The 72089-nt window shown below is 29.6% G+C and overlaps 1 protein-coding gene across 1 annotated transcript; it reads left to right on the top strand.

Moving 5' to 3' along the window:
- The first annotated feature begins 33868 nt into the window (after positions 1 to 33868).
- Positions 33869 to 57635, top strand: LOC148302035 (uncharacterized). Its single transcript, XM_088272262.1, has 5 exons — positions 33869 to 34057; positions 45000 to 45135; positions 53226 to 53359; positions 55559 to 56087; positions 57363 to 57635. The coding sequence occupies exons 1-5, from the start codon at positions 33869 to 33871 to the stop codon at positions 57470 to 57472; spliced, it is 1098 nt and encodes a 365-aa protein (XP_088128388.1). The 3' UTR covers positions 57473 to 57635.
- Positions 57636 to 72089: the final 14454 nt, after the last annotated feature.

The following is a 72089-nucleotide window of genomic DNA, read 5'->3' as shown; positions in this document are numbered from 1 at the left end:
ATATATATATATATATATATATATATATATATATATACATATATATATATATATATATATATATATATATATATATATATATATATATATATATATATATATATATATACATAATCGTCTTAAGGGTGAAATCCTATAAAAGCACAAAGTATTTTATTTATTGTTTCGGCATTAACTTTGTGGTAAGACATGTTACAATGATTAAAGAAAACACTTCGTTTTTTACCACTTGAGTTTTATTATAGACTACATGTTTCAGAAGTTAAACTTCCATCATTCAGGTCTGTATAGTAACTAAAATATAAAATATATTTTAGTAACTATACAGACCTGAATGATGGAAGTTTAACTTCTGAAACATGTAGTCTATAATAAAACTCAAGTGGTAAAAAACGAAGTGTTTTCTTTAATCAAAGTACAAAGTGTAGTATTAAAAAATTGTCCTTAAATATTGATTGAAAATATCTGATCTCTACTGTATATAAATTTAAATTCTAACCCATTATGATTTTTGGCATGTAAATAATTTAATAAGTGAAAGTTTTTGAAACGGCACGGGGATTTATCATCTGGAAGCTAACCACACTCTGGGGAGACATAGAATTATTTTTACCGCTCACTTTACGTACTCGACTTAAAGCTCTGAACAGAACTTAATATCATCCTGAAAACTTTAAAGCATCTGTCTTCAAAATATTCTAACGTATTTTAATGGCTGAACTTCCCGAGGAAAGTAATGCGATTATGATTTACATTTTTGAGGCAATTATTTCATTCTCCCAAGTGTTTATTTGATAAAATATGTGCCAGGAGACAGTGCCAGATGTAGGTTTTCTATTTCCAACATTTTGAGTGTCCAAACACTTGTACACAAATCTGGATTATCTCCAATCAAATGAGTTATTTTTCATCTTATTTTTTGACATCTCAACGTGGTTGTCAATCATGGGTAGAATTTGTTAATGTTACACGTGTGTAAAGTGATCACTTAAACCAGCTTATGATGGTTGTTGGCCCCGTAAATTCCCAGACTTCCATATTCTTCTTCATTTATGTGATGTTAAAAAATAATACTCAAAGAGATAAATGGTAGGGGTAACACCTTCATAAAAACAAGGGATTGATAACTAACGTTAATCTCATTTGGATTCATTAAGTTTCTATTTGGTGTGGAGGAACAAACACATGAAAATAGAAAGTAAAATGAAAATATACAAAACATATGTTCGACAAATAGCCACTTATGGGATTCAGGCAAAAGCAGATACTTATACCAGAACAAAATCTCGACTTCGAACCTCCGAAATGAAGACTCTCCGATCCATAACCGGAAACACATTGCGAGACCGAGTAAGAAATACCGACATTCGAAGCATGTGTATGACGTAGGATATCGTGAGGTGAGGACGACAACGAAGACGATACTAGAAGGAACATATAAACAGAATTTCAGGAGACTGACTTCCACGTATCGCCCTCCAAGGCAACCCTGAAGGACGCAGACCCCCAGGCAGACCTCCGAAAAGATGGAAAGACAGCTTTGAGTCGACATCCCAAGAGCGGCATTCGGAGGCACAAACAGATCCCTAGGATCTACATAAAGAAGAAGAAGAAGAAGAGTTTCTATTCAGAAAATTCAAGTGTATACGGACAAAGATTTCAGATTTGTTAATTGTGTCCGCCTCCGTAGTGTAATGGTCAGCACGGCTACCATACTGGTGGTCCCGGGTTCGATTCCCAGAGGGGGGTGATAATGAATGTAAGTGATTTTTCACTTTAATATTTATTCAATATTACCCTGGACTGGTACCTGAAGCGGAGGGCTAACAATCAAGATAACACTGCGTTTATATGATGCAGTGCCCTATGCACCATGGGAGTGCGGATAAGGGTTTGAACAATAAATAATTGTGATTACACCTTCATAAAAAAAGGGATTGATTGCTAACTTTAATCTGATTTTGATTCATCGGGTTTCAGTATTCTGAAAATTCGAGTGTTTACGAACGAGGATATCCCCTACATTTCAGGCTCGATAATTGTGTAGTAATTTATGTAGGCAAGGGGTTGAAATGCATATCGATAAAGGGTTAGTGAAGGGCGGTGAGGGAAGGAAGGAGACGCATGAACTTAACGAGTTAGGAAATGTTTGAAACAAACATTAATCGTCCCTCGGAATCCGGAGTTTTGAAATATGCCCTTCACTAACGATTTTAAATTGAATTAAACTTCGCAGGTAGGGGTATAAATCAAGCATTCCGATTTCGGTGAAAAGGTCGGGAAAAAGTTTTTTTCTTGCGAATGCCCACTTACGGAAATTAATCACTCTCAGCTTGGTACTAACTAACTCTCTAAACATTATGCCGCTTCTCCGCAGGGTAGGCAAAGGGATGACAACGCAATACCACTCTGTTTTTAGAAAAAAATAACAACTATTTACTTTTTTCCACATAATTTTTATTTGACCAGCAACCGAGTTTTGTCCTAACCGATATTTTTAGATTAGCCTGATGATGTCAGTTATGACGAAACCCGGTTACTAAACAAATAAAATTCATGTGAAAAAAAAAATAGTTGTTATTTTCATATTATTTTTTGACATCTCATCAAAGATGAAGAAGAATATGGAAGTCTTGGCATTTACAGGGCTGACGACCGTCAAAGGCTGGTTTAAGTGATCACTTTACACACGTGTAACGTTCACCAATTCTACCCATTATTGACAACCACACTACTCAAATTCTTGGAAGTTCTATAAATATGAACCAATTTAGAAACCTTGTTCTTGAATCACTAGAACTTCAGTAGAGACATCTATTGGTGAGATGTAAAGAAGCTTTTTACTAAACAGAAACTCTTATATTAGTATGTGACTAATTCTACTTTGATCTTGCTTTTCCCTTCACTATGTTTCACTTCGACGTTTGAACTAGGACTTAATTGTGTACTACCAGTTCAGTTTTCACTGATAGAGAGTTATTTGCTGATTTCAGTGAACTGTTTACTCTGTTTTCAGCATCTATAAATCATCTTTCTAAAATTTTGTTAATCTTTCCATCACTAGAAAATATACTTCCCAAATATACAAAATCATCTACCTGTTCAATTATCTTTATTTGCAAATATTTGACGCCCTGATCCATGTTAATTTTTAAAAAAATAAATAAATTTGGATTTTCCAACATTCTTCAAAAAATCACATTCCTTGTACACGTAATACACATTTGTCACCAACGCCAGCAAATCTTCTCAGGCAAGAAGAACAGCATCGTCAGCATACAAAAGTCAACAGGTTTAGGAACAGGAATGTATTAAATTCCTAATAAATCCTGACACATATCGCTCACTCCTTTCAAGAACGTCATAAATCAAAAAACTTGATTTTTCGAGAGAACGTTTTTAAAGTTTAAAAAGAAATCACAATGTATTAAAAATAAACAGGAAGCCACTTATTGAACTTTTTACTGTGCAACAGATCTTTTAAGGTAAAACCTGAAGGTTTTTTCTCCATTTGAAAATTTTTAAGTATATTAAAAAAAATAATTAAACAATACCTTTTCATCAAAATGCAAAAACAACATTTTCTGCCCTGTAGTGGGAAAACATAAAGTTAAAAATATGCCGCTTTTGCTGGTATATAGTACATTTTCTGGGCATTCCGAAAACATGCACAACTCAAAATTCACGAATTTTGATTTATGACGTTCTTGAAAGGAGTGAGCGATATGTGAGACTATTTTCTAGGAGAGATTCAATTTCCTTACATGTTTTTAGACATGTGAATCCTTTTTAGCGGGGCTTTTTGCTTAAGGCTTATCCCTAAGTACGACAAATTCCATGTCCTTAATAGAGATGTATGTGCATATGTATGTATAGAAAATTGTAATCCGAATCGCTTACAAGCTGTGATTATCAAAGTACGTCACACTAAAGAGAAGTGAAAAACATTGATGCCTAGTTTTATGTCGGTAGGATTATAACACAACTTGATGTAAGCCCACTAATACTCGCTGAAACGTTGAAAAGTGGCTTTATTTCAAACCAAGCTACAATACTTTTAATTAATGTATTAAATTTTATTTATTGTTCTTATGTATAAAGGCAACTAGCCGTAACTAACGTGTAACATTCACCAATTCTACCCATTAATGGGTAGAATTGGTGAATATTACACGTGTGTAAAGTGATCACTTAAACCAGCCTATGACGGTCGTAAGCCCCGTAAATGCCCAGACTTCCATATTCTTCTTCATCTTTGATGAGATATCAAAAAATAATACCAATATCTTTTCATAAAGTATTCTTTCAGTTCATTCATTTTGGATCCCTGACTGGGTTCTATTTTATATATGTCAAGCAGCTTATTAATTTGTGTATAGGCAACATATTGAAAGGACCTTACCCCAAACTTACTTATGTTTATCGGCTCCACGTGTATTTTATGATGTCCTTGTGTATTATAATGATAATTTTTTCTGTTAAAAATTGGTTTGGCGTAGCTGTGAGTCGTTTTAACCATTATTTGAAGCATTGTATTTGTAATCTCATATGTTTGTTATTTTTCTCAGAGGTTTTACTTCAAAAACTTGTTTTTTGATATTTCAATTTAAGATAAACAACATTTTGAGTGTGTCCAAATACTTGTTCATAAAATCTAGATTATCTCCAATTACAGGAGTTAATTTCAGTTAAATTCACTCCTGTAATTGGAGATTATCCAGATTTTATGAACAAGTATTTGGACACCCTCTAAATGTTGAAAATAAATTATCTGGTCAAATTATAAGCTTAAATAATAAAAATTAAAATGGCATTTTCTGGCGTTTCTCACGTGTGTGATTATAATCCAGGATTCGGACCTCACATACTTATATAAGAGTTTCTGCTTTGTAAAAAGTTCGTTTCATCTCACCGATAGATGTCTCTTGTGAAGTTTTAGTGATTCAAGAACAATGTTTCGAAATAGGTTCATACATATAAAACTTCCAAGAATTGGAGTAGTGTGGTTGTCAATAATGGGTAGAATTGGTGAATGTTACACGTGTGTAAAGTGATTATTTAAACCAGCCTATGACGGTTGTCAGCCCCGTAAACGCCCAGACTTCCATATTCTTCTTCATCTTTGATGAGATGTCAATAAATAATATTAAGATAAACAAATTTCATGTTGTACTTTGGAATCTCATTTGTATATTTATTGGATGAATTTTTTTTTCGAGGAAAGTAAGGTATTATTCGTATTCAAATTTCATAACGACTTTTGTGTTTATCAACAGAAATAAAATGGAGCTTAGTGCGGCTCAGTTTAAGGGACGGAGATATGTATTTTTAGAAAAATATGAGAAGGTGATTAAAACGTATTTTTTTAAATGGAGGATTTATAAATATTCCTTTAAAAAGAGCGGGAATCGGCGCAATACCGTGTAGGTTTCCGCTGAAAAGCAGGGATAATAAATTATCTATGAGTAAAAGCAAACAAAATCCGCAGCGCGGAAATAAATTACGTTTACTTAGGAAAAATCAATCATTTTTGTTTAACGTATTCTAACGTGTGCTCTGCGCGAGTAATTTTTTCAGGTAGCCATTAATTTCCTGAAATGTTCGTTTCATCAGAAATGTATTGGCGTATTAATTAATTACTTACTGCTCCTAATATAATATCGTAGGTGTACTGGCAAAAAACGTTAACTCGAAAATTTACGATTTTGACTTAATGATGAAAATTATAAAGTTTTCAACGTTTTATAAACTGGCAAAACACACTTTGTAGTTTGAAATATCATATTGGTTCTATATTGTAAATCAAAGTTTAATAGCGGGTATTTTATTAAGAGTTAAAGCTTAAAAGAACAGGGATTTTAGAATGATTAAAGAAAACACTTGTTTTTTACCACTTGAGTTTTAATATAGACTACATGTTTCAGAAGTTAAACTTCCATCATTCAGGTCTGTATAATAACTCAAATATAAAATATAAAATTGTTCTATAAATAAGGAGAAAGGAAAGTAAAAGGAAAGGGTTAACCAAGAGGCGGAGTTCGAAAACAAAGGAAAAATGGAAAGTAACGGTGAAGAATTTTGAAACAATATATTATTTAATAAATTATTATAAGAATTTAGGTTTTTTTGGATTTCTAAATTTTCAAGATAATTCATAATTTGGCCTTTATATGGAACAAGGTGTAATAATTTTAATTTATGAGAGTGAAATGAGTGATTAGTATGTATTATGTGATTTGGAAATTCCGAAAAATAATTACTTACAAGACCGCTATGATGTTCTTTAATTCTTATCTTTAAATTTCTCATAGTTTGGCCAATATATTTGGGATTTTAGAGTTAACGTTTTTTGTCAATATACCTACGATATAATACTACATTTTGAGCATGTCCAAATTCAATACCGTTTTTCTGTTTCTGGTAGAGAAGAATATACAAGTCTAAAAATTTAATTAAATATGTCTACCGGAGGTCCAGGGATCGATTTTAAGAAGGGAATCAAATAAATACATGTAATTTCTCACTCTAAAATGTATCTAATACTGTCCTTGACTCGTACCTGCAGTGGAGGGCTGATCACCTTTCAAAATCAAGATAACGATGCATTGCAGTGCACAATATGATGCAGTACCCTATGCACCATTGGGCGCGGATACGAGTTAGAAGAATAATATAATAGTATGCTTCATTTTCAGTGTGTCCAAATACTTCATATGCCAAAATTTGGTTTATCTATTTGGGAGGTAAAGAAGAATATGGTGGTCTAAATATTTAATTACAACTTTTTATTTTATCCGCCTCCGTGGTGTATTGGTTAGAGTATTTAGCTACGGTGCCCTATGCACCATTGGGATGCGGATAAGGGTTTGAAAAACTTTTTGCATGTTTGCAAGATCTGAACACCAGATTCTTTTTTATTACTGGAGAATGCTCGAAAACATGATTTTTAATTTTGTGTCGTTTATAATTTGACCAGGTACTTACTTTTACAACATTTCGAATGTGTCCAAATACTTGTTCATAATCTATAATACTTTTGTTATTTTCCGCCTTCTATATTATTCACCTCCATGGTATATTGGTTGATGCGTTTAACTACCGAGCGTTTGAGACCCAGGTTCGATTCCAAAGGAATATAAGAGATTTACAATATTTTGAGAGAGTACAAGCTCTGGATTTATTCTAGGTAATCGTGAAGTGTGGTATTTGCTACACAAAGTGAACGATGAGTGATAAGGAGAGTGTTATATTACCACACTACAAAGTTAATTATGCTTTGAATATACAAATTTAGGTTTGCCCACTTAGGAGTTATTTATATTGACATCTCAACGTAGATTAAGAAGAATGTGGAAGTCTTGGTATTAATAGGGCTAGCGTCTGGTCATAGGCAGGTATATGACGTTAAATATTAATATTTCATTTCAAATTTTACCGAGAGATCTAAACTGCTAGATACAAAAACTATTTTTTTTCTTCATATTTTAGTAATATAAAATATTTCTTGGCCATGACTTTATTTTTTCAGCTAATGAACAACCTTGTATAGTCCTTCTTAGAAATTTTATTATTTTAAATTTCCATTTTATTTCAGCAAGCACTTTATTCGTAAAATATAAGTTTTAGTCTTTTTCAAGTACCTTAGTGAAAAAGGAGTAAATATTTTTTTAACTAAAAAATCACTGTTATAATACTTTCGAATATAAACGATTTCTCTGCGAAGGGATGAAAGAAAAATGCCATCGTCAAATAACTAAAAAAAGGTTAATACATTTTTGGTTTTGATTTTCTATATCAGATTTTAACTTTTGAGATATCATTTTATTTTATTTTATTTTATTACATTGACTAACTGCCTTCGGTTGTTTTTGTTTGAGGTAAGAAAAAAACAAATAGCATGTAAAAATTGTAAAATGACATGAAATATAAAGATAATGGAATATTCAATTGTTTATCTTGTTTTATAAGTAAAAATATGATGTTAATGAATAAGATAAAATATAAACAGTAGAACCTCACATAACGAGCATAAAGCATTCCATAAACTTAATCGTTAAGCAAAACAATCGTTAAATGAATAATTTTTTTGGTTTGACTGGCACGGAAGTCGTGAAAAAGGGACCCTTTCTCTGAAACTCGGTATGAGAAATGTCGCTCGTTGAAAGAGCAAGTTTTTCACATTTTTTTCCTCGCTATGAGAATTACTCGTCTTATTTTGGTGCTCTGAATTCAAATAAGCTGACTTTCGTCAAAGTAAACCCGTTGGAAAATCCAATACTATTTATTATTATTATTTATATATATATATATATATATATATATATATATATATATATATATATATATATATATATATATATATATATATATATATATATATATATATAATATATATATATATATATATATATATATATATATATATATATATATATATATATATATATATATATATATATATATATATATATATATATATATATATATATATATATATATATATATATATATATATATATAATATATATATATATATATATATATATATATATATATATATATATATATATATATATATATATATATATATATATATATATATAATATATATATATATATATTTGTATACATATATATATATATATATATATATAAATATATATATATATATATATATATATATATATATATATATATATATATATATATATATATATATATACAAATATATATATATATATATATATATATATATATATATATATATATATATATATATATATATATATATATATACAAATATATATATATATATATATATATATTTATATATATATATATATATATCCATATAATAAATTTATATATATGTACGTAGCTCTTAAGTATTCGGAAACATTCCAATAGTATTGAGAAGTAGGGTTGAGAGGGAGAAAATTAAAAATGATAAAATCCAATATAAATTTGATGAGTAGGCTCTCCACTTTAATTTCGATGGAGCTTTTTCTAAAAAGTCTTAAATTCCATTAAAGGGTGAAAGTAGGTACCGATTACTGTTCAATTAATATTGTAATTGATGCGGCGATTATGGAAAGGGTGCACGATGGGGTAGCGAAAATCAAGTAGAGCGATATATTTGTAAACCAGAAATGTTTCTATGAAAGCTTGCAAGAACTATCATCCCCTTATATGAAAGTCCAAAGTATCTATTTTTTTTAAATGTCGAGAAATATTGTTAGTTAAAAAAATACGTTTATGACGACATAATAGATTTTTAATAAAACTTTTTATAAGATAAATATTTGTTAACAACATTTTAAGTGTGTCTAAATACTTACTCAAATATCTGAATTATCTCCAGATTTGTGTTAATAAAAGAGTTTCTCCAATACAAGAGTTTCTGCTCAATAAAAAGAATCATCTTTTCATCTCACCAATAGATGTCTCTAGTTAAGTTCTAGTGATTCAATAACAATGTTTCAAAATTGGTTCATATATAGAGAGCTTCCAAGGGTTTGATTGGTGTGGTTGTCAATAATGGGTGGGATTAGTGAATGTTACACGTGTGTAAAGTGATCACTTAAACCAGCCTATGACGGTCGTCAGCCCCGTAAATGCCCAGACCATATTCCATATTCTTCTTCATCCTTCATCAAGAGGCGAAGAATGTTTGCAAGGACAGAGTGGTGTGGCGCTCTATTCTCTCTGCCTACTTGTGCGGGGAAGCGGCGTGATGGTTAGTTAGTTAGTTAGTTAGTTTTTAAATATTATGTATGGAGGTTCAAAACATTAGTAAACACCACTTAAAATCTATTGCGACACGTGTTTCGATGCATCTCGCATCATTTTCAATCATCGAGTGTGAAGCCAAGTCTAAATTTGAGTTGTGTTTGCTCTTGGGACATTGAAGGATGAAGTGCTGTAGGAGCTGTTTCTTATATTTTTTTATTTTTTATTTTTTATCAGTGGGAGCATAGATAATCGGGTGGAGGCTTTACTCATTGTCGTGTTATTAATGATAAGTTTATTATTATTATTATTTTTACTGATTCAAAATGATACAAGTATCAAAGAACGTGTCACGATTGATTTTAAGAAATAGTGGTATTAACCAAGAATAACTTTAATTAAAAATGAATTTCATACAGTTGAAAAAAAGTTTACCTGTAAACATGTGGGGGAAAATTGCTAATGTAAATAATCTATCATTTTTTTATGGACATTACCTGTCTTATGATGTTGGTCACTGGTTTAAATTAAGAGGTAAAAAATTATATAGTTGTTGTTTTATTAAATAAAATGCTGTTCTACTAAGAAATATCAGTGAAAAACACTAAATCTGAGTATATGAAATTTTAAGAAAATACTTAATGGAAAGACTTAATTTAAGGATATTTCATCAAAAAATATTCTTAAAATCTTTTGATGCTGTAATATTAAAAAAGCCATATAAAGGTAGTTCTTATATAATTAATACAAGAGAATATTTCACAGGAAATTATCCTGCACACATAAAATAAGACCTATCAGGTAAAAGAGTTAGTTTTAAGGTTTCACCAAAAAGGATATGTACCAACTTAAGGAATATCAAAGAATTAATCCTCTTAAAATTTATTTCTTGCACAAGAATAAGACTGCTTTCTATTCCCAAGATAATTTTTAAAAAAAGATATTTTTATTTAAAAATGTTTCTACAATGAGGGATGATTTTCTTACACATTATATTCATTTTTAAGGACCCAATATTGAGCAACCTTAATAAGATATTACTGATCAACGTTAAAAGTAAGAGAGTAAGCAAACAAGGCCTCTGCTGTAGCTGTATGCTTAAAAAATGTATGGAGAAATAAATACATGCTGAAAGAGAGTAAAGTGAGGATCTTTAAGACCTCCGTAAGACCAATCTATATATCAACATATATATATATATATATATATATATATATATATATATATATATATATATATATATATATATATATATATATATATATATATATATATATAATTAATTACAATTTCTTTGCAGTCTTGTTCATTGCGACCCAATAAAAAGCCAATGAAAGCTGAAACACAGCCTAGTTAGAAGAGCTAACGAATGAGACGAGCGTAATAGATGTCTTGATAATTTAACATAGCCTTTGTTTTAGTCCTGAAATAAATCTAAAGGTCCTTGATAAGCCGAGAAAATCCTTTTCATTACCATTGTTCTAAACTAAGACTCCGTATCGACCTTCCACAGTTTCGGGATAACGGGGGCTTCCCAATCCAGGATTCCAGAATAATTGAATATATTGCGTTGCACTTGCCTCTGTATAGTGAAAACACTTCCTAGATACTATGTGTAACCTCAACGTATTTTTAATTGATTTGGCATTAATTTTGTGTACAACGGAGTCCTGGTTCCAACTCTAATGTATGGAAGTGAAACATGGAGTTGGCAAAAGAAGGATGAAAGTAGACTGAAGGCAGTCGAAATGCGATCTCTCAGAAGAATGTGCGACAAATCGATGTATGATAGATGTGCGAATAGTGAAATAAGGAAGGAATGCAAAGCTGAGATTAGCATTATCGATAAAATTAAGAAAGTTGTGTTGAGATGGTTTGGACATGTAGAACGAATGAGTGAGGAAAGAACGGTAAAACAAATTTATGAGGCGAATGTTATTGGGAAAAGAAGCAGAGGATGACCGAGAAAAACATGGCACGATCAGGTAGCCAAATACTTGAAAGTGGTCAGGTTAGGAGCCGTAACAATCGGTGGGTATGTATGAGGAGATGCATGAACGTGGAAGAGGCGAAGAATGTTTGCAGAACAGAGTGGTGTGGCGTTCTATTCTCTCTGCCTACCTCTGCGAGGAAGCGGCGTGATGGTTAGTTAGTTAGGTAGTTAGTTTTTAAGTATTATGTATGGAGGTTAATCTTGGAGTTGAAGAAAGATGAAAGTCGACTAAATGCCCTTGTTATTCGATGTAAAATGGATTTTTTAAAATGAGAGATGCATTTTTAAAATGAGAGATGCATATTTACTTTGCTTATTATGTAAGTTTATAGATCGTTTACTGGATTTTTGTATAATATCAAAGATGTTCGAAGAGTGATCTAAGGAATGAATATAAAATATAATAATAGTGAAAATTCAAAAATAAATTATTTGTCTACATTCAATATGCAAATACGTTTCCAGTTACCCTCAATAAAGTTTGGGCACCCCTGACGCCAAGTTAACTCCAAGTTTCACCTAAATTCCATCTTCATTACAAACTAATATATCTTTCTGTGTTTGATAATGTAATTTCAGCAAACTAAATAACGGTTTTAAGCTCCGTCTCCTTTTTTACTATCCTCCAATCGTACAAATTCAATTCATTCATAATTAATTTAAGTTTTACTTGGTAAATATTACTTATTCTTAAAATCAATTCTGACACGTGTTTTGTTTTCATTATTTTCAAAATGGTATTCGCTTTAATATGTATGATGCTTTTATACGGTGCGGTGTTTGAAAATAATGCGAAATTTATCGACACACGTGTCACAATAGATTTATTGAAAATGTGGTATTTACCTAGTTTTTTGTTTTGCTTTTTACTATTAATATTTTTAAGAAATAACTGAATTAACAGTCTTAATTGCAGGTAGGATAGTAAGTACAGGGAAGGTAAATGTGAAAAATACATAAATAACGGCCAGAAAAATTGGAAATATGTATATTTTTCAAAAAATATTCAGGTGGGAATCGAACCCACGACGCTTGTATCACGGTCGAGTGCCTGTCAAAAGTAAAATTCATATTTGAAAAAATGTGTATTTATATTAGAAACGTGTATTTTTTTATTGTAGAATGAGATCTGAAAGGGATAATTTCATGTTTTCGGATTTGTATGTATGTATATGCTTACATTTATTTTTTGTTTGAAATTGCTTGCCAAATTGCTTTTAAATTATGTTTCGTTATTATGATTGTTTGATCAGGGTTGATTTCTGACATAAGGGTTATATTTTAACCACCTTGGCTGTCGGTCCTTACAATTGCCCGTCGCGGCGCTGGCACTCAATATCGGTACAATCTTGTACTGATTGAAACATAGTAATGGAATTTTTTTTGACATCTTATCAAAGATGAAGAAGAATATGGAAGTCTGGGCATTTACGGGGCATTGGACATCTATTGGTGAGATGTATCTAGTGAAATTCTAACTTAAACCAGCCTATGACGGTCGTAAGCCCCGTAAATGCCCAGACTTCCATATTCTTCTTCATCTTTGATGAGAATAACTGAAAATAACTCCTGTAATTGGAGATAATCCAGATTTTGTGAACAAGTATTTGAACACACTCAAAATGTTGTAAATTCTAGTGATTCAAGAATAAGGTTTCTGAATTGGTCATATATATAGAACTTCCAAGAATTTGAGTAGTGGGGTTGTCAATAATGGTTAGAATTGGTGAATGTTACATGTGTATTAAGTGATCACTTAAACCAGCCTATGACGGCCGTCAGCCCCGTAAATGCCCAGACTTCCATATTCTTCTTCATCTTTAATGACATGTCATAAAAATAATATAAAAATAACTCCTGTAATTGGAGATAATCCAGATTTTGTTAACAAGTATTTGGACACACTCCAAATTTGTAAATAGTAATGCAACGTACATTCCGACTGCACTGTTCCGTTTGTGTCTGCTGTACTGGTCGGGGTTGTGGAGGCGTCTATGTACCGGCTAACGTCGTGCCGGAAACAAATCTAGCTGACTAACCGAAATAACTATTTTTCGAATCCCTTTCACTGCCTAAACCGGAGCACTTGAAAATTTGGTGGTGGTTTTACAAACTTCTTGATATGCAGATTGGCACTGACAGTGATATTGAAAGCTTTCAAATGTCGATTCTCAATAAAATCGGTATCCAATTTCGTTTCACATTTTTTATAAATTTTGTAACAAAGTTTATAAAACCAAAATAAAAAAATGCTTTGCGTGAGAAGGCCTGTCAGGAAGCTTGGGTGCTTTTCTATCAGATCTGGGAATGCGAACAGCTTTCAATATTACATTCCGATTAACTTACATATACACAAACCTTACCCGCACCCGATGGTGCATAGGACACTGCAATATATAAACGCAGTATTATCTTGATGGTTGTGAGCACATGAAGGAAAGGCGATCAGCTCTCCGCTTCAGTTACCAGTCCAGGGTAATATTGAATAAATATTAGAGTGAAAAATCACTTATATTTATTTGACCTCCCCCCTGGGAATCGAACCTGGGAACTCCAGTTCGGTAACCGAGCATGCTTACTACGGAGGCGGACAGTTATCAAACGCTACATATTCGCCGATCAGCCCTGACGCTCATTGTGACAGAAAATCACCCCAAAGAAGTAGATTTCTCCAACCCATAGTCTTGATTATCCAAGCGTTAAAACATAGCACTAAAGTTTATTTAATTAAAAGTTTAATAAAGCTATCTGTGCTTCCCATTCGATGCTAATAACATTCTATAAATTTAGACCCCACTCACAGAGCTTTTAAATCCTCCCTTGCTTCATTCGACAGTCCCTTGAGCCTTCTTTAGGGTTGATTTAATTGTTTACGCAAATTCACGAGATATTACGTTTGTTCATCCCATCGATGATTCTGAAATATAATTTTTTCATGGCGAAAAATGAACTGTACTAGACTATAAACACAAACTGAGTTTACATTTTCACCTGTTGATTAGAATATCTGTAGTTCTCAAAACTAGTCATGTTAATATTATTATTATTTGTGGATTTGGCATTTACTTTGTAAAATGGAAAGTTGATTTTTTTTCTTCAAATAAACACTTGTATAATATCAATAATGAGTTTTATTTCATTACACATGACTAGTTTTGAACACTAACAGATGTTTTCATCTACAGGTAGAAAGCAAAAGTAAAAGTTTTACTTTTCACCTGTAGATAAAAATATCTATTAGTTTTCGAAACTAGTCATGTGTAATGAGATAAAACTCATTAAGTGGTGTAATACAAATTTTTAATTACAAAAAAAACATTATTATACTTAAAATAGTGGCTTTATACAACTGATTTTTTTTTAAATATATTTAAATTATCATATTATTCCACAAGATAAATGCGAATTTAAAAGATAATTTATATTTTGACATTTCATCACAGATGAAGAAAAAAATTTGATATCTGGGTATTTACAAAGCTTTCGACTTGTCATAAGCTGGTTAAGTGATCACTTAATGTCATGATTGTAAATTTTAGCAAACTGAAAATAGTGGTCTTATACAAGTATTTTAAAAAAAAAAAATTATTTTAATCTACATTTGACCTGTTGATAGAATGATTATTCCGAAACCGGCAATCACGAAGTTGTATTTTTTTTATAGTGGTATTACACAAAGTGAACATGAATGATAAAGATAGTGTTATATTACCATAAGACAAAGTTAACAATGTACAAAAAATATTTTTAGTATGATTTATTCATAATGTTATTCTACAAAAGTGATTCCAAATCAATAGATTATTTACATTGTGACATCTCAACATAGAAGAAGATGAATTTGGAAGTTTGGTGTCCTGACAGAGGTTATGACTTGTTATTGGCTGGTTAAGGGTTTAATATGTCATGACTGTCAAGTTTAATTAATACACGAAACTCTGACTTGGAATTCATCATGCTAATTACTATACAGCCCCATACAATCTAAATGAAGGGAGATATGTGTAATTTTGATGATATCATAGTTATGTTATAAAATAATGAATGCGTTTCAAAAGCGACCTTTACCCTTTAAAAACGATTTTTATTTTTTTATTTTAATAATTTATGTAATATTTATAGCACAAAATATTAATTGCTTATTCATTTTGACGGTAAAAACAAATATTTAAATAAGAATGCCAGGCTGAGATAAGTATTATCTATAAAATTGGGAAAGGTGTGTTGAGATGGTTTGGACATGTTGAACGTAAATGAGTGAGGATAGAACGGTTAAAAAAAATATGAGGCGAAAGTAGTTGGAAAAAGAAACCGAAGAAAACTAAGAACTAAACTTCTCTCTGCCTACTTCTGCGGGGAATCGGCGTGGTGGTTAGTTAGTTGATTATTGCAAAATAATAATTGGGACATATTGTCCCAATAGTATTGGTGAGTGGATTATATGTGTCCCAACAGTATTTTATGAAAGTAAAAAAGAAAAAAAAAGCAGACAGGAAACGGCAACACAGCAGACAGGTTTGAACGTGTCTACGAACCCATGACCGTACAGTACTAAAATCACAGACCACTATGCATTTGTAAGCATTTAAAATATTCTAGTAATTATTAGAAATTCTCTGGGGCAATATGTCCCTACAGTATTGAAAGGGTTACATAAGTTCAAAACGTAGTTAAATTTTTAACAACTTTCAACATAGAAACACACTCAAAATAGAAATATGTTTTTACAAACTTGTTAACAGTATTTCGCGAACATTTCAGTAACTCGGTCACTGGATAAATCCACTTTTTCAACACACCCAATTATAAGTTTACAGTACGAATTGGTGGCCAATAAAATGTGTCAGTTATAAATACAGAAATTATAAAAATATAACATTTTATTTTGAATAAAACCCTGATTTGTAAACAAAGACTTGACAAGACGGATTCGACATCTCAACACAGATGATGAAGAAAGTGCTTCTATTTTTTTACTCAAGTAATCTTACACAATTGTTTACAACATTTTGAGTACCTATGTATGTCCAAATACTTCTTCACAAATCCGGATTATTTTCAATTACAGGAGTTATTTTCATATTATTTTGAAGAATATGGAAGTCTGGGCATTTACAGGACTTACGACCACGATAGGCTGGTTTAAGTGATCAATTTATACACGTGTAACATTCACCTAGTCCACCCACGATTGACAACCACACTACTCAAATTCTTGGAAGTTTTTTATATATGATTAAATTTTGAAACATTGTACAAAAATCACTAGAATTTTCACTAGTGACATCTATTGGTGAGACGAAGAAGCAAACAATATATGTTAAATAACTCCTATCATCGGAGATAATCCAGATTTATGAACAAGTATTTAGACATACTGAAACTGTTGTAGATTTGAGTGATTATTTTATAGATTTTGACACACTTTAAATGTTGCTAAAAAAATTGGACTCAAAAAATATAATTATCTTAACGTATTTTGTTCAACTAATGGTTTTCACGTCTTACTAGCTTTACTTTCTGTAAGGCAGTATAAACAATGTAAAAATTGTCTGGAAATTTTTAATGATTAAAGAAAACACTTCTTTTATACCACTTGAGTTTTATTAAAGACTACATGTTTCAGAAGTTAAACTTCCATCATTCAGGTCTGTATAATAACATAATAGTTATTATACAGACCTGATTGATGGAAGTTAAACTTCTGAAACATGTAGTCTTTAATAAAACTCAAGTGGTATAAAAGAAGTGTTTTCTTTAATCATCGTAACATGTCTTACCACAAAGTTAATGCCGAAACAATAAATAAAATATTGAAATTTATAGTTAATTAAGGTACCTACTTTTTCGTTTACGAAAAATTTTCGTTTAAATTTTTTTAAAGAATAATGTTTGTAGAAAATTCCATACGAAAGGTCGTAAAAACAAGATTTTTCTCAACTCGACATTTGTGGAGTATGTCACTTTTGATTCGCGTTGATTCCCATTTCTTGCCTTACAAAAACGGGGAAAACTTCTAATGGCGGTGTGAGGAAATATCACACTTGAAAACCTTTGCGGATTATTAAGGCAATATTCACACAAGTTCATATAAGTTAAGGAACTTTAATACAACATGTCAAAACCTTACATATTGTTTCTGGATGAATTAAGAATATAATACAAGTTTGCTGTATTTTATAAGGAACGTATTACATAATTTCCGTAATATAAACACAACGTTGATAATATTCTGCGTTGTGTCAAAATTAGGAGAGTTAGCAACTATCATATGTTCATATTTTGATCCTTGATATTAACATACGCCTTTGATGATAATAATATTTATGAACAAACCTTAGCATTGTGATTCGTTTCCCCAACCCAGAGCTTCAAAATGATTTTGATTTTATTTGATATTTTAAGTCTTCCATTTGATGAACAAAACATTAAAATTCTTTATGGGAAATTAGGATTGTCTTATGTAGGTAAATTATCAAAAATTAAACACTTGTGTAAGACCGCTAATAGGGTGTTATCACTCGGGAGGAATATCAAATTTAACATACTCAACCTGTTAAGAATTGTGTAAGGCTCATTTTGTGTTTATAACAGTAATAATGGTAATTTTTTTTTTATTCATCAATTTCTGTTGCTAAAAAAACCTTGATTTCGTCAGTTGGTAATGAATGACGTAACAGAACCGAATCCATACTACTACAATTACAACTCTATAAAGCAGATACATAAAGGGATATGCCCCAGAACACTCTCGATGACGTAAAATTGGATGACGTACAGCGGAGTCCATTTTATTGAAATATCTAAATTTTATACCTTAATATCTCCCTTGCTTCTCTACAGATTTCGATAAGAATGTTGCCGGTAGTCTTGTGATTTTTCATATTAATGTATTAGCCAACACATCATAAAATTAATCCATTGAGTATTATTTCACATGACTATCTTAGAAAATTGCAAATGTTTTCATCGCCAGATGATCACAATAAACATGTCTAAGGTACTTTAATTTATACTTGTGTTTAAAAACCTTCAGCAATAACTCTAAAAAAATTGATTTTTCTGCAAAAATGTTCCCTTAAATCATTTGTATAGAAAATTTGATTTGATCGTCGAAATATCTTCAAACTTTAAAAACAATCACCTGAAAAATCAAGTTTTTTGAAATATGATGTTGAAAGGAGTGAGCGATATGTGAATCAGTTCTATTTGCCACATATTTAAATGTTAAACAATTTCATGTCGCCTAATAAACTAATTGTGTAAATCATATTGAAGGTAAATAGTAGTGATCAGTTGAGATTGAAATCATTTAATTTTCGCCCTCTTAGCATCCTTTTATTAGATGTTTTCTGTATGGCTCACGTGAAAAAAGTTACATATGTGATTCTGAAAGGTAGATTGTAACAGAATCGATAAATTTAATGCCAAAATCGTTTCATACGGTATTTTTGAGAGAAACTATTCTTATAGATTGGTCGATTTCTCGAATTTGTTGGGAACGTTAAGTTTTTATTGTTCATAAATAAAAGGGATTGGAGTATTATCGTACGAAAAAAATAGTTCCTTAATATAAATATGTATAGAGGTACTATTTCAGACAGGCTGAAGAAAGTGATAATTAAAAATAAAACATAACAGTTTAATTTTAATTTTACTTGTAAAATACCATTATTTCTTAAAATCTATGGGAAACGTGTTTCGATTTATTTAACTTCTTATGAATCATTGTATATACATATTTGTGAATTATGTTTTCTCAATCTTCGCCTCTTCCATAATCATGCATTTCCTCGTGCATACCTGCCCAACAAGTCCGACTTCTGACCTGAGTATTTTCAAGTATTTGAAATTCTTGATCATGCTTTTCCTCGATCATCTTCTACATCGTTACTGACACATTCACCTGATAATTTTGTTTTACTTTACATATTTCCTCATTCGATTGACTTGCCCAAACCATCTTAAAAATCTCGATATATTATATAAAGTTGTATCGTACATAGTATTGCGATTTGATTCACTTGACTATAACTTGATTCCTATATATCATAAGTTGGAACCAAATCGACGGAAAATGATTAACACGCCGAAATAAATATATATATATATATATATATATATATATATATATATATATATATATATATATATATATATATATATATATATATATATATATATATATATATATATATATATATATATATATATATATATATATATATATATATATATATATATATATATATATATATATATATATAAATATTTCCCATACCGAAATTGAGGAAGGCCAAAGATGTTAATAATTATCCAAGTGGGGAATAAGTTAGCTCATTAGAAAGGCAGAAGTTGGAGCCAAATCGACGGAAAATGATCAACACGCCGAAATAAAGTTTTATGTTGATCTCCCAGGGATGTAATTAGGATATGTACAATTTATATACGTGAGTTACAAATTGGCGGAATATGTTAAATGAGTTAGGAAACAGTTGATTATCATTACACCTGCTGAATTTGGTAAAGTTCTAATATATTTTATAATCATTTAAATTCAGGCTTTGGCGTGATGAATCTCGACGGTTCTGATACAAAATTTTAGTAAAATTTTTACTGGGTTAATACCGTTTTCGGCAAAATAATGATAGTTTCTGAGTAAAACATAAATTAGAAATGTAAAACTTTTATTATAACTTTTAACTTTTAACTTTTGTTATTATACAGACCTGAATGATGGAAGTTTAACTTCTGAAACATGTAGTCTATAATAAAACTCAAGTGGTTAAAAACGAAATGTTTTCTTTAATCATTAAAACTTTCAATTTCCATTTTCTTTAATTAATACTTTTTCTATAAAAGAAAGTTTAAAATATTTTTGAAATGTAAAAATACTAGAACCTTACTAAAAATTATCACTTTAATATATTCTAGCTATATAAATACGTACTAACTTTTAAACACTTATCTTATTTTGTGTCCTCTCATTTTTCTACTATTTTTTATGCTAAAAAAAAAATCGATTTTGCACTAAGATCACAGCATTTTGATTCTAGGTCTACTTAAGAGTGAAAAAATTTTTTTTAAAAAAATTCACTTTAGGTGAAAAAAAAACGGAAATCTGGGTTTTACAGAGCCTATGATCTATCATAGACTGGTTGAAGTGAACACTTTTATACGTGTGACATTCATCATTCTACCTATGATTGATAAAAATATTCAAAATTTTAAATAATATGTAAAAATAATATGATATAATTCACGGCAGTATCTTTTGTTGATTTAAGTAAGCTTTGAATTCTTTTTTATTATTATTAAATGCATGCAAGATTTTTCCCGAATTATTTTAAATACTGGAAGACTCCTGAAAACATGATTTTAAATTATCATGTACACACGAAATTATGTTGAAAACTTCAATAAATTTGAAAAAAACTTAAATAAATTGTATTATTAAATTATTGTACGTCCGCCAGCAGCCTTTATATATGTGGATTTAGTAATATTTTATGGTTTATTGAAAATACGACCTATTCGCTTTTCAAAAGGCTTAGTTACATAGTAAATCCATTCACTTTCTGCGTTCCCATAACACCTTCACAAAATGAGATTTAAAACCCATGTGATTTTTGACGATAGTAATCATGTCAAAAAACACACCAAAGTGTCCTCGGGGGTGGTCACAGATTGACTTCGGGGGGGAGGGGGTAGAAAAGGTTAAATATTTGAGTTAAACAAGGGATCTATCTGGTTAAGGGGCAAGGGTTCGGAGAGAGGGTTGATAGGCTATATCCCTGTGAATCACGAGCCTTAAGGGGGTCGAAAAGGGACCAAAGACTGAGAAAAAATCCTAAGTAGGTACTTAGAAAAAAAATTAAATTGGTTTTTCTAACACACCTATAGATTAAAATATGTAGACGTTATTATTTTTGGGTAAATTAGTATTGATTGTTTTTTTGGTGCTTTGACGATTCAATTCTATTGTTGGCTTTTAACTCAACACTTTCGACCATATATTATATATTATCTTATTAATTCCTCTCCTCTCCTTTTCCTTACTGCATACTCCATTTTATACCATACCCTCACCCTTTTACTCCCACCCTAACACACACACACACACACACACACACACACACACACACACACACACACACACACACACACACACACACACACACACACACACACACACACACACACACACACACACACACACACACACACACACACACACTCATTTTTCTCTAAATATAAAACTGTATACATAACATTTCGCTCACTCCTTTCAACAACGTCATATATCAAAAAACTTGAATTTTTTAAAGTTCAAGAATATAGTAAAATGTATTAAAAATAAAGATCAAGTCACTTATTCAATTTTTTACTTTGCAACAGGTCTTTTTAGGTTAAACCTGAATGTTTTAACTCGATTTCAAAAATATTTGGTATACTTAAAAAAATAATTAAACAATACCTTTTCTTCAAAGTGCAAAAACAACACTTTCTGCCAAGTGGTGGGTAAATATTAAATTAAAAATATAGCGCTTTTGCTGGGATGTAGTACATTTTCTGGGCATTCCAAAAACACGCACTACTGAAAATTGACGATTTTCTAAATATGACGTTGTTGAAAGGAGTGATGTATGTGGAGTTATTTAATTGGATTTTATCATTGTCAGTCTAACTATTTTTTTTATTTTTCAGCCTTATAATTTTCAAACATTCTTTTTTCAATATCCGTATTTTCAGAAGGATTCTGGAGGAAAGGAGGTTATGTATATTAAAATGTATATTCGTCTACATAAATATTGTGAAGATATTATTTTTCAAAGCATGTTATGCGCAATATGTATATCTAATTCATTTCAAACCCCTATTCGCACCCTATGGAGTATAGGGCACTGAATCATGTAAACCCTGTACATATTACCTTGATCATTAACACATGATGGAAAGGCATTACACTACGGAGGCAGACATATTATATAAGTATATGTAAAGGTGGTGTTTATTAGATTTATGACATCTCAACATACTTGAAGAAGAATCTAGAGTCTGGGTATTTACAGGGCTTATGACCTGTCATAGTATTTAGGCGCATTCGAAATCTTGTGAACAAAATATATGGTCAAATTATGAGCTAAATAAAAAATGAAAATAATGTTTCTAGGCGTTTCCCAGTATGTAAAATAATCCGGTAAGGATCTTGCATAAATTTAAATGAAAGTTTCTGCTTAGTTTTTTTTCCCGATCCAACCATAGATGGTTCGAGTGAACTCACACGTACATCGTCATGAGATAAATTATATTAATAAATACAATAGTTCCAAGAATTGGAGTAGTGCGATTTTCAATCATGGGTAGAATGGCAAATGTTGCATGTATGCAAAGTGATCACTAAAATAGCCCATGACAGCTCATAAATATCCAGACCTATAAATATCCAGACTTCCATATTCTTCTTCATTTATGATTTTAAATATAACTTTGTACATAAAAAAAAAACATTTTTTCTAAAATTATGATCAATTTCATATACTAACGAGCATCTTCAGATATAAAAAACGTCGTAATCATTATTATATCATTCCTCTTATTTATTTTCAATAAAAAAAACAATATAATTCTAGTTAAAACGTAATCATTTTCCGACGTTTAATTCGTCTCAGAATATTCCGAATTGGGATATTTTTACCTTCCGTTTTATACACACATTGATAATGGACTTATACGAAAATAAATATGGGTTTATTTTATTTATCAATTACTATTAATGCCCTAGAAACGTCAATGCGTGGTTTTAGTTGCGGCGAGTCGATTCAAAGGAAAATATCCTTAACCCTTACGAGATCGTATATTTGAATAGTACTTTATTTAAAGGAAATAACCCTAAAATGTCGGCCACAGGACATGGGTCACCAATGGCCGTCAATTCTGACAATCTCTCAACGAGAATATAAATATAATGGAATATGTGAGAATGGGTAAAACAGGACACATTTAAACATATTTGCCATAGTGAAAGTAAAGTTTTTTTTTAAAATTAATAATAATAAATAATAAAACCCTTATCCGCACCTAATGGTGCATAGGGCAATGTGTCATATAAACGCAGTGTTATTTTGATCGTTTACACATGAAGGAAGGGTGATCAGCCCTCCGCTTCAGGTACCAGTCCATGGTAATATTGAATAAATATTACTGTGAAAAAATCACTTATACTTATTTTACCCCCCTTGGGAATCGAATTTTTAAAATTACAAGTTCAAAACTTGTACTCCTATTGGATTTTTTTTTAAATTTGCAAATTAAAAGGATTTTTCGTACGTAATTTATTTATTTGTAAATAAAATATAAGTATAAAATCATCATATATACATTTATATATAAAAAAAACAAATATTTTTGTATTTTGACATCTCAACATAGATGAAAAAAAATATGTTACTTTATAAAATAAAACGACTTTGGTTTTAACCACTTTTTTATTGGTCTATCCAATCAAAAAGTGGTTAAAAACAATGTTGTTTTATTTTATAATGTTTATAAAATGTACCACAAAATGTCAAGCAAAAACATTCAAGAAAATTATGCAAGTCTAAATATACTACGTAAGTCTATGTACAGGGCTTATGACCTGCCATAGGTTAAGTGATCACATTACCCACGTGTAATATTGACTACTCTTCCAATGATTCACAACCACACTACTCAATTTTTGGACCTCTTACGTATATCATGAATCTCATGACGTTTTATGTGTGAGTTCTCTGCAGCTGTCTTTGGTTTGTTAGAGAAAGTTTTTATGTAGCAAAAACCCTTTTATATTTATTTCACATTCGTGGAAATAATCACATATTAGATATATTTATGAACACATTAATTTTTAATCAAACATAGATTTTTTGAGTCGACTAAGTTGTATATTATTAACAAAAACACATAAAAAAATAATATCGTGACAATTGTTTAGGCTAGTTTTGAAAATGCCATAACCAGGTGAATCAATTGTCACAATACTATTTTTTTACGTGTTTTTGTTAATAAAATACAACTTAGTAGAATAAAAAAACCAGTGTTTGATTTAAAATTAATACATAAATTAAAATGGAGTTCTACAAATTAAACGCCAAATCAATAAATACATATTAGATAGTTTAATATGTCCATATCCATCCTGTGTACCCTTGTGTTTTTTTTTTATATGCCTATTAACAATTTTCATTTATATTATTTATTGATTCGGCATTAACTTTGTGAATTGACATGATTATTTTATTAAAATTAAACACTTGAATATACCACTTTATCGAGTTAAATTTTTATTTACGACTAGTTTCAAAAACGACAGTTGTTTTCATCTTCTGGTACAAATAAATATTATTTATAATTAGTTTTAATTTGTACCAGAAGATGAAAACAATTGTCGTTTTCGAAACTAGTCGTAAATAAAAATAAAACTCGATAAAGTGGTATATTCAAGTGTTTAATTTTAATAAAATTTTCATTTATTGCTACTTTTTTTAATCTTTTTACATTCTTGTTTGTATTTGAGTCTTGTTTATTTTTTACTATTTATTCTGACTATGTTTATTTTTACTATATTCCACTCTTTACTTTATTTAATTTACATACCTTTATTACTTTCTTTTAAAAAAAAAAAAAATTGTTTATGGTACCTTGTTTACCTTAATGTCAAAATGAGTAGTGGAAAAATGTGATGGGGAACCTTTTATTTGTTACTCTCGCGAATGTAACATGTTTTTTTAAATAAATAAATACACCAAAAACGCTACTCCTTGCTTCTGTTATATCTATTTAAAAAAATTAAATACTAAGTTAAAATAAATGATTTGAATTCACCGTGAAAATAATTTTTAATACCTGGTTAAACAAATTTCACTACAAATGAATACATTTTATTTGTGTTTGCCTAACAAACAGCGAGCTTTCACAAAACCCTTTTACACTCCTATATTTAATTTCGGTCTCTGAATTTAGTATTTGCTTTAAAGGCTCACGAATAATTGTATGATGAACAAATAAATAATTCAATTCTCTAACGAGATTTCAATTTCCTGAAATATTTCATACTTCAGGTGAGAAGATCGTTATGAATCGAAGATTAAATTAAGCAAATTTATAGTCAATTTAATAAACGTTCATATTTTTAACTGTTTTGGTATTTACTTTGTGCTTCGACATGATTAAATTTAATTGTGGTTGTATATAAATCATTGCAAAAACAAAATAACGAGAAAAAATAAGACACATGAAGGATTATATACAACATTTTGAGTGTGTCCAAATACTTGTTCACAAAATCTGGATTATCTCCAATTACAGGAGTTATTTTCATATAATTTTTTGACATCTCATCAAAGATGAAGAAGAATATGGAAGTCTGGGCATTTACGGGGCTGACGACCGTCATAGGCTGGTTTAAGCGATCACTTTACACACGTGTAACATTCACCAATTCTACCCATTATTGACAACCACACCACTCAAATTCTTGGAAGTTCTATATATATGAACCAATTTAGAAACCTTGTTCTTAAATCACTAGAATTTCACTAGAGACATCTATGGGTGAGATGTAATTTACGAATGTATGTAATTTGTAATTTACATTATACGAAAAATATAATAATATCTTTACAAATGAAAAGTAAGATTTGAATATCAAAATTTATATTAATATATTTATTAAATTCAACCCCAGACTGACACTTGAAGCGCAAGACTGACCGCTTTGTCTTCATATAATGAATGATCAAATGAATAAATAATAGGTGCGCTATGCACTATTCGGTAAGAAGAGGGTCAGTAGTAGGATTTTCACCAGTTAATTTGTCTTTTTTAAAGAAATTAATCCACATACTGGACTATTCATCGAACAAATATCAATGACCTCATTTTGTGCAATGAATAATCGCATATCGATAAGATAATTGATTCATAATCAATCGTCTCAACTGTTTACAAAATTAAATTCAATTAAAAATTTTTGTGATTCAGAACCAATGCATAAAATTTTCGAAGTCATAGGCATTACAGTGAGAGCTAATAACAACAACAAAAAATACACGAGAATGTATGTATTCATTACAAATTATAGTAGACAATGATTCTACAGGGGAGAGGAAAACAATCGTAAGTCCAAAATATCAAATATTCAGGATTCAGATTCAGATACTGATATGTTTTTAGAAATTTTGCTGCCAGTTTTTAGGTTACAAACGTTTAATCATTGCATCTTCTGTTTTGAGTCGAAAGTTTACAAAAAAGTGACACACCCTAGTACAGTGGTCCTCAAACGTTTTTGGCGACCGAACCTTTTTAAAACGCTTAATATTTTACGCCGCCTTAAAATAGCAACGCTCGGTTTTATGTTTATTATTTTAATAAAATCATGTTATGAAAATCACAGAAAAATAGATACAATTTACGTATGCAGTTTTGAATTCTAAAACAGTATTTAAAACAAAACATTATAATACTATTAAAAACACAAATTAAAACTGCATTAATCCCTCTTTAAATGGATAAAATAGTTTACTCATAGTATTTTAAGTGTTTCCAAATACTTGTTCACAAATCCAGATTTTCTCCGCTTAGGTGTTATATTCACATTTTTTGTTTAAAAAGTGTTAAAGCAACTCCTTAACTATTTGTGAACAAGTATTTGGATACATTCAACATGTTGGTACTAAAAATAACTGGTCAAATTATAAGCAAGACCGAGGTAACAGGAAGACCGAGAAAAACTTAGCATGATCAAGTATTTCAAATACTTAAAATTGGTCAAGTTAGGAAACGGAATAATAGACAGGTATATATGAGGAGATGCAGGAATGCAGAAGAGGCTAATAATGCTTGTAAAAACAGATTGTTCGTTCTTTTCTCTCTGCCTAGCCCTGCGGAGGGGTGGCGTGATGGTTTGTGATTTAGATTTTATACTATCCCTAAGCTAAATAGAGAAAATAAGCTTTGAAATGGAATCAAAGGAAGACCGTGGGAATATTGAGCATGCTCAAGTATTTCAGACTCTTAAAAGTGCTCAAGTTAGGAGTCAAAATATGATGTATGAAGAAATACATGAACGTGTAAAAGGCAACGATTTTGCATTGTTAGTTCTTTTATATGCTGTATTAACCATTTTAACCATGATTTACAACCACACTACACAAATTTTGGTTATAAAAGTTGACGTTGCCCACTTTATCAAGCTGATATACCTTGGGATGTTAGAAGGGGGTAGGGAGAGGAAAGAAAGTCATCGCAAGGCGGCCCGTTCTTAAGCTTGCCACCCTCAGCTCTACAGTGGTATTTTTATAAGGTTAGAATACGTTTAATTTAAGTTAGATTAAAAAAAATTAAGTTAGATTAAGATAGCAACTAAGATTAGTTAAAGTTTAACTGGATAATTGTCTTTTTTATTAAATTAATTTCACTACCCCCCTTCTAACATCCCAAGGTATATCAGTTTGATAAAGTGGGCAACGTCAAAGTTATAGTAATGATTCAATTGACACCTTTTTCAACATGGTATTTCTTCGGCCCCATCGTTTTTATTTGACGTTCGTTCTGTTTTTCGGCCCGCAAAGGTTTTAAGATACCCCAGGTATCTGCGAAGCGCACTTTAAGAACCGCTGGCCTAGTATATTAGTAGGTATACACGTACCCAGTTTGTTTGTTAACAACAGTTGTAATCTTTCGGCTCTCCGCGTTCAAAGAACATGAACAACGGCAAAGAAATAAGTCAAGCTTTCCAGTGGGAAATTCCTCGCGTCACATAATCTCTTACGTCATAACAAGTCACTTCAAGTGTTTTATTTGTCGTTTGACAATGGAAGAGGGATGAAGGGGGGGGTGAAGTTGGGGGGAGTAAGGAAGAACGGGGTGGCTCCACAAATACTTCAAGACTTAGATGTTAGAGGTTTATTTATGTAATGCTACTAAAGATTTATCTAACCTCCTTTTACGGTGAGGCATTGTGAAGGGTGCTTGCGGCCAGACCTGCCGGTGCATTGTTACTCAACAAAAATATGTACTACCCATAAGGGTTGAAACATTATGTATATTTTCCCTCTTACGAGGTGATTGGCCTTTAAAAACCTTAAGATGGAACAGTGGACTGAAGAAAAACAACTTGGATTTTCTAAGATGTTTATTCTCATTAGCTATTATAATCAACAAATTTGATATACGTGAAGGTAGAAAAGATCTTCTTGGCATTTATTTTCAAAGTAATGTAATCATTATAAATACTTCAAATGAAGGTAGAAACATTTGTGTATTTCTCCTTAAAAGATAATTGACCTTTAAAAACATTGGGATAGAACATTGGACTGAAGAAAAACATCTTGGTTCTTTTATACGTTGATTCTCATAGCTTTATTGTTAAACACAAATACTACCAATGAATAAAGAAACATTGTGTTTGTTTTTCCTTTAAAAGGTAATTGGCCTTTAAAAACCTCAAGATAGAAAAGTTAACGTTTATTCTCAAAGTACCCATTCGTGAAGGTAGAAACATTATATATATTTTCCCCTTACAAGATTGTTGGCCTTTAAAATTTAAGATAGAACAGTTGGCCTTTTAAAAACTTTAGATAGAACAGTTGACTAAAGAAAAACATATTTCAGTCGTTTATTCTCAAGGCATTGTAATCAATAATCAATTTAAATAGTGAACAATTGTAATAACATAATGTATATTTTTTTCTTACAATGTGATTGGCTTTTAAAAACCTTAAGATAGGACAGTGGACCATATTTTGGATTTCGTTAGACGTTTATTTTCAAAGCATTGTTACTCAAAATTAGTACCCACGAAGGTAGAAACATCATGTTTATTTTCCCCTTACAAGGTGATTGGCTTTAAGAACCCAAAGGCAAAGTGGATAATAATTAATCTAACTAATTTATATTACATTAATGTTTTGCACTGACATTTCTTGGTGGAACTGCATTTTATACAGTAAAATAATAACCATTTAATTTTTTCCACATGAATTTTATTTGACCAGCAACCGGGTTTCGTCGTAACCAACATTCGACCAGTTTGATGATGTCGGTTACGACGAAAACCGATTGCTGGTCAAATAAAATTAATGTGGAAAAAATTCAATAGTTGTTAATTTATTATATAATATAACTAAGAAGATTATTCTCAAAAAATTGTTGCTAAAAAAATACTACCCAAGAAAGTAGAAACATTGTGTATATTTTCCTCTTTAGAAGGTGATTGGCGTTTAAAAACATAGAAGATGAAACAGTGGACTAAAAAAACATCTTGAACATTTCAGGTGTTTATTCTTAAAGCATTGTTGTTAAACACTTATACTACCCATGAAGGTAGAAAAATTATATTTATTTTCCCCTTACAAGGTAATTGACCTTTAAACATTAAGATAGAACAGCGGAGTGAAGGAAAACAACTTGAAGATATTTATTTTTAAAGTATTGAAATCGTTAAAAACAGCACCCATGAAAGTAGAAACATTACATTTATTTTCACAATTCAAAGTGATTGGTTTTTAAAAAAACATTGATATAAAACTGTAACTGATAGTGGACTGAAAAAACAAACATCAGGTATATTCTATATCATTATTCTCTACTGGTAATATTTTGATAATCTTGATAATGTCCGCCTCCGTAGTGTAATGGTCAGCACGCTCGGCTACCGTTCTGGAGGTCCCGGGTTCGATTCCCAAGGGAGGTAAAATAAATATAAGTGATTTTTTCACTGTAATATTTATTCAATATTACCATGGACTGGTACCTGAAGCGGAGGGCTGATCACCTTTCCTTCATGTGTAAACGATCAAGATAACACTGCGTTTATATGACACAGTGCCCTATGCACCATTGGGGTGCGGATAAGGGTTTTATTATTATTATTAATATTTTGATAATACCATAACGAAGTGAAATAATTGTCACGAATTATGTTTTTTTTTTTCATTTTTGAAAAAAAATAAAATATGCAGCTTAGTAGACCCTCAATTCAGTGTTTGATTTTAAAATTTCAATTAAGAATTATGGAGTTCTTCAAAATAAACGCCAAATCAATTTATTCCACTTGATGAATTTGTTCAACTTATTCCACAAAGACTATTTGTTAGATGTTAATTCCCTAAGTTCGTGTAAATTAAAAAATTTGCTTAGATTATTTATAGAAGAGACAGATTTAAGCTCCTTTTTCTTTTACCACGTGATCGCTAGCTTTTTACTTTTTTACTTTATCATCTTTTTTATGTTTTTAAGTTTGTAATTTTTATTTAAAAAAAAAATTGTTTACTGAGAGTCAAGTATTTTTTTGTATTTTTTATTAAGCTTTTTGTATTTTGTATTAACAAAATCAACTTAAAAACCTATACCCTTATACTCTGTACTATGACTATTTATTTTGTATACCCACACACAGGCCATGCCTTTGTGGGATCTTTTTTTTGTATTCATTTTTATATTTTATTAATATTTTTTGTATTTGAATTTATGCTATATAATGCAAAAGAATTTAAAATAAAGAAAAAAAATAAAATTGGTAAATACCACTTTTCCTCAAAATCCTTCAGCATCATTTTCATGAATGCATCAAACACGTGTCACAATATTTTTTTTAGAATAAATGGTATTTATTAAGTAAAATTTATACTCAAAATGAACCGATATTATTACAAACTGATTGTGAGACGTTGAATCAATTATTGGAATGATTTAAAGCACGATTAAATAAAATTCAAATAAACGAGTATATCATTAAAAGATGTAGATTTTTTTTTTAATTTTCGGCATAATTAATTATACTGAAAGTTTCACGAAAACTCGAAAATTTGAGTCATTTAAGATCATAAATTGAGTTGGAATGATAATTTCGCATTTATTTTGTTTTGTTTGCGAAATAATCCTATTAAAACTAGGAATATATTATTTTGCACAATTGTCTGCTGCGGTATTTCGACCAGGCGATTTATCAGAAATTGAACGCTAACTGATTAATTTTATTTCGTTATTTTGAAACTTTTCTCATCAATATTAAACACAAAGAGCCAAAGTATTCGGATCAGTATTTTGGAAAATAATTTATGTGAAATAATTGCCGAGCTTCGATGTAATAAATAAATTCATTTGTCTGCAAGAAAATCGAGTTAAGTAAATTATTTGTAATCTTCGCAAAATTGAAAATATATTAATGTATAAAAATCTACCTTTTCCACAATGTATTGGTAAGAGTGCCTTTCAGAAAGAGAAGTACTCCTTTTGTAAGTCTAGGTTTTATCCTGTGTATATTTTTTATCTCAGTATACAATACATATGGGAATACACATATCTCGCCTTCCTTCAAAATCCGCCAGATTCATGTAAGTCGATTTTATAATAAGTAATATTTATGTTAAAAAGATTTGTCTGTCTTAAAAAATGAAATAAAAATTTTGTAGAAAATTTTTCAGCATTAAAAAAAAATGTTTAAATGGAAAAAAATATGGATGTAACGGATTTCAAGAGATCTGGCGGGTTTCGTTTTTCTCAGTCAAGGATGTAGCGGATTTTGCAAGTAACTTAAAATTTGGGCATCATTTTCATTTCAGCTAAGTATTGTTTATATTATAGAAAATACATACATGCACATATGCTCGTATGTAAAAAACTATATGTGTAAAACTAACTAACTAACCGAAAATATTACATATATTCCACAGGTGAAAAAATTAAAAGTTTATATTTTCACCTATGGATGTAAAGGATATTGCTTTTGACTAGTTTTGAGAACAAAAGGTGTTCTTATCCACAGGTGAAAATATACAATTTTATATTCGAATTTTGATTTGAATTTATTTCTTCACCTATTATTGATGAGAATGTAGTTCTATATTTAGTTCTCAAAAGTAGTCGTGTTTACATAAACAAACTCAAAATGTGGTCTAAAACAATTGATCTATATTTACATTTAAAAACTCATGTTATTTCACAAAATTAATGCTAAATAATATGTTAAACATCACATTAAAATATTAAAACTGAGTACTTTCCAGTGAATTGAATATCACACATTTTATAATATTAATGCGAGTTTTTTTTAACTATACTCGGTTTTCCTTCTTTTCCGAGAGTTTAAATTAGGTCCATTAATATTTTTCCAAACGACAAAATTATGCGAGCATATCTAATATTCGCACATAAGATGCATAGCGTCTATAACTTCAGTAATAATGCCGTCTGTGTAATTTATCGACTTTTTAAAAAGTTGAGATATAAATCTGAATAACAATTTCACTTTCCTTCATAAAAGTATTAAGTGATATTTTACATGACTTTGAAAATACGACGAAATTATATATGGAAATAAATTATATGGAGACTTGTCTTTTAACGATTATGCCCATTCTGGAAATGAAAAAAATACTTGAATTATCTTTCATTTATCAAAATTCTGCATCCACAGAGTTATATTTCAATTTTTAGGATCAGTTCCGTTCTTTCATAACGGTATTTCATAACGTGTTATAATATAACCGTTATTTTTGTATTAGTTATAGCCTTTAGAAATGAGTCGTTTGTGAACGAACGGATCCTGACTACTTTTTATTGACATTTTATGAGTAATCAGATACTAATTTTGCGTGGAAAATTACTTGCTTTGACCTATTTAATTGTCTACTGAATCACGGATAAATCGATTTACTGATTCACGGATTTAATAATAAACTGTAGACAGATGAATATTTTTTTAAAACATAATTAGCTTTACCCAGCTATAGGATTACGTTGCAAAGTTCCTGGTTAAATGGAAAAGAAAGAAAAATAAGCACACATTTCAGGTACATTTAATTTCACAATGCTTGTGAAGCGAAGATAATTAAAACACAATCAACAAAACAATCGAAAACATCGCATTTTTTTGTGACAGCAGCTGCCAAGAAGCACCCAGTCCACTTTGAGACATGTTTAAAAATATCATATAAACTATGCTGTGTTTCTCTTATGTCCAACAGATGGCGCTGCCTTTTCAAAACTTTTTCAATAAATCATATTTTCGGCTATCTTGACGGCATAAGAAACAGAAGAAGACCGAGGAAAACTTGGCTTATTTTTTTATATTTGTTTTCAGGTGCGTCTTTTGCGCTACGCATGATCTCCATCACGGGCGGGGGCGCCGTGCGGTCGGGGGGTTCCGTGACACTGCGGTGCTCCTACGACCTAGAGGGGGCGCAGCTCTACTCGATCAAGTGGTACAGAAACGAGGACGAGTTCTACAGATATGTGCCCAAAGAGAGTCCCCCGGCTCTGGTTTTCTCACTCCCAGGAGTTCACGTAGACGTAAGTATCTCTATTACTCATTTAACTACATTTTGAGTGTGTCCAAATACTTGTTCACAAATCTGGATTATCTCCAATTTATTAACATTATAATTTATATTTGAAGCACAAGCTTTGTGATTTTCCATCTAATAATCAAAATGTAAAAAGTTGGAAAAAGAAGCAGAGGAAGACCAAGGATAACTTGGCACAAACAGGTATGTCAAATACTTAAAAGCGGCCGGGTCAGGAGTCGTAGACGTCAGGAGATGCATGAATGTAGAAGAGGCGAATAATGTTTGCAAAGACAGAATGGTGTGGCGTTCGATTCTCTCTGCCTACTCCTGCGGGGAAGCGGCGTAATGGTTGGTTAGTTAGTTCATTAAAATGTATTTTTTTTTTAATCACCATAAATATTTTATTATAACTTAATTTATAATGTCTACCGGTTTCGAAGCTAACCGCTTCTTTATCAAGACTGATAAATACTTAAACACTATCTACTATGTAAACAAAATTCGAAATATTTTGACGGTTATGCAATGGAGCTTGTGTAGATCTCAAGTGGCTTTATTTTTTGTAGATTGGCAGTCACAGTCAAAAGAGATCAGGGATGATGAGTGATTTAAAATATATTTAATAACGGACTTAAAGAAAAATCATTTACTTGTGTATTTATTAGTTGTAAATTATTATTAATTGCCTTTTTATTTTTAATATTTTTAAGTAATCTAATTCAAGTCCTCTATTGCATATGTGTAATATATTTAGACCTTTATTTTTATTTGATAAGTGATTATTTTCTAATAGGTTATTTACATTATTTTAATTTTACATAAATACACGTATTTTGTTTTTATATTGTATGAATTTATCTATTTGTATTTTTTTACATGGTCCAAGATGCGAGAAATTTTTATTTATATATTTTAGTTACTTATTTCATAGATTCATATTTGTTTCTCAATTGTATAAGTTATTTTCCTTTTTTTTGACATCTCAACATAGATGAAGAAGAATATGGAAGTATGGGGAATATTTACGGGGCTTCCGACGGGTTCAATAAACTTCTTCATCTCACCAATAGATGTCTCTAGTGTAAATTCTAGCGATTCAATTACAATGTTTCGAAATTGAACTTCCTGACATGTCAAAAATTGTTAAAATAACTCCTTAGTGGAGTGAACACACATTTGTAATACAAATATTTATGCAATACTTATGCAATACTAAGCAATTTTAACTAAACTTCAAATATTTGGGAATTAATATTTATTAATATTTCAATAAACTCCCTAATAAAGATATAAAAATTCTTAAGAAAAAAATTAATGCCCATTACATATAAAAATATATATAAAAGACTATAAAACCATTAACTATATTACAAAAAAAAACATTAAACCATGAGTGTAACTCCCTCTCCAAGCACAAAAGCTCAGTCTCTTTTTTGGAGAGGCACAGCGAATCTAAAATTAAAGTTGTCATATGTATGCTATTAAGAAAATGTATTATATTGTACTTAAAAATGTAACAATATTAAATATAAATAAAAAAATTAAAATTTTTTAAAAAAATATACACCTTCAAAATGTCGTGTACAAATATTTGTTAGTAAAAATAATTTTAAAAAAAACCGTTTGTGTTTATGCTATTCTTTAAAAAAGAAACGATTGCAATTAATTTTAGCAATTACAATACTTGATAAAATGGTATGTTCAGAAAATAGTGAATTGTCCCCCTTGACGCGTTTGAATAAGAAATGCGGAGCGTGCTGTCGAACTGTTGATAAGCGGAATTAAGGGAAGAAACTTAACTTAGGGGTGGTAAATCGCTTTTCATCAAAGACAGACCATTGGAATGGAAGGATTGCTACGTGGCTTGGGTTGTTATTTTACAGGGGTTAAAAATATACCACAGAATTAAAACAATACTCATTGTTTTAAGCGTTAATTAAACAAAACAACGATTTCGGATTCAATTTTCATTTATTAAGTCAATCGTCACTTCTATGCAATATCTATCCATTTTTAGTAATTTAAATTAATTTTTTTACTTGAATTTTCCTTGGTAAATACCATAAATAATATTTCTTGAAATTTATTATGATTCAAGTTTCGACGCATTCCATATCATTTTTGAATACTGTATACAAACGGTATTTACCAATTAAAACATAAATTAATTATTTATGGATGCATTTTATATTATTTACAGAATTCGATCATAATATTAAATAAATCGAAATAAATGCAACCATAAATTTTCAGAAAATGTTATATTTATGGAAATTGATCTACTTAAATGCATCGAAACAAGTGTAAGAATAAATTTTAGGAAAAAGTGGTATTTACGGTATTTGATAATGATGTTAAATGCATCGAAACATGTCACAATAGATTTATAAAAAAGTGGTATTTCCCAAATAAATTTAAACAAGAAATGGATATAGGATTTGAATAAGGATTTATTTGAAGGTATATGTAGCTGTTTTGTTTTCCAAGAAAACATGGAAATTATTCAGTATAATGTTTGTAGCACAATTAGGCAACGTCAATAATGTATTAGTTGAGAATTGTCGTTCTCATTTAGACTCACAATAATTTTTATAAATGGTGGTATTTACTGAATAAAACTTGAATAAATATATATTACCATAAAACTAGTTATTAAATAAAATATTTCCATGTAGATATTATAATTATAGAGCATAAGGTTGTATTTATTGCGCAAAATACAGGTAAAAGGCATTTTATTTCAATATTCCGAAATATTTACATCAAAGAATAGTCTCGCTAAGATATTCGCTACCTTTATGCATGGTTAACTCACTATGAGGGTTTTTCCAAGGTATTTATGGTCAAAGCCTTAGTATGTGATGACCAAGGAGCTCCGCCATCAAATTTAAACATCCAACCCCTTTTCCAAGCTACTGACTTTCTTAAATTCATCCTTATCCAAAATAATAGGTACCTGCACATGTCAAAAATATGTTTGCAAAACTGAGATTCACAATTTGAACACTTTAAGTTTCTGATCATAATTTGGTAAAGTAATGGCAAAACCTGTCAAATTTTTCATTTTTTAAGTTTGTTCCACAAAACGTCTTAAATAATGTATTCTATAATTTGGCAAAAGGATAAAGCTGTAGTTGCAACACTTATTTCGTTTTATTGAGATATGAAAAAACATAAAACAAATGAGTTATACAAGTTTATTTTTGCTCTCTTGTATAATTTAGTCTTAGACAGATATACACCTTTGCCTTTACACTACCGAATTCAAAGTCATATTTTATATTTTGAATGATATATTGAAAGAATTTAAAAATTAATTATAACACTCAAGGCATAATAACTCGTTTCTTGGGTCAAATTTGACCAGCGCTAAGTTTTTATTTTTAAAAATGTTTTTCATCATCTTTCGATCCTATATCACTATTTCAATCCCTTCTAACGACGTTTCACACTGCACATAAGGAAACATTTTTGACCACATCAAAAAGAGAAATACAATTTGCTATGGAGTACAAATAAACATCCAAAAAATTAAAATTTCAAAAACAAAATATCTTATAAACCAATTTAAACTCAAATACTAAGTATTATTCTATAGCACAACTTATTGTTATTCTAATAACGTCTAACAATGCTCCTTGGGTTTAATTTCTGACCTTATGGGAAACAAAAATACAGTTTGCCATAGAATTCAACTAAAAACTATTTTTCATATACATTTAACAACAATATGGCTTCAATCCCAATTAAAACTTAAATATTAAGAATAATCCTACGCCACTTCTTCTTGTCTTTCTAATGATGTCTTACAGTACAGCTATTGCTATTTTCTTGATAGTATTGAAAACGAAAAAACAGTTTGCAATAGTATACAATAGACAAACATAATTTTAAAAAAAATTATAAGAAGTTGTCTTAAAGCCCATATTTAAAGTAAAATTGAAAGAAAGACTGAATGCAGTCGAAATGCGATCTCTCAGAAGAATGTGTGACAAAACGATGTATGATAGATGTACGAATAGTGAAATAAGGAAGGAATGCAAAGCTGAGATAAGCATTACCGATAAAATTAAGAAAGGTGTGTTGAGATGGTTTGGACATATAGAACGAATGAGTGAGGAAAGAACGGTAAAACAAATTTATGAGGCGAATGTTAGCGGGAAAAGAAGCAGAGGAAGACCGAAAAAAACATGGCACGATCAGGTATGCCAAATACATGAAAGTGGTCAGGTTAGGAGTCGTAACAATCGGCGGGTATGTATGAGGAGATGCATGAACGTGGAAGAGGCGAAGAATGTTTGCAAGGACAGAGTTGTGTGGCGCTCTATTCTCTCTGCCTACCCCTGTGGGGAAGCGGCGTGATGGTTAGTTAGGTAGTTCCTTAGTCTTCTAATGATGCCTTACATTGCATCTATTGCTATTTTGTAACCCATTCGAAACGAAAATAAATTGCTATAGAGTCCAAATAATCGCCCTAAAAACAAATTTTCGATATAATTTTGAAATGAAACTTCTAAAAATTAAATTTTCACCCAAATATTTTGTGTTTAAATAATTTTAAAAAAAAGTTGCTTGAAGAACCCTGGAGAAGAACGTAATATAAGACTGATCACCTCGACATCGACATCATAAAATGATTTACAGTAAAGGTTCTCCAATACAATCCTATGCACCATTAAGTGCGGATATGGGAAATGTAGAGATATATTATAGAAATAAATAAATTATTAGGGTTGGCACAAGAGCTTTTTTGGTCCAAATTTTTTTTATAATGAGTTTAAAAAAAACATTATAACGATAGATTGATTATAGAGATGCGACTTGTACGTATATACTTCGCTAACTGTAATATATTTTATGAAAATTCGAAAATCGGCGAATGTAGATGGAAATAGGAGCAGAAGAAAACTTGGCATAATACAATAGATGCTGCCAAGAACTCACACATGAAATGACGTGTGAATTTTATGATATAAAAGCTCTCTCAAACAGGCCATTGATAGCTCCAGATGGTACGCATAAAACGTTGAGAGGTTTAAAATATATGTAAGCGTTCTAAAAATTGAGCAGTATGGTTGTCAATTATAGATTTCCATCATCCCGTCATTCTGGTAAATGTTACAACTATATAAAGTGATCACTTTAACCAGCCTATGTAGACCCTGTAAATAGGCAAACTTGTAGACGATATTCCTCTTCATTAATGTTAAGACATTAAAATTTAGCTAAAAAGGTTTTTCACGATTTTTTAAACATTGTCAACCCTTAATAAAAAGATGTGAATTAATGTGTATTATGTTATATATGAACGGACCTCATGCTACTTGCGTCCCGCACATAAATTGTTTCGCAATCCTGCAATCCGCGCTATACAGTCCCTAAGTCGGCAGTAAGTCTAACTCCACGGTTTGCCAAAAGGTTTAGCCGTTTCGGGTGATTTATTCTTTAAACGTTTTTATTGCACCTCCGCTCGGTACTAATGCCCACCCCTGTATACAGCTTTATTGCTACCCCAAGACTTGTAATAGTGTGGGCCGAACTAACTTTCCCGCTGAAACAGTCGCACTTTTAATATTTCTTTCCTCCGCCTGGAGATATACACAGCCGAGTGCTAATCTTTCATTTCAGGTTTCAGCTCATTTTTAAGTATCTGCCAAAAGCAAGGCCTAGAACATTTCAAGCTTTTTCTACTTTAAAGAAATAAGTTCCAATCTTACAAGTTGTGTCTTTGAAAACGAGTTTTCAGGATGACCGTACTATTACATCAACAGTATATGTAGTTATTCTGGTCAAAATAACCATAAAAGATAAAATATCTGAAATTACTGCCTGAAATGCAGGGATAGTCATCTTTCCTTCATGTGTTTAACGACCAAAATAACACTGCTTCTATAGGATACAGTCTCATATGCACCATTGAATTCAAAAAGGTTTTTAAAGAGGCCTTCATTTTTAGTATTGTGGCATTGAAAAATGTTACAAAAATGTATTTTCTGATACTTTGAGGCTTATTTATAAATTTTAAAAAAAATTAATAAAATCTTCATTTTCAACCACTTTGATTTTATAGTATAGTTCTAACTCGTTTTAATACTTCTTCGTCTCAAGTTTAGTTGATATCATCACTGAAGAAGACAAGGTATTTGTTGAAACTATTGCCGAAAAATAGTATTAGTAGTTAAAAACATGACTACTTTTTTATTAATTGTTATAAAGATTATACTTATTTCGTAGTCATTTTGTAGTAATATCTATCCATTTCTGATCAAAAATTTACAAGGTAATTACCACTATTTCTATAAGAAAAAGTGGTTTTTACCAGGTTAAAAAATATTTTTTTTAAATTACATTTTTTTTTTGCTTGATAAAAAAACGTGTGCTCTTTCCAGTACTTAAAATATAACAACTATTTTTTTAATCTGTTACACGTGCTGTATATTACGTTGGCATTATGGTATATAAATATCTGAGCCTATATTCACCTTTATTCTAGATTTCAATTCAAGAATGCTTCCTTATAAATTTGAATATAACCATATATATTTTCTTTGTGAACAGAAATATTAGTGTTTTTATTACATACAAAAATATTTCAATTTCATACTATTTCTGTGAGCCTAAGCTGCTCATTATTAGATACAGGTATTGAATTGAGGTAGAGTGGTAAAAATTTGGTAAATTCAACAAACGAAATAATATTTTATTTATTGTTTCGGCATTAACTTTGTGGTAAGACATGTTACAATGATTAAAGAGAACACTTGTTTTTTACCACTTATAATAACAGTTATTATACAGACCTAAATGATGGAAGTTTAACTTCTGTAACATGTAGTCTATAATAAAACTCAAGTAGTAAAAAACAAGTGTTTTCATTAATCATTGAAACGAAATAATGTTTAAATTTTGTGTGGTTGTCACTAATGGGTAGAATTGGTAAAGTGATCACTTAAACCAGCCTATGACGGCCGTCAGCCCCGTAAATGCCCAGACTTCCATATTCTTCATCTTTGATGAGATGTTAAAAAAATGAAAATAACTCCTGTGATTGGAGATAATCCAGATTTCGCGAACAAGTATTTGGACACACTCTAAATGTTGTAAATTCATTTTTAAATCGAGCCTGCGATATGAAGGTACAATGTGATTCTTAATGAAATAGACATCAATAATGTTTATTTAAAAACGTTTAAGAGAAATTTTGTTGATAACTATTTGACAAGTTTATTATTTGATAAAGAAATATAAGTCATAATATTATATAATGAATAAAGAAAACACTTGTTTTTTACCACTTGAGTTTTATTATAGACTACATGTTTCAGAAGTTAAACTTCCATCATTCAGGTCTGTATAGTAACTAAAATATAAAATTGTTCTATAAATAATAATAATAAAACTCAAGTGGTAAAAAACAAGTGTTTTCTTTAATCATTGTAACATGTCTTACCACAAAGTTAATGCCGAAACAATAAATAAAAAATAATATTATATACTTATACTTATGTACATGACAATTTTTTTAGATTACTTTGTAGTAAAAATCTGTAATTATATATTTTTTTAAAGTATATTTTGTTATTTTTTCTAAATATTGTGTTGATTTTCCAATAAACAAATAAAAAATAAAGTTAGCGTAATATCATTAACGATTAATCACTATTCTGATCATTTCAGTAATATCAAAACTCGGTCACTGGTCAAATAAAATAAACGAAGAAAATGCTGTTTATTTGTTATTTTATGTTTATACAAAATGCTCGACTCAATTTAATTAATTTGGCTTTCGTCAAAACAAAGAGGCCATAAAAATATGTTTTATTCACATTAAGCTCTAGCTGTCTATAACATGCGACGACATTTTACTGGCGGTCTTAAAGTCAGATAAATTCTTTTTTTCCCTATAAAACATTTCGCCAAATGCCTTAGCTAGGCAAAATAGTTGGATAATAAAACATTTATTTCTCTTTGTCTTATTAACTAATTGAGCCATGTATAGTGTATTGGCAAAGTTTCGAACCCTTTGTTTGAACAAAAATAATAATAACAACTACAAATACAAATAAAAATGCAAATAAAATAATTATATCAATCAAAACCTATCAGTGAAAACTGAATTACCAGTGAATAACTGGTTCCTGGTTCTAACTCGAGAACTAGAAATGAAACCATACTAAATGTCGTCGAAATGCGATCATTTAGATAAACGTGCAGCAAAACGATTTTTGCTAGATATTCAAATGGTGATAAAAGGAAAGAATGTAACACTGGGATAAGTATTATCGATTAAATTGATGAAGGTATAATGAGATGATTTGGAAGTGTGGAACTAATGAGTGAGAAGAAAAGAGTGAAATAAATTTATGAGGCGAATATGGAATATTTGTATTAGAAGCAAAGGAATACTAAATATAACTTGGCTTTATCAAGTATTTTAAATACTTGAAAGTGGTCAGGTCAAGAGATGGAATAATTGGGGGTATGTGTATAAAGATGCAAGAATATAATACAGTTCCACCAAGAAATGTCAGCACAAAATTTTAGTCTAATGAAATACTGTTATTTTTTTATTCAATTTCCCAGCTAACTGTTACTGTTAAGTCAGACAAAAATTATTTTTTTAATACAAGTAAATAAGAAATAACATATGTAAATAAAATATAAAAATGATAGATCATGTGTTTATTAACAGTTTATAAACTAAGAAAAAAAGATGCCCATCGGCATACATGAACTCTTCCTTTTCTCCCCACTAATCCTATGAGGAAACAAAACTATCTACCTCTTAGCAACATTTTAATATTTTTACTCTTCTGGCATATGTTAATAAATTGATTTATCAATTTTGTTGTACTGTATTAGTAAATCGATATTTATTCTTCTTCTTTTTCTTGGTTACACCTTGGTTACGCCCTTATGGTTTGTTTTTAAGATATGTCGATTCCTAGCTGTCAATCCATCTCTTTGGTGGTTTGCCCAGGAGTCATCCAGCCGTACAATGCAACGTGGAAGAGTCTGGATGGTGCCATTCTCCTAACAATGGTCACACCATTGTCTTATTTTTGCCTACTTTACCTTACAAAATCTTCGATCTCACATATTTCTCTTATCCTGGTGTTCCTTATTCTATCTCATAGACTCTTGTATGCTTCTTAGACTATTCAGCGTTTTTTGTTACTGCAATACCATGATGGGTCGCTCACAAATTTTATATGCATATTTCTATATGAGTTTATATTTTTATATCTGTAAAATCGATTTAAATAAATAAATCAAGGGTAAAACAACTAACTAAAATTTTAGCGGTCATTTTTTTCGTACCATGGTGTACAAGTCATCCATTTTTTTTACAACACAATAACGCTTTTAAAGGATGTGAGTACATAGTCAAACACATATTCTTATTTCTGTCTCTTGTGTTTTGTACAATTGAAATAAATGAGATGGATGCATCACTCGTATTAGCTATTCAGTATTGCTGTAAAATATTGATGGTCAGTAATTTTATATATCCTAGTTTTATGACGTTTTTATTGTCAACTTAGAAATTGTCTGGCCATGTAAAAATATATTATATAAGTTTTCTTCTTGGTTAATTTTTCCTTAAACATTCCAATTATTTTATTGATAAAAAAAATATTACTTATTGATTTGGCATTTACCTAATTGTAGAATGACATGTTGATTATTTTAAAAATTAAACACTCGTATAATACCATGTACTGAGCTTCTTTTAAAAAAAATCAGGCATATGTAGAGGTGGGTGGGGTAATAGCCAGAGGGGGGGGGTTTAGGGGCGGGACTTTGTTTAATGGGAACATAGACAATAATGGTGATGGATTTTTGGAACAGCATATTTTTTAAGTTTTTATTTATTTATTTGATATAGTACATTAACTATATTAAATTTACTATATAAGAAAATGTATTAACAACATAATACATTTTCTAAAAATTTATACACATGGTAAACTTTAAGTTTTATATCTTCTATTTTTTAAATTTCTTTAGGGAGTATATTGAAATATTTAATTCCCAAATATTTGAAGTTTTGTTGAAATTGCTTAGTATTGCATTTCGGAGTTGAAAAATCATTTAAGAATCTCGAAGATAGACTTTTTTTTTAATTCAAATATTTTTCACCTTTAAGTTTTGAAAAATTGCGGTTTTTTTAAAAATGGTTTCTGTGTTTGGGACATGAAATTTTGTGAATGATAATTTTGTCAGATATGTTTTTTTTACAAAATAACTTTAATTATTGTTTCCTGTACTATTTTCACAGAGTTCAGTATGTTGTTGTATGATCCTCCCCATCCAACAATGCCATACTGTAGTAATGAGTGTACAATAGTATAGTAAACTCTTTTTAGGTTGTCGATGGTAAGTATATTTCGAATTCTAATAAATATATATATGCATTTTCTTTTCGTTTTACTAGTTCCCTAATGTGACTATGGTATTTCAAGTGTTGACCTATTATTACACCTAGGTATTTTATTTCTTTTTTTGGACATAAAGCAGAACATAAGTTTTTACAATTAGAATCCCTGCAGTCACCATATTATTTTTAATAAATTTTCAAAAAAAAATTAGAAACACAGAAAAATGTAAACATTATTTAATGATATACTATTCCTAAATACATCACTATTACTGTCCATGTTTCCATTAAACGAACTTCCACCTCTTAATCCCCTCTCTTATTATTACCCCACACACTTCATTATATACCTGAACAATTTTACAGCTCGTTAGTTTTTGCAATCACATGTTGTTGAAAACATCTGTAGTTTTTTTAACTAGTCATGTGCAATGAAATAAAACTCAATAAGCGGTATTATACAACTGTTTATTTTTTTTAATAATTAATAATTATTCATCACATAAAAATAAAAATATTTTGACATTCAACAATATTACACTTTTAACCTGAGGTTTTTTTCCAGCTTTCGGCTTCCAACGATCAACGAGTGACCTTGACAGGGGTCCATCGACAGCTGGCAGGACTATACCACTGCGAAGTATCAGAAGACGCTCCTTTGTTCCATACTGAGATTCAAGTTGACAGACTGGAGATTGTTGGTAAGTATATTTTTAACTATAAAATCAATTAACAATATTTTAAGTGTGTGCAAATACTTGTTTACAAATCTGGATTATCTTCAATTATTTTTCATATTATTTTTCACATCTTAACAAAATTGAAGAAGAATATGAAAGTTTTGGCATTTACGGGGCTTACGACCGTCATAGGCTGGTTTTAGTGATCACTTTACACACGTGTAACATTTACCAATTCTACCCATGATTGACAACCACACTACTCTAATTCCAGGAACCTCCATATAAATATATATATTTATAAATATATATATATATATATATATATATATATATATATATATATATATATATATATATATATATATATATATATATATATATATATATATATATATCTATATATATATATATATATATATATATATATATATATATATATATATATATATATATATATATATATATATATATGTATATATATATAAATATATATATATATATATATATTTATATATATATATATATATATATATATATATATATATATATATATATATATATATATATATATATATATATATATATATATATATATATATATATATATATATATATATATATATATATATATATATATATATATATATATATATATATATATATATATATATATATATATATATATATATATATATATATATATATATATATATATATATATATATATATATATATTTATATATATATATAAATATATAAATATATATATATATATATATATATATATATATATATATATATATATATATATATATATATATATATATTATATATATATATATGTATATATATATATATATATATATATATATATATATATATATATATATATATATATATATATATATATATATATATATATATATATATATATATGTATATATAATCCAATTTTAAATGATTGTGCTTGAATCACAAAAAATTCACTACAGACATCTATTGGTGAGATGAAAGAAGCTTTTCATTGAGCAGAAACTCTCATATTAGTACCTATGTGAGGCCCTAATACTGGATTATAATCACACACATGAGAAACGCTAAAAAACATGCTTTGCTTCCATACTTGGAATAAGGATTGGAACCAGGACTCCATTATACACTACCAGTTTATCTTTCGCTGATAATTTGCTATAACTGATTTCAGTGCAACATTCGTTCATATTTCAATTTAAATTATTCAACTCATATCTTGTATTTTAAATGCATTGATAACATTGTGGTACGGTAATATAACTCATCACTCACTCATCATTCACTTTGTGTAATACCACTTAAAAACACTTCTTTATGACTACCGGTTTTGGAATAATCATTCCATCATCAGGTCAAATGAAGACTCACATGTAGTCTACATTTGATCTGATTATGTAATGATTCTTCCGAAACCGTTTAGATGTATAAATGATGTCTACATTTGACCTGATTTGGGAATGATATTATGTTTTTAAGTGGTATTACACAAAGTGAACGATGAAGGATAAGTAAAGTGTCCTTTAACTCATATAACACTCATTCTCTGTACAAACTCCTTTCTTCAATAACAAGATATATATTTGTTCCCCGGGTGTAATATTTCTTCCTTCCGAACCACCTTTCCGTATCCAAACTGTCTAAACTTTTGACGGACATTTACACTCATAAAACAAATTAAAGCTCTAAATTCATGCTGTTGTTCTCAATTTCACTTTTATTGTTGAAGTTTTGTGTTGCTTTCCTCCATTCCTGTCATTATTTTGATTTATTTGCTTCACCTTCGTACTATTTCACCCACGCACAGACCTTGACCAAATTTATGTAAATAAAGATGCAAATTTTCGTTTGACGAATATCGTAAATCTCCTCAAGAAGTTAAATGATTGATTTGAGGTTTTGAATATTTTTGTTTTGTATTTTTAACTATTTATTAATACAACCAGTGTCAGGTTGTGGTCTCATGGGCCGCGGACTCTTGAGCCAGAGTTTCTAGGTTCGAAACCACTCTACAGCCATTTGATACCTATTTTTAATAATGAGCCGCTTAGGCACAAAAAAATAGTATGAAATTGAAATACTTTTGTTAATAATAATAAAAAAACATACTTTTAGATTTCTTTTTAATTAAATTAAATTAAATTACTTTTTTAATAGAATGTACGTTAATTAAAAATCTCCAATTATCCTCGTCAATTATTCTACATGTTTAATAAAAATCTGACTCAAATAAGCTGTGTATAGTCCCGAGAACTGAGATGCAAAAAAGGTATCAATCAAAGTATTCAAACAAATTCTGTAATTTGAGAAGAATGCTCAAAATAGTGTAATCGTGATTCTTTGGTCGGAGACTGTATCTCGTAACGCCAACCAGGAAATAATTTGTTTTGACAAATTCATAAAAGTTTAATTATTCATTAAAGTTAAATGTACTTACTATGCTCATATATTGCAATTTATTACATTTAAAAAAATTACGACTCGCACATTTTCCAAATTAAAAATATGGAGTTTTACAAAAAACGCGTCAAAAATCTAAGTCAATTACAACTTTCTTAAAATCCAGTTTATCAAGACATTTAATTTCAGGGCTTGTATTTTTTTTGTTTCAAAAAATGTTTATTTTAACAAGAACGATTGTTTGTAATTACTGTGTATTCGTATTTTAAAAATAATAACATTTACAATAAAAAACTATTTCAAACGTTAAGTGTAATTTTCTATTCCCTCGGTTTATTTTTCCTTTTTTTATTATATTTGTTATAAAATAACTATCAAGCTTACTGTGGAAAAGATACGCATTTTAGTTTTATGATATAAAATGTCAGTGCAAAATTTAAAATTGTATTATATTTTTTTAAATACCCTTAAAAAGTCGAATTTATAACATTACATTTTAGAAAAACGTTGTATTTGTCAAGTAAAAAGTATTATTTTTTGATATCTCATCAAAGATGATGAAGAATATGGAAGTCTGGGCATTTACGGGGCTGAAGACTGTCATAGGCTTATCTTCATCTTTGATGAGATGTCAAAAAATAATATGAAAAACAACTCCTTTAATTGGAGAAAATCCAGATTTGTGAACAAGTATTTGGACATACTCAAAATGTTGTAAGTAAAAAGTTATTTTCATATTTTATTCCTATTTATTATTTAATGATATAAATGTAAGTTTACTAAATAAAAAATGATCATTTCACTTGTTGTTCATATTAATAATTCAGGTTTGATTTAAATAATATACTTGTTGACACATTTCCCGACGTAAACGTTGATTCACACATACGCAATTTATAATAAAGCAACACCATTTCCTTCCTACAAATATTTCGAGCTTCATTATCATTCGACAAACCTTAATTTATTATTTAAGAACTAATACTAGTTGAATATTTAGTTCTCTTCGTCACTCATTTGGTTAGAAAGTGACATGACTTGAGGATAAGAGAAAGCTTGTATTTTAGAGCTTTAAAACAGAGTAGAAAAGCTTTGTCACATGTTTAATAACATTCGACAATGACCATTGTAGGTGCTTTAATTAAATATATTTAGTTAGTATCCCACTAGCCACCCGGCTATTGAGATCACGTGGAATCATTTTTCCAAAAAATGTTTGTTTCCTTTACATATTTAACATAAATATACGTATCCATCCCTAAGGATGTCAAGGTACTTATCAAAATCAGTTGGAATAAAAGTGCATTAAATAATAGCTGTAAAAAATTGTGTTTTATTTATTTGATAATATGCATTCAATTGATTCTCAAAATATATTCAATTCATATTATGTATATAATATTGTTTGTTTTCTTCGTTTTGTTCGAGTTATTTCGTTTTCAAGGCCTTTTTCGTCATTTCAATAGCATCATACAGGTTGTAGATTCAGGCACGTATTCATCCCTTAAGAAGTCAAGGTGAATGTGAAAACCGGTTTAAATAATATATACTAGTAAAAATTAACGTGGTTTAAAACAAGTAATCTATTTATTTGATAATATTCATAAAATTGTTGCTCAAAATACACAAATTACATATATAAATTACAATATTTTCTTCGGACTTTCGATACTTCATTATCAAGGGTTTTATTTTTATTTTTTAAATTTTTAAGTTGTAGATTCAGGCACGTATCCATCCCTGAAGAAGACAAAATACTTGTCAAAAAAAGTTTAAAATGATACTTTAAAAATATAAGTGTTGATAGTACGTTTGTATTTTATTTATTTGATAATGTTCATAAAAGTGTTGATAATGTTCATTAAATACTTGCTCACAAATCTAATTTGTGCCTAAGTATTTTGACAAACATAAAATGTTGTTAATAAAATAACCGGTCAAATTATAACTGCATAAAATTTTAAAATATTTTTTTTCAAAAATATAAGTGGTGAAAACAATGTTTGTGTTTTATTCATTTGATAATATTCATAAAATTGTTGCTCAAAATATACAAATTACAACATTTCGTTTGCTTCTTTTGTTCTTAGGTACTTCATTTTAAAGGCCTCTTTCCTTAACAATTGCGATCTTTTGTCGCATTTTTATATGCCTGATTTATTTTCGGACGCCTCCGTATAATGTCGGCTGACGTACACAACAATAGGAATGCCGAGACAATACAAAGAAGCCAGTCCTTCCGATAGAGTCCTTTGATCGAAGCCCGACCAGGAGTCGGTCTTGATTTTGACATTTATACCCAATAAACAATTGATTTTGTTATTATTTCTGAAAAGGTTTCAAATAAAATACCGTGCTTTCAGCTAAGCAAAAAGCTAAGTAAAAAACATAATTCTATCATTTTTCGGAGTAAAAGAAATGATTTTATACAGGTAATATTATCAAAATTTTCATTGATTTTTAGCATTAATTTTTCTTGGTAAATACCACTTTTTCTTAAAAATCTATTGTGACACGTGTTTGAATACATTCTGCATCATTTTTAAAGAATACATATGAAATAGTAAAATATTCATAATAAATCAATTCTATCGTTTTTATGAATAAACGAAATCATTTTAGACAGGTAATATTATCAAGATTTTCATTGATTTTAAGTATTAATTTTCCTTGGTAAATACCACTTTTTCTTAAAAATCTATCGTGACATGTGTTTAAATATATTCTGCATCATTTTTAAAGAATCTATATTGAAAAGTAAAATATGCATAATAAAACAATTCTATCGTTTTTATGAATAAACGAAATCATTTTACACAGGTAATATTATCAAGATTTTTATTGAATTAAAATTTATTTTTTACTTAGGAAATACCACTATTACTTAAAATGTATTGCAACACTTGTTTAAATGCATTCTATAAATACCGTATATGGTATAGTAAAATTAAAAAAAAAAACTTAATTCTATCAAATTGATGAACAAACGAAACCATTTTAGTTAGATGATATCAAGAAATCCATTGATTACTTATTTAATTTTTACTAAGAAAATACCACTATTACTTAAAATCTATTGCGACACATCGCTCACTCCTTTCAAGAACGTCATAAATCAAAAATCATCAATTTTCAGTTGTGCATGTTTTCGGAATGCCCAGAAAATGTACTATATCCCAGCAAAAGAGCCGTATTTTTAACTTAATATTTACCCGCCACAGGGCAGAAAATGTTGTTTTTGCATTTTGAAGAAAAGGTATTGTTTAATTATTTTTTTAAATATACTAAATATTTTTCAAATGGAGAAAAAACCTTCAGGTTTTACCTAAAAAGATCTGTTGCAATGTAAAAAGTTCAATAAGTGGCTTGATATTTATTTTTAAAACATTGTTGTATATTTTTATACTTTAAAAACGTTTTCCTGAAAAATCAAGTTTTTTTATTTATGACGTTCTTGAAAGGAGTGAGCGACATGTTTAAATACATTCTGCGTCATTTTCAAATACTGTATATGGAATAGTAAAATATGCTTAATAAAACATAATTCTATCGTTGTTATAAACAAACAAAATCATTTTAGGTGTGTACGTTGTTTAAATATAATGCGGAATGCATCGAAACATCTGTCACAATAGATTTTAAGAAATAATGGTATTTATCAAGTTATATATTATCACAAAGTGACTGTCGAATTTTTTTTTAAACCCTTATCCGCACCCTAATGATGCATAGGGCACTGTGTCATATAAACGCAGTGTTATCTTGATCGTTTACACATGAAGGAAAGGTGATCAGGCCTCCGCTTCAGGTACCAGTCCATGGTAGTATTGAATAAATCACTTATATTTATTTTACTGTCAAATTAACGAATGCAATTATCATTAATATCTCAACAACGACGACAAATATATTTTTTAAAGAAATAACCTCCTTGTCTTAGTAGTAATATGGTATTTCTATTAGTTTGAGTGTTTCCAAAACTTGTTTGTAAATCTGATTATCCACACGTATTTGGATACACTCAAAATGCTGTGAATAAAATAATTGGTAAAATTACGAGTTCCCTAAAAATTGTAAATCAGGCCTTCAGGTGTTTCCCAGTATATAAAATAATCTAGTAAAAATCTTGCATACATCCAAATAAAAGGACCTCTGCTTAATCAAAACTTTGCTAATCCAACCATACATAGATGGCTCTAAGGAACTCACATATACGGTGTCATGAGATTAATAATATATTTTATTATTACGAGTTCAAAAAATTGAGAAATGTGGTTGCCTGAATTATCTTGTTTAACTAATGTTTTTTTAATTTGTTTAAATATTATAGGGATACCAAATAGAACATGTTTTAGAAAGTTAATATAAAAAGTTTACTGTATAATAATAATAATAAAACCCTTATCCGCACCCCAATGGTGCGTAGGGCACTGTGTCATATAAACGCAGTGTTATCTTGATCGTTTACACATAAAGGAAAGGTGATCAGCCCTCCGCTTCAGGTACCAGTCCATGATAATATTGAATAAATATTACAGTAAAAAAATCACTTATATTTATTACATCCCCCCCCCCCTTGGAAATCGAACCCGGGACCTCCAGAACGATAGCCGACCGTGCTGACCATTACACTATAGAGGCGGACACTGTATAGTATGGGTATATTCTATGAAGGTAGTTTTGAACTGCAAAATGTTTGTATTTTCACCTATTGATGAGAATATGTTTAGTTCTAGAAACTAGGCTTGTTTACATTAGTAAAAAAGTGGCCTCATTAAAGCAATTTGTTTTTCTTGAAATTTATAACTCAAGAATTTTAATAAAAATTCTTCGTTTTCCCAAGCCGAAATAAGTCATGTTAACAATAGTCAATAGTTGAAGTCGGTTAGGTAAAGGTTTAACAATGACAGTGATTGAAGGTCCTTTAATCGATTTCGCCCGAGCTTGCTCCAATTAACTTGTGAACGGACAAAATATTACGAGTAAAATTTTTTTTGTATATTATTCAATCTCATTTAAATATCTCTTATTTTACTAAGCATTTGTTTTTTCGTAATTTTAATCCAAAATATATTTTTCCAACCTTCAAGGTTTGTATAAAATGAAAAAAGTATTGTTCTTTCAGACAAATTATAGTATATAAATATGATAAAATATCAACTATTTGGGTTTTTCCATATTTATTTTATTTCACTGATAACCGGGTTTCATCGTTACCGATGTCATCAGACTAGACAAAATTGTTTGTTATATATACAATATATAACATCTGAAGAAAAAAATCATTTCAATTAATTTTATTTAATTTGCGAATATTAATGATTTCTTGAATGTTTTACGCGGATACTTTGTGGCACATTTAATTAACTTTATAAAATAAAACAACTTTGTTTAACCACTTTTTATTGGTACACTTATTCCAACCGACTAAATGTAATTATCTATAACCTAACTATGAGTATTTTAATGTTTTAGGATTAGTACATAAACCCTGATGATGACAAGGTTCTTGTCGAAACTGGTTGGAATAATTGAACCAATAAAAAGTGGTTAAAACAAAGTTGATTTATTTTATAAATTTTATTAATTATAACAGGTCACAAGCCCTGTAAATACCCAGATTTCCATATTCTTCTTTATCTGTGTTGTCGAAATGTCAAAATTATATTTTTGTTTAGACGTACCGGAGTCGCCTCCAGAATTGACTGTCGACCGACTAAGGTTCTCTCCCGGCGAAAGTATAAGGGCTAATTGCTCTTCTCCCATGAGCTACCCTGCTACAAACCTTACGTGGTACATCAATGATGATATCGTAAGTATTTATTTGTAAGACAAATACTGCCGGTACGTGGAATATTGTGGATGAGTATCATCGTTAAACACAAACTGGACAAAAATATCGAAATCCTTTAGTTCACAACCTTGATACACGATTTACACACAACGAAGGTTTGATAGTCCCAAGAATTAACAATAAATATGGGAGTCAAACACTGCAATATATCGTGCCATTTTTAATTTGTTGCCGACGGATGTTAGAGGTCAAAATAAAATATGGCACAAAGGCAAAATAAAGGAATGGGTAAATGGTTAACAGTTAATTTTATGAAAATTATAAAATGTTTATATTCTTAATTTTTCTCTCTTTTTGTGTGTAGGGTAAAATGGTTAAAAAGAATAAAAAATGTATTAAAAAAGAACTCCATCGTCAAGACACACAAAGTGGCTTAGCTTGGTGGGTCTCTGCAAAATATATATGTTAAAATGTGTTAAAAATTGCGATTTAAATAAATGGATACAATTTACGTTTATAAAAAAAGCGCTATTTTTGTGATAAATCACCTAAAAAGCGCTTTAAAATTTACAATTTACGTTTATAATTTATTTAAAGTAGAAGGCTTAATTTTTTTAAAGGTTTAACTATGATTTTTAATAGGATTTTACGAACCCTTAATAAACTATGTTTTTTCTAAGTATTTCGTAATCTTACATATTTTTAAATTTATAACTATGATTAAACACAGGGTTTTGCGAAGCTTGAATATAATCATATTTTATAATACTTTATTAGTGTTTTTCATCATAAATTAAAACGAAAGGCCGTTTATATCGAATAAATTATATATGCTTTGGAAATTTCTGGTTTATTTGAAACTCAAAAAATTTACTGTGACACTTGCTTTGAGAACATTACTATATGTCGCACACTCCTTTCAACAACGTCATATACCAAAAATCGTCCATTTTCAATTGTGCATGGTTTAGGAATGTCCATAAAAGTACTATATCCCAGCAAAGCGGCATATTTTTTAACTTAATGTTTACCCGCTACAGGGCAGAAAGTGTTATTTTTGCATTTTGAAGAAAAGGTATTGATTTTTTTTTACATATACTAAATATTTTTCAAATGGAGAAAAAATTGTCAGGTTTTACCTAAAAAGATCTGTTGTACACTAAAAAGTTCAATAAGTGGCCTGATAATTATTTTAATATATTTTATTATATTTTTATCTTTAAAACCGATCTCCTAAAAAATCATTTTTTTTATATATGACGTTGTTGAAAGGAGTGAGCGATGTGTTTTAAAATGGTGCTAAATGTATCGAAACACGTGTCAAAATATATTTTAGGAAAAATTGATAATTACGAAGTGTGAATGGATTAAATATAACCACTTAGCTACTGCCAAATCAATTAATTTCTCAGAACCGATTATTTTGTTATTTTAACGAGGTAGATTAATTCAAGAACAGAGTATAAGGTATCGCAGTTTGAAAACATGAGTTCTCATTTTTTAAACTTTTAATAATGAGACACGCATTTGAGACTATTATTTCAACGTTCAATGACGAGGAGTAGTTATATTTACTACACAAAGTTACATCATATTTATCAAAACCATACATGAGATATTTCTCTGATTGTAGTACTAATGATGCACCGTACTAAAATAATTATTATTAACGTTAAGTCGACTTCGCAGAAGTGACATTCAACGAATTATAACTAATGACTGTCAAACAATTGTTTCGAAAGAAGTACTTAGAAATGCATTTGAGAATTACTCACATTTATCACAAAAAGCAAAATTCACAATTAACACACTTTATGGAAACGTTCATAGAACCACAAGGTACAAAACATGAAAACACATCAAACAATCTAATATTGACCTATTTTGCTCAAAGAAGCTTTGATTATTATAAAATAAAATTTTACAACCTGCTTTCATTATCTAAAAAGTCATTTAATAACGAAACTTTATACAAAAGAGCTTTTCATAAATTGATAATGGATGTGGGTAGATCAAAAATAGATTGTATTATTCGGCCTTGTTTTATTTGATTGCTTTTGAAAAACAATTTACTTTTCACATAATTTTGTAAATTTGTATTGTAAAATGTGCCTTCGGTATGAGAAAACCTAATGAGCGCACATTTTTTTTAATTGTAATTTTTATATTGTGTTTGATGAAAAATAAAGAAATTAATAAAATAATATATTTTCATAGGTGCATCAAACACAAACAACAATTTTTCCTCCCAATCCAGACCTATGGGAGCCTAGTTCATCGTTCAGTGGCATAGAGATCACAACGCAAGAGGAAGTTCAGCATCCAAAGTACCAAGTCGGAGGAAGCCAGCGAGAGATCAGTTCATCTCAACTAAAAATACCGAGCCCAAACCCAGAGATCTCTGTATACACAGCCTTCTCTACATTTCAAAGTAACCAGCAGAGCAAGAAACCTATAGAAAAAGATCCTTTCAAATACAGCGACTGGAAGCAGGATGGAACAGGATTTAGGGATGAAGTTAAGGATGTTTCTAAGCAAATTGAACAAGGATATCGAGAATATCCTTTGAGGGCAAATGCAGTTCCTGTGAAGATAACGAGAGTCAAAATGCCGGCAGAGTTTGGACATATGTTGCGGTTGAGATGTGAGGCAACGATATATGACGTGTACAAAGCAAGCAGTGACGTTATAAACGTTAGAGAAGAGACTCCTCATATCGCGTTAGTGATGGGACAAAGCTCTGCAGGTAAGCTTTTTTTTTAGTTTTGACTCATTTGAGAGTTATTTTCACTCTTATGAACAAAATACATCGTAATAACGTTAATAAATATAAAGAGAAAGAAAAAAAAACGAAAAATAAAAATAATTTAACTGAAATTAAGGAAAATGTAAAATAAATTATTCGATATACAGTAATTAAATCACATGGGGATTTTGATATGTTCTACTCGTTATTGTCGGCGCTGAAATTGCCTACATTGTAACTCAACATTTATATCGTGGTGTGTCCCTAGTTTCATATAATTTGTCATTGACTTGAGCTTTGATCTTTCCCATTTCCCCTTTTCCCCTTTTCCCCTTTTCCCCATTTCCTCTTTTCCCTTTTCCCCTTTTCCTCCCAACCGTTCTTCTTCCAGGTATTTTCACAAATTTACAAATGTGGATATCTGTAATGGGAATAGTTGAAGTACTTATTTTGTGTATACGTAACTTATTTATGTGAATGACTTAATGTAACTATTCTAATACCCAAAACAAAAAGATTAAAATTTAGTCTAAAAAAAATATTGTTACCTTTAATGTAACTGTGAAATATGGATTATATGTATGTTTATAGCCAACGTCCGCTTCCGTAGTGTAATGGTCAGCACGCTCGGCTACCCTTCTGGAAGTCCCAGGTTCGATTCCCAGGGGGGTCAAATAAATATAAGTGATTTTTTCACTCTATTTTTTATTCCATATAACCCTGGACTGGTACCTGAAGTGGAGGGTTGATCACCTTTCCTTCATGTGTTAACGATCAAGATAACACTGCGTTTGTATGATGCAGTGCCCTATGCACCATTGGGGTGCGGATAAGGGTTTGAATGAATGAAAAAAATAAAGTCAAATTTTCTGTAAAAACATGATTATTATGTACTTGTTTTAAAGGAAAATACTAAAGAATCGCAAAAATCGATGTTGAAAGTATTATACACACATACATAATAAATAAATACTTTGAAGAAACATGTCGTTAAAAAAAAATCATCATTTTTGCTTCTGATGTATTATTTTGTTTGTCTTTTTTTAAGGACAATGTAAGCAAAATCAACTGATAAAGGTAAAATTATTTTTAAAAATACAAAGCAACAATTTTAGGGGGAATTCACTGTAAAGTGAAATTTACTTTAACTAACATTCAATATAGATCGACAAACAATTTAAAAATGCAAATAAAAAAAATCTAATTTAACTTGTAATCCACCTGAAGTCCAATTACTGAAATTAAATTACTAATTCACGTTTTTTTTTCCTTCAGGAAATTCAGCGAACATCTCTCGAATTGGAGTAGTCATCTGCAGTTTACTGCTCGCTGGAATAAATGACACCCTTTACACAGTGTGGAAAGCTCTGTTATCAGGAAGATGAAATCTAACCCAAGTATTTTAGGATTAGTTTAATAAAAATACATAATTTTTGAGTACTTTAATATTGTTAAATTGTAAACATGTATTATATATTATTATTCTCACTAACATCGTAATATGATAAAAAATAATCACATTTAAGTATTAAAAACAAACAAAATATGGTGCCAATTTATTTTATTATTATGTTTTTCTTAATGTTTTTTTTAATTATTATTTTTTTTATTTCTGCAAGTGTTTTTTATTACGATAATGTCTGTAAATTTAAATGTGTTTATCTGTGTCATAATCAATATAACTGAATTTAAATCGATAAAATCTATTAAAAAATATGAACGCTCAATATTAGTAAATAAAATATTTTAAACCGATTTTTCTAGATTTTTTAAAATATTTTTTTTAAACACATATAATATTATATTATAACATCTGATTTTCAAAATAGTTATTTTCTGTTAACCATTATTTTTAGTTACATATAATTTAACTATTGATACAAATAAACAAAAATTTTATCAATGTTTTAGGAATATTAATTATGTACCTAGTACAAGATTTTAAAAATATGATAGAAAAAATTTTTTTTTTCATTGTTAATCTTTGACATGTATTTATTACTTTTCAATTCTGCTACTGTAAATATTTGCATACTTAATTGTACTAAAATGGTGATACGTTTGTTCGGCGATATTTTATTTACAACATGTTGAATGTATCCAAATACTTGTTCACGGATCGGGATTATCTTCAATTATATAATAAAAGAGTTTCTGCTTGATGAAAAGCTTCTTTTCGTGTCACTGATAGATGTCCCTAGCTAAGTTCTAGTGATCCAAGAACAATGTTTCGAAATTGGATCATATATAAAGAACTTCTAAGAATTTGATTAGTGTGGATGCAGTTGTCAATAATGGGTGGAATTGATGAATGTTACACGTGTGTAAAGTGATCACTTAAACCAGCCTGTGACGGTCATCAGCCCCGTAAATGCCCAGACTTCCTAATTGTTCATATTTGATGAGATGTCAAAAAATATGAAAATAACTCCTGTAATTGGAGATAATCCAGATTTTGTGAACAAGTATTTGGACACACTCAAAATGTTGTAAATTCATTTTTAAATCGAGCCTGCGATATGTAGGTACCATTTTCTTCTTCATCTTTGATGAGATGTAAAAAAATAAAATATGTTTTTTTTTTTCATTTTGTCATTAGTATGGCTAATTTATATAATTATAATCTCATTTAAAAATAAAATTTGTTAAACATTTATTAAAGATCTATTACCAGTGTGAATTTTACAGGAAATAACGGTTATTATTACTAAATCTCGAAACAGATATAGTAAAAGACGAGTTATGGTTCTAAAGTGGTGACCAGGACTTCTGGTTCTGGGATCCATGGTTCAATGTCACAGCATCTCTGCAATATGTCTCTAATAAAAAAAATAGGCATGCTTAGTTGAAAAAAGATAAAAAAAATATATGTTTGTATGTGTTATAAGAAAATTTACTTTTTTCTTAATAACAAAAAAAATTGAAAACTAAAATAAATTAAATTCATCATTTTGGCTGAAATCAATTACATTTACTTTTTTAAAGATAAAATAATTTCATTAATTGATTCGGCAGTCACTTTGGTAAAATCTATCCATTTTTTATTAATGTTTTACTTAGTAAATACCACTATTTCTTCAAATCTACTGTGACACGTGTTTCGATGCATTCCGCATCATTTTCAAAGACCATGAAAATGATGGGGAATGCATCGAAACACGTGTCACAGTAGATTTTAAGAAATAGTGGTATTTACTAAGTAAAACATTAATTAAAAATTAAATATTTTATATTTACATCCTAGGCGTGTCAATTTATGTTAAAATGCAAACGTTGAAAATATTCCTGAATATAGTAAAAATATAATTATATGTTTGAACATGCAAAAAATAAAAGTATTACATTTAATCAGTTAATTAAATTACAAAATTTTGAGTGTGTCCAAATATTTGTTCACAAATCTGGATTATTTCCAATTACAAGAGTTACTTTACGTATTATTTTTTAACATCTCATCCAAGATGAAGAAGAATATGGAAGTCTGGGCACTTACGGACACACTCAAAATGTTGTAAATAAATTAACTGGTCAAATTATAAGCTAAAATATTAAAAATGTAAATTAAACATTTAATCAGTTGACAATCTTTTGAATAGATGTAATATTTCTGGTGGTATGTTACAATTTCAACAACATACTTGTTTATACTTTATTTTACTACAACTTGACTTCATAGAATTTCATGTCACAAGCTATACCAAAAAGTTACAGGAATTACTGATATTTCGACGTTTATTTCCATAAATGTGCATTTTTATTCACGAGTATAAGAAATAGAAATATTTATTTTATATTAACTTAATAAAAAAATCTTTCTTCTCACGCAAAATAGCTTTTAAAGTCAAGCAAATGGAATAACAAAGTATAAATATTTAATATTAAAAAATGTTTATAACAAGAACACACGTTGTTTTCAATTTCAAAATAATAATATGCTTTCACTTAATATGATAATATTGAAATATTTATATAATTTATATTTGAAGCACTCACTTTGTGAATTTCCATTTTATAATCATTTTATATTTAAATATTTTATTATAGCTTAATTACACTACTGTCTACCGGTTTCGAAGCTAACCGCTTCTTTATCAAGATTGTATTAATCAGTCTTGATAAAGAAGCGGTTAGCTTCGAAACCGGTAGACATTTTAATTAAGTTATAATAAAATATTTGAAGTGATTTTAAAACAAAGTTACATTTAAATTATGAAGTATTATGTTTGTTCATTTACTTTTTATCGAAACATCATTGTGTTATTATTATTTGTTTTCTTTTTAAATTATTTGAATATGTTAATTATAAAATAAAACTACAGCTGAATAGTTTTTTCGACTTTAATGAAAAATTGGCAGTACAAAACTCTTAAGAATGAAAGAAAAATTAATATTGTTTTAAAATCATAATGAACATTCACAATTTTGATATTTTAAAGTAGGGTCCGTTTTTTGGTATTTGTTTACATAATCAATTTTATTCAAAATGACGATGCTATTTCCCTTGACCGATCTTGTAAAAATAAGTTCCTAATCATTTAATGTCTCTCTTATGCTAATCAAAGTGTTGTTTACACGTTTCCTACAAATGTCCTGTTTCGTTATGTTTTTAAAGACCTCATAAAGAACTCGAGTGAAAAACAGCTTATCCAATTGGCGGTGGACATCGATGCAGCCCTTACAAAGGAAAACATTCAGAATGTTATATTATTTTGTGACTAGCTTGTATAAACATTCAATTCTTATATAAATAAATTTTGTACCTTTTATTTTTTTCGTGTACAATGAAAATAAGAGCATTCCTTGTAAATAATAAAAATATCTGGTTATTGTATGAATCTATAAAAATTGTAAAAAAATCCTTAAAAATGTATCGAAAACTACCGTACAAATGTTATTTTAGTTAGTATATCAAAAAATATACAATACCAATTGAGGGTTAAACAAAATAATGTTTTATTTTATGCTGCCTCTTATGATGACATATGTATGTATAGTATTTGTTCCATTTAAAATGTGAAATGAAGTTAGATTTATAGAAATAACCCTAAAAATATTTTGTAAATAAAGTAAAATAATCAGTGTTAAATGTACCTTATAACAAAGTATGCCAAAATTGTAACCTAAAAGATAGTCGTTTTGGATTAATTAAAGTAGAATATGATTAGACAGGGTGCCAAATTTATATTATTATATGCCAAAGTAATTTGATATAAGTTAGAATATATGTAAAATAAATTTATATATGGCAAAATAAAACGTTGATAACCATGTGACTGTTTCTGTTTTATTTATTGACTATTAAAAACTCCCTTCATCCGTTTCTTCGCATCTTTCTACCATGAAAATGGAAAAAATATTAATCCTTCTCTTTATAGTAAAGGTTCTCAAATTGGTTGATACAGAATTTTTGCGAGATACTAGAAGCCTCTGGATACAGAATGTAGGCGTGAAAAGTAGCCATATATTTGTTTTCTCCCCTCTCTCTAGAAGGGAACATTCAGACAATTACTTTTTCTGAATCGATGGAATATTATAGCAGGGGAGGCTTGACGAAAACAGTTTGAAAGCCAAGGTTTTGCAGGGCCAGCATTCGAAGGCCTTGGTTAATCGAATTGCTCTTCAAGAGAACCCATGCGGAAGAAGACCACCTGGAAAACCTCCAAAGCGATGGCGTAACAGCTGGAAGTCCACGTCATAAGAGACGGTTAATGGTACAGACAGATCTGAGGATCTGTAAGAACAAAGAAGAAGAAAAAATACATATTAATGTTACGGCCCAATAATAGTAACAACTTGAACTATGACCCTGTGCGCCCGCTAGGGGCAGGGCAGGGGTATACGCGGGGAATGCTTATGTTATTAGACCCAACCCTTATGAGATCGACACAAAGGAGACTGCACACACTTGTCCTTGTACTGTCACAGCGACCTGTTGAATTAACCGATTGCATTCTAATGACTTATTATTACCGGTACCCAACCCCGTAATATAAAATTTATATGTTATATAGAATTTTAAAAAACAACTAAGTATACTGTTTTTTCCACATAAATTTTATTTGGCAAGCAATCGGGTTTTATCCTAACTGACATTATCAGACTAGTGTGAGGTTAGACAATCGAAAATTTCTAATATATCTTATTTCCTATCTTTACTTTGATTACTTACGTGTAATTATTATAATAATACAATATTTAAACATATTCAATTAAAATTCATTTAATCACAAAAAAAACATGGTTTTCAACCCCTGCTTTATTTTGTATATAACATAAAATTTTGTCTAGCCTCACATCAGTCTGATGATGTTGATTACGATGATATCCGGTCGCTGTTCAAATAAAATTTATGTGGAAAAAACTATGCAGTTGTTATATTATTCTTTAAAATATTACTTAATGTCACCCTGTACTGATACAAAAACCGCCAAACTGATCATCTTTCATTCATAAAAGCAATATACGATCAATTACACAAATTTAATGCAGTTCTTTTTGCTTCATTGAGAGTGGAAAAGGATCAGAAAAGCTAGATGTGTTTTTCACTGTTAAAGAAAACATGATTTTCCCTTGAAGGATATAATAAATTTATTTTATCGTCCTTTGTTTGGTGTATAAATCCAGACCTTTCTATATATATTTTTTCACACATGTAAAGATAATATGATGTAGGTCTGCACGTATGCGAATCAATCACGAAGGTTCATAATATGTTAAGTCATTTTTCCTCTTTGTATCATTAGCTAGTGGGAATATGATTGATACACACGTCACTCCGGCAGAAAAAACCTCATTTTTTATGGTTTCGGTAAACATACTTAACAATTGAATACCGAAACTGACTTAAATCTATGTCACGTTGTGGTCCCGTGGTGAGTGTCGCGGACTCTTAATTATAATAATGATAATCTTGGATGATTTATATAGCGCCGTTTTCGTAAAAAAAACTACCTCAAGGGCGCTTATACAGGTATGGATTATGATATGAAAATGATAATGTGAGAAAATTAAAAAAAATGTATAAATGAAAAACGTCGTCAATCGGCTTAGTCTGATAGTCTGAAGGCAGGAAAGTGGAGCCGCTTAAGTCAGAGTTTTTCGGTTCGAACCCACTCCACCACAATTTGATGCGTATTTTTAATAATGAGCCGCGTAGGCTCACAGAAATAGTTTGAAATCGAAGTATTTTTGTAAATAATAAAAAAACACAATATTTTCTCTACTTTATAAAAATTTATTAAAATAAATGAGAATAAGCCATACGTTTTGACATAAGACCAAAAAAATGAAATGGAGAAATGAAATAATGGATTTAAATTTATTTTATTTTATTACGAAAAGTATGGTTCATACGGCATAATACATTAATAAAATAATTAAAAATGATAAAATACTTACTTTCCGCAAGGGAAGACAAAGAAAAATGAACGCCACACTAATTTGCCTTTGCAAACAATCTCTTCCACATGCATCCATCACCTCATACGAGTATATACCCGCCTATTATTTTATTTTTTTATTTTATTTTATTTCATTTTATTTGGGATTTTTACAGCGAAACAATATATTATACAACATTAATTAACAAAACTATGGCCAATCAAAAAAACCGATAATGCTATTCTTAAGAAAATTATGTTGGTTGGTGTGTGTGTGTGTGTGTGTGTGTGTGTGTGTGTAGTACCCATTCCATGTCAACATAAATCATCCAACAAACAGGGATTATAAACAGTTGGCTTGTTGAACAATTCCGACTTCTGACCTGACCACTTTCAAGCTTTTAAAATACTTGATCAAACCAAGTTTTCCTCTGTCTTCTTCTGCTTCTGTTATCATCTTTTACAATTTATGTTTTTTTATATGTTAATTTGTATTTTATGTTTTTTTTATGTTCAAGTACTATCAAGGTATCAATCGTTTTAATCAATATCACTTGTGTGTTGGTGGTTGGTTGGAAAATGTCGCTTTTTAGCAATAAGCCCACCAATGAACTTATTTATTTTCTGTACATGAAGTTTAAAAAAATAAATAAATAAAATTTAAAACCAAGAAAAGGAAACATTCTCTCTTTAATTGTTCAAGCATAATTTTTGTTCACAAACCTTTTCTTTCAAATCAGATTTTCTTTCAACCCCCAAACTTCGAAACTGTTCACATCTTATACACCATATCTTTTATGAACTTGTGGACTTTTCCAGTTTTTGTAATCACGCATGGAAAAGAATGTAATATATAAGATTTTTCCTAAATTCATCTTCTTTTAAACAAAGCCCCTCTAAATGACCTAGTTAAGAAACTCCGCTATGTACGAGTTGACACGGGTAATTGAATTAAAAAACCGAATGATTTATATTAAAAGTCTTTACTTATTTAATTCGAGTTTTTTTCAAATTTCCAGCTGTCAATCCATATCTTTGGTGGTCTACCCAGGAGTCGTCTACCTTAGGCTGGCCGTGGAGTGCAATGTAGGGGAGTCCATTCTTCTAATTGTCTACCACTTTCAAGTATTTTAAAACTTGAACATGCCAAGTTTATTTCGGTCTTTTTCTGCTTCTATTTCCCACCTGTTCAACTCATTAATTTTCTTACTTGTAATTTTCTACTCATTTGATTCCTATGCCCAAACCATCTCAACATACCTTTCTTAATGTTATCGGCAACGCTTATCTCAGCCTAACATTCATTCCTTATTTCACCATTCGAATATTTATCATAAATCGTTTTGCCACACATTAATCCTATTCAGTCTATTTGCAACTTACTTTTGCCAACTCCATGTTTCACTTCTACGTTCTTAAGTTGGAAACAGGACTCCATTGCGTACTGCCAGCTTAAAAACCGGTCAAAGTATTTTATTTTCCACATATCGCTCACTCCTTTCAACAAAGTCATTTATCAAAAATCGTTAATTTTCAGTTGTGCATGTTTTCGGAATGCCCAGAAAATGTACTATATCCCAGCAAAAGCGGCATATTTTTAACTTAATATTTGCCCGCTACTGGGCAAAAAGTGTTATTTTAGCATTTTGAAGAAAAGGTGTAGTTTAATAATATTTTTAAATATGTATACTTTGTATTTTTCAAATAGAGAAAAAACATTAAGGTTTTACCTTTAAAGATCTGTTGCACAGTAAAACTTTAAATAAGAGGCTTGACATTTATTTTTAATACATAACATTTTATTTTTAAACTTTAAAAACGTTTTCTTAAAAAATCAAGTTATTTTGATATATGACGTTGTTGAAAGGATTGAGCGATATAAGTGATTATAATTTCAAGTTTATAATACATTTTATAATTTGAGATCGAAAACTTACACTAGAAGTAAATATAAACAAAGATGTATGACATTTTGACATCTCAACAAAGATGAAGCAGAATATGGAAGAACTTCCAAGATATCATAATGTAAAAATAACTCCCAATAGAAACCTAAATTTTTGAAAAAGGATTTGAACATTCCCAAAACGTTGTAAAATATTTATGATTTGAAAAAAATAATAAAGTATGCGAACCCTTCATGAATGTTGGCGAAGTTCGTCCAACGTAGAAAAATGTTATCCAGTTATTTTAAGTTAAAATTCAGGCCAAATTATTGCTGTTCCAGCCTTTTTCGTCAAAGTTTGTATTTTTCTATTTCGTGTGTATGCTTTTTGTTCATTTAACATTTATCTCTGAAAGGACCCTCTTTACATAACAGACCGCGGGCACTATGTTCACCATTTGCCCTGAAACCCCGACCTTTTCAGGACACAATTATTTCAGAATTAAAAAAACGTGTCCTTCAAAAAATTTATCTCAAAGGGTTGAAGCTTTCTTCAATAAGATATTCTTCCCCACGTTTGTATACAATCAGCTTTAAAAGCAATTGGTTTTCAGTGTGTTTTTTTTTATTTACAACTTTTTGATTGTATCCAAATAGAAATAAAAGAACATTTTGAATGTGTCCAAATACTTGTTCACAAAGCTGGATTAATTCTAATTACAAGAGTTATTTATCGTATTATTTTTCGACGTCTCAACTAAGATGCAGAAAAATATAATGCCCAGACTTTTTTAATAAACAAAAATATAATGACCAGTTTCTGCTAAATTAAAAATCTTCTTCGTCTCACCAATAGATGTCGGCGTTCAATTTATCCGGCATTTAAAAACGGATCACTTAAGTGATACAAATCTAGATTTTCCAAATGAACGGATCCTACCCTCTTTCATATATTTGTTATGCTGCTACTGCAAATTATACTCGAGATGGCAGAATTGTACCTAGAAACATTTTTTACTATTTTTACTAAATTATAAAAAAATAACACAAAAGAACGACTCAAATAAGATGTAAAAGAAAATATGTTTGAAAACAATAAAAATCAAAGTTTTATCACATTTCCGATTTTCTTGGAAAGCTTCCGGATTTAGTTGAGGCACGTATTCCAGACATCAAAACATTAGATAAAATAAATTACTTTTTTTATATTTTTCTGTCATATGTTACGATACCATAAGTATATACATATTTTTTTTAGATAAGCGTAGAATGAAATCAGGCTTTATGATAAGATTATAGGTATCTCGAGTTGAGATGACACATATCGCTCACTCCTTTCAAGAACGACATAAATCAAAAAACTTGATTTTTCAGGAGAGCGTTTTTAATGTTTAATATTATAATACAATGTATTAAAAATAAATATCAAGCAACTTATTGAACTTTTTACTGTGCAACAGATTTTTTAGGTAAAACCTGAAGGTTTTTTCTCCATTTGAAAAATATTTAGTATTTTTGTAAAAACAATTTAACAATGCCTTTTCTTCAAAATGCAAAAACAACTCTTTCTGCCCTATAGCGGGTAAATATTAAGTTAAAAATATGCCGCTTTTGCTGGGACACAGTACATTTTCTGGGCCTTCCGAAAACATGCACAACTGAAAATTGACCATTTTTGATTTATGACGTTCTTGAAAGGAGTGAGCGATATATCGTTTATATGAAAGAAAACGGAAGTCGGAGCATCCCAGGGCTTCTGACTTTCGATGTACGTACAGTTTCAAAATTAATTGCAATATGAATGTTCAATATTGGGTAGAATGGTAAGTGCCTTGAGATGCTTACACTCCCATCTTCATTCGTATAAACGATAGATGTTTCATCTCGGGCTGAGAAATTATACAAAATAAAGCGATGAGAAAAGTAGTGAAGAAAAATAGAAATACAATAATTTACAAAAAAATTAGAGAAGAACTCAACTGGTTATCTGTAAAAAGAGACTAAAATTGAATATGCTTATCTTTATATTTAAAAATTTTAACGATAAATTACCCAAATATTTTAAGGATAAAATAGTGTCAAAGAAAAATTTTCATGAATCTATTACTAGAAATAAGGATAAAATAAGACTAAAAACTAACTAACTAACTAACCATCAGGACGCTTTCCCGCAGGGGTAGGTAGAGAGAATAGAGCGCCACACCACTCTGTCCTTGCAAACATTCTTCACCTCTTCCACGTTCATGCATGTCCTCATACATACCCGCCGATTGTTACGACTCCTTAACCTGACCACTCTCAAGTATTTGGCATACCTGATCGTTCCATGTTTTTTTCGGTCTTCCTCTGCTTTTTTTCCCAATAGTTCTATTATTGAAATGTAATATTTCTATCCCATCTTTAAATTTAAATAAGTGATTATTTGTTTGTTAAAATGCGGTCTCCAAGTTCCGAGAGATTGATATTATTGAGACATCTCATATGTTCACTAATTCTAATATTAAATGAACGTGTGAATAAATTTGAACTCTTTGGTTTTTAATAAAAATGTGAGTGGATCAAAAAACTGAGTAATTTTTTTAATTTTTTATTATAACTGCAGATAGTTGGTAGAATTCCATATTGAATTGTTGGGTAATATATCCAAAATAAAACACGGTTTTTGTTGGATTGAATTCTACATTTATTTATGTATATTTTAATACGTGACGCGTTTCGTCTTCTTAGGACATTATCAAACACTGACTAAAGTCGTTTGAGTCGTCGACTGAGCCAGTGTTTGATAATGTCCTAAGAAGACGAAACGCGTAAGAACAGTGTCCGTCGATGGTTGCTTCTCGTTGGAAGGGACAAGGTAGAAAGTTATTTAATTAAAGTCCAGGTGTGATTATTTTATTGTAAAACCGTTATACTGAAAATTTTTATTGTATCTATTGTATGTAATGTAGGTATATAATCTAATAATAAAAAAAAAAACAATAAAAAACAAAATTGTATCAACATGTAAGAAATTGGGGTCAACACAGGCCGTGCCTAAAGAGCCGTTATATATATAGTATAAAAAATAAAATGTATGTATCTATGAAATAAATAAATTAAAAATGAAAATTTTATAAATACATTTTTTTTAATCACCATATACTCACCAGGACTTTCATAAAAAATATGTCTGGAATTTGAAGACAAATTCCCAATTTTCAAATAAGTAAGTACTGATTTGTTTGGTTTGCTTGATACAAAAAAACTGAGTGTGAATACAGTGTGTTACGAGAAACACAATATTTTAAAAACAGCAATAAAAATGGTACTTCGTCCAAATTACAAAACTCTTTATTTTGTCTCTAATGAAGTTCTTGTGATTCAAGAACAATGTTTCAAAATTGGTTCATATATATACAATAGAACTTCCAAGAATTTGAGTAGTGTGGATGTCAATAATGGGTAGAATTGGTGAATGTTACACGTGTGTAAAGTGATCACTTAAACCAGCCTATAACGGTCGTCAGCCCCGCAAATGCCCAGACTTCCATATTTTTCATCATCTTTGATGAGATGTCAAAAAATAAACTCTTTAAAAATCAAAACATTTTACAATCTTTTATTATTAGATTAAAACCAATATTTTTAGCTTTTCCACTTTTTTATTTGACCAGCGACCGGGTTTTGTCGTTACCGACATCATCACACTGGTTTTAATCTAATAATAAATTAAAAATGCAATTCCATCACGAAGTGTCAGTGGATAATATAAATTTTACAATCATTGACCAAAATACAGGCATAATATAGTTTAGCCCATAAATTATTTATTTTCATATTTTATACCACAACTTGAGTTTTATTTTATGCTTTCAGTTTCGAAAACTACAAATGTTTTCATCGACAGGTGATCACAGTTTTTGTAATCACCTCTTGTGGTCGATGAAAACATCAAACAAACAATTTTGTGGATTAGTTTCCATGCTTTTTGTAAAAATAAGGGTCTCTTTGTAATGAAAAGAAAGCTAACTCAAATCAACCATAGACGCTGCTGAGAACTCATATATGATACGAATGAAAGTGTGAATTATTTAATATATATAATATATTATGAGTTAAATTTGTGTGGTGTTTATTTGTCAATCATGTGTACAATGCTGAATTTTATACGTGTAAAGTGATCTCTTAAACCAGCTATGACAGACCATAAGCGTTGTATATGTCCATACTCAGATATTCTTCTTCATCTTTGTTGAGATATCCAAATTATAAAAATCTTTAAAAATCAAAACATTTAACTATTATTTACCATAATACAGGTATAATATAGTGTAAACCATAAATGATTTATTTTCATAATTTACAAAGCATTTCCTTTATTATATTAAAATTCTCAAAAGGTACGACCCCTATTGAGATATTCATTTGAAAACTAACTTACTAACCATTATGCCGGTTCCCCGAAGGGGTAGGTAGGGAGAATTGAACTCCCTACCTACCCCTTCGGGGTAGGTAGGGAGTTCAATTCTCGCTACACCAATCTGTCTTCGCGTCTTCCACATTAATGATCTCCCCTGATTTTTTGAATTACCTAACGTCCAAGTGACTCTGAAATCTAGCTACGGCTTATGCAATACCGCATCATGACTATATGTGGCTCGTTAATGTTTAAGAGTTTTTCTTACCTTTTTTATTCACATGTCCAAACCATCTCAACATATCTTTATTTACTATAGTAAGTACTGATAGTAGTAAATATAAATAATAAAAAACCCTTCCATGCTCCTATCAATATATATATATGTATATATATATATATATATATATATATATATATATATATATATATATATATATATATATATATATATATATATATATATATATATATATATATATATATATATATATATATATATATATATATATATATATGTATATATATATTTTTTTAATTTAAAATAAAAATAAGAAACAGCTCCTACTTTCTCTTCATCCTTCAACGTCTCAAGGACACAACTCTAAATTTAGAGTTGACATTTAGTATTTGAAAAGAATGGAAATGTATCAAAACACGTATCACAATAGACTTTATGAAATAGTGACATATTTATACCAAGATACATTTAATTTTTAAAACGTAATATAAGCTTAACATTTTTTATTTGAAATTATATATTTGGATATTTGATATTTTGGTTTTCGTGGCACAATTTACTTGTAAAAATTATTCAAAATACATAGAAGTACGTATTATAAAAGATAATAAAAAATTGTGTTTTTCCTAGTGAAATTATAAATAAAAGCAGTAAAATAAGCATGCCACATATTTTTTTGAAAATTGTACAAAATGTGTTGTTTTTTGTGATACAATTTATACATAAAAAATATGCGGTATGCCTCAAAATACGCGTCACAATACATTTGAAGAAAAAACGGTATTTACCAAGTGAAATTTAATTTTAAAAAAGTAAAACACCGTTACAAGTATTTTTTTTTAAAACGTAAAAAAGTACATGTCGTTTTTTGTGATATAATGTTTACATAAAAATATCCGGAATGCATCGAAACACGTGTGACACTAGTTTTTAAGAAAAAGTGAATTTTACCTAGAAAAATTTATTGTATATTTTTTTTTAAAACACAATTTTTTGGGAATTCGTAAAATATACGTCGCTTTCTGTGGCATGCATTACATTATATTATACTTACATTTCTGTTCCCGCGTCTAGCTATAGACACTTGAAAGGAAGTAGAATGCTGATGTCGCGGAAGGAACAGATTTTTTTTACGAATTCCTATTTCCTGTTATTTCGTTTGCCTCCATATCCTGCCGTCAATTGCAAGTTTGTGGTTTTGATCGTGAAAATGAGGATTGAAAAGGCTTTCATGAAAAGGATGTGTTTTTTTAGAGAACCTCCATGTGTCATCTCCCTGTGATTCCTTTTTTCACGTTTATATATTTTTCCTTTTCTTTGAAGAATTTTTACGATTTAAGGCTGGGTTATTAACCAAATAATACCGAAATCGTCAGATTTATATGATGATATACAAGAACCGATAAAATCTGTCAGGTTTGAGATTTAAGGAGTATGATCGGAACTCAATGAAGATTGAATTTTTTCAAATTGACCACTTGTATTATAACACAAATCGAGTTTTATTTCATACGACTAGTTTCGAAAACTACAAAAGTTTTATAATTTATTTAATCAGTCTTGATAAAGAAGCTGTCAGACATTATAATTACGTTATAATAAAATAATTATAGTGATTTTAAAACAAAGTTACATTTTAATTTAACAAATGTTTTCATCGACATGTGATCACCTCTTGTGGTCAATGAAAATATTTGTCATCAAACAAACAATTTTGTGGATTAGTTTCCATGCTTTTTTTGAAAATAAGGGTACTTTGTAATAAAAAGAAAGCTAACTCAAATCAACCATAGATGCTACTGAGAACTCACATATGAAACGAAGAAAGTGTGAATTATCTTATACATTATGAGTTAAATTTTTGAGGTGTGTATTTGTCAATCATGGGTGGAATGGTGAATTTTATAGGTGTAAAGGGATCTTTTAAACCAGCTATGACAGACCATAAGCCTTGTATATGTCCAGACTCACATACTCTTCTTCATCTTTGTTGAGATATCAAGATAAATAATTTCTAACACGACAAACCCTGATTTGGACACACTCAAAATATTATAACTAAAAATTTAATTTAAACAGTAGTATAATATTAATTTGTCTT

Source organism: Brachycentrus maculatus, unplaced genomic scaffold (genome assembly GCF_059751285.1).
Source record: "Brachycentrus maculatus isolate JH-2025_06_01 unplaced genomic scaffold, ASM5975128v1 h1tg000487l, whole genome shotgun sequence".
In the NCBI taxonomy this organism is placed as follows: Eukaryota; Metazoa; Arthropoda; class Insecta; order Trichoptera; family Brachycentridae; genus Brachycentrus; species Brachycentrus maculatus.
Note: the sequence above shows the minus strand (reverse complement) of the source record. Positions and strands in the feature narration are given on the sequence as shown.

What these genes read in the sequence shown, in the direction of transcription:
- LOC148302035 (XM_088272262.1), top strand. Translation starts at nt 33,869, where the DNA reads ATGATCTCCATCACGGGCGGGGGCGCCGTGCGGTCGGGGGGTTCCGTG. An exon ending in TCCCAGGAGTTCACGTAGAC is followed by an intron (nt 34,058 to 44,999) that starts GTAAGTATCTCT and finishes GTTTTTTTCCAG; the next exon opens with CTTTCGGCTTCCAACGATCA. An exon ending in TGACAGACTGGAGATTGTTG is followed by an intron (nt 45,136 to 53,225) that starts GTAAGTATATTT and finishes ATTTTTGTTTAG; the next exon opens with ACGTACCGGAGTCGCCTCCA.